The sequence below is a fragment of the Anthonomus grandis genome, chromosome 22, assembly GCF_022605725.1.
Source record: "Anthonomus grandis grandis chromosome 22, icAntGran1.3, whole genome shotgun sequence".
In the NCBI taxonomy this organism is placed as follows: domain Eukaryota; kingdom Metazoa; phylum Arthropoda; class Insecta; order Coleoptera; family Curculionidae; genus Anthonomus; species Anthonomus grandis.
This window is the reverse complement of record NC_065567.1, coordinates 40,122,928-40,195,016: the sequence shown is the minus strand read 5'-3', so window position 1 is coordinate 40,195,016 and position 72,089 is coordinate 40,122,928. Positions and strand designations below refer to the sequence as shown.

Genomic DNA, 72,089 nt, shown 5'->3' with positions numbered 1-72,089 from the left:
GTTGGATAGGACGTGGTGGTCCACAAGCTTGGCCAGCAAGATCACCAGATCTTAATCCATTAGATTTCTACTTCTGGGGCCACTTGAAAACTTTGGTTTACTCAGTGCCGATTAATACTGAAGAGCAACTACGTCAACGCATTATCGACTGTTCCAATCAAATTCGTACAACCCCAGGGATATTCCACAGGGTACGCAGATCATGGAGAAGAAGAGAAGATGTCTGCATTGAAATGAATGGTGGTCACTTTGAACATTTACTATGAATGAATTAAAAAATGCATTATTTTAATAAGGAATTTTGGTAATTGGTTTATTTCGTTTTTTAAAGCAATAAGATGTTTTAAAAATCATAAAATTTAGATTTTTCAATTAATTATTTAATAACTACGTGTTTACTTTTGAAACCCCATAACTTTCATAGGTTTATGTTGTTTAACCAGTTAGCAACCCATCAGAGCAAACTTTTTGCCTTCAATTTTCTCGAAAACCATCGTTCTGGGCGATGTGCAACAAGAGTACCTTTTTTGTAGGAAAAAGTATGTAGTTTTTAAAAAATGAACCCACGTTGCGAAAAAAATAACCTAAAAAAAGTTATTCACGAATTAACCCCCTACCCTTGCAAAAACTACCCTTTCCGATTTTCCAAATTATTTTTCAGTATCACCATTTGATTTTGGGTCAAAATTTATGGCAGAGGATTTTTTTTCGAAATTTTATCTCGTTTTTTAAGCCTACAATTTCAAAAAACCGTTTTTTAAATTTACCCTTTCAGTGCCCCTAACTCCCTTAATATGCATTTTCTGCCCTATAGTTATAGGAACTTTTTTTAAAATTTTTAAGAGTACTATCACCCCCCGAATTTTTTTACACCATTTCAATGACACCCTGTATAATAAGACCTTTTCTCTCTGTATTTACTATAGATGTTTATTTTTTCGAAGTACTAAAAAAAGAAAAAGTTGGGTAGAGCACCATGCCGAGGCTAAGGTTTGAACTCAGAGCCCTATGAGGACACGGCAGGTCTCTTCCCCACTGCGTGTTTATTTGTGTCTTGGATTATCGTGGAGATTTTTTTTTGTAATACTAACAAAAATTAAGAAAATTTCTACTGGTCCCCATGGATTAAAGTAGACTCTACTTGCTTAATACGGTCACAGATGTAAATAGCTCGTGCGGAGCTATTTACTTCTGTGATACGGTATTCAGATTTCCAAGTCTCTTTATGCCTTACATGATAAAACAATTCTATAGACTTTTTTTTTTTTTTTTTTTTTTTTTTAATGGTAAACACAAGCACAAGAGGAAAGTCCTATGTCACTCTTGAAGTGGTGCTTGCGCGAAGATATTTGTGGGCATTTATCTTGAATCGCTGCAGGTTGTATGCGTCGGGAAATATGTGAGGTGGAAGCCCGTTCCACAGGGAAGATGTTCTCCAGATGAATGAGTCCCGATACAGCGACGTCCTTGGGGTAGGCAGGTGGACTCGATGTTGATGAGCCCCAACTGCTAGACGCGTCCTTCTTGCCGGAACAGCCCTGGGTGGGATCAGGCCTGCCAGCTCAGAGGAGCACTTACCGTGATAATTATGGTAGAATAAACAGAGATCAGCCACCTTTCTCCTGTGCTCCAGACTATCCAGACTATTTGTCAGTTCTGGTTTGTCGATAAGACGAATAGCTCTCTTCTGTATAGAATCTAGCAGCTTTAAACTATGCTTGGGTGCAGAGCTCCAGACATGCGAGCAATACTCGAGGGAAGGGCGTATTTGAGCCTTATAAAGAGTTAGCAGCTGTTCTGGTGTATACAGTTTTTTCGTTTTAAAAAGCACTCCGAGTTTTTTGGAAGCTGCCCTGGCGATCTCAGCAACGTGGTCTTGCCAGGACACACTGTTGGTGACTTCGACTCCTAGAAGGTGTAAAGATGATTTCATTGGCAATGTTTTCCCTGCCATAACCAGCTCCGGGCCACCAAGGTTAGTCTTCATCGTAAATACTGCAGCCTGCGTTTTTTTAGCGTTAAAATTGACCAGATTGTTATCGCCCCACTCCAAGCTATATTGCTCTAATATCGTTGTTGGTTGAAGCTACTTGTTGCTGCCTAAGATTCTGAGAAGTTGCGGCTGTCGTTGGTTTGGCGGACTTAAATGTGGAAATGAGTGTGCTATCATCCGCAAAGCTGTAGATTGGATTGACAGTGGTTCCTAGCAAATCGTTGATATATATCAAGAAAAGGGCGGGGGATAGAATGCATCCTTGAGGGACTCCAGCGTTAATGTTAAATTTGTCGGAGAGGTGTCCATCGACGGCTACTAGGATTGTTCGTTGTTCAAGAAAACTTTTGATCCAATTCAATAATGAGTTTTGTATGCCGATTGAGGAGAGCTTGGTTAGTAGTCCCTGAAGCCACACTCTGTCAAATGCCTTGGAAATGTCAAGAGCGACTGAGCGGGACTCGCCGTGCTTCTCCATGGCCTCCGTCCACAAGTGTGTGACGTAAGCCAGAAGATCGCCGGTGGATCTAAGCTTTCGGAAGCCGTATTGATGATCGCTGATTAGTCCAGATGATTTGATAGACTATGAGATATAGTGGAATAAAACTTACATCTTACAAACCTAAATTATGAACTTTTCAAAAAATGCAACGAATAAAAGAATTGCATTAAAAAATAGGCCAAATATGCGCAAAAAATGAAAAAGTGTAGCCAAAATAATATATGTATATGCGATGCCGACATTATCCACTGAATATTGTCGAGACTCTACATGTCGAAAAACTAAAATCGAAATGTTTGAGAATCGCTAACAAACGCGACTGTCACGCCAGTGTCGCTTTGAAATTTCGACATCGAAATGAAATAGAATCAACGCTCAGTACTGGGATTCTAAAATTACGATTCGACACGATTACTCGATATGACTGATTCTAAATAAAATTTTCAATCGTGAGTGTGTTGCCGATTGCCTAGTTTCTAACGATTTGTCGACGATACGCTTGGGTATATCGTATTCACCAGACGATATATCTTTTTCCTTATTCAATACGTGCATAATGTGTCAGCATCCTTTTTTAAACGTATTTGTTTCATCGAGTGTTTATTAGATCATTTGTTTATCAAGAAGCTTTCTTCAACCCAACAACTAATAAATCTAATTCGACCCTATTTTCCACAACATCCTGTCAACAATAGAGGCAGAGAACGTAGAGTTACCATTGAATTAGCAGCTTTAGTATGTCAAGATGTTATGCCGCAGGTTGTTACGTAAGAAGCATTGGACAAGATTTTAGTTTTAGAATTAGCGAAACTACTACAAGTCGTTGGATCCATAAAACTAAATAAACTATAAACTCCAAAATTATGCACACCTTTCTGACCGATTCATTAATGTTTCAAATACAAGAGATGAGGGACAACTTAGTAAATTAAGATTTATGGAGAGATCTAATTTTCCTGGTGTTATAAGTGCTATTGACATATGTCATAGTGGGTATGTCATATATTATGTGACAACGTGGGTGCACCACGTTGTCATATTAAAACCAAAAATGGATGAACACAACAAGTTTTTGTTATTTTCCATGAATTCAATTATTATTTTCCAATGGATAGTGGTGGTTTGAAACGACATTTTTTTATTTTAAAGAAATAATATAGGCATATATTTAAATAAAAAAACACGAAGGCGAAAAAAATTAACAAAATAAATGTAAATTCTTAGTATTTATCAATAGAAAAGACAATTAACATTTCCATCTGTCAAATATTAGGGAAAATAACAAATATATACCAACAAACCTAAATCGAATAAAACGAGTTTAGCCGACAATTAAAATTTAGAATCACCCTTCTCGTCACGAAAATTTTCAGGCGTGAGTGTCTTGCGGATTGCCTAGTTTTTAACGATTTGTCGACAACACGCTTGGGTATATCGTATACACTAGACGATATAGCTTCTTCCTTTTTTAATAAGTGCATAATGTGGCAGCATCCAGGGCCGAGCCTAGGGTATTTGCCGCCCGGGTGCAAGAGCTAATTTTGCCGCCCCTTCTACAGTGATTTTTTATAAAAAGTGTTTTAAAAAATGCTCTTACCAAAGTACAATGTTTAAAAAAAAGGGTGTAATAAAAAAATCATATTGAATTAAATTCCAAACACACATATATTAATCAATATATCAATATTATCTATACAAAAAATATACATAAAAGCATATATTATTTACTTATATAAGTATTTCTATATTAATATGTAATTACATCGATATAAACACCTAAAGAAAATATATTTTACTTACATACTAATTTAAAGAAATTTAAAAAAAGTAATTAGAACCCTGGTTTAAATGCTAACATTTACTTTTCTTGCCTTTTTATATGCAAATTCCCTAATTAGGTCGGTAACATCTAAATTAGAAACAATGTCTTCCTCAATACTTATTATTGATAAATTTCATAGTCTTGATTGGCTCATTGTGGATCTTAAGTAGTTTTTTATTAATTTTAGTTTGGAAAATGAGCGTTCCCCATGAGCTACAGTGACTGGCATTGTTAAAAATATTCTTAAAGCTACGAATAAATTTGGAAATATGCCTTTCAAATCGTTAGCAACCAGATATATTAATATTTCTTTGGCCGAGAAAATATTTCTATCATTAATGTAAATTAATAATATGTCGATTTCATTATAGAGGTCCAATCCATTTATGTCCATATTTTTTGTTTCAGGGTCAGTTAATTTAGCTTCTAAATTCTTACAATAGGTCATTATTTCGGGTTTGGAAAATGCTTTCAAATTGTTTAAAAAACCAAATAATTCAATATGTTTTTGTAAATCGTGAAATCTCTCATCCAATTTTGAGGTTGAAATATCGAGAATATTAAATAAAAAATTACTTTAAAATTTATTTCTGGAGATTGGATTAGCTCATCCTTGTGTTCATAATCAAAAAACGTTTTTTTTCCTTGGTCTTATTGAGTGAATGGCTGGAAAGGAAATTTCGGCGTCTACTTCTTCCGCAATTTTCTTAGATTCATTTATCATATCTAAAAACCCTATCGATATAAGTGGACTGTATGATTTTAATTGTTCGTACAAAAACGCATATCGTTAGATAGAAACTGTTTATTCTGCATAAAACATTAAAATATTTCAACTTATACGCGGTTAACACGGTCGTTTCGGCGGTCGGTGGCAGAGAGAGAGCATCACGGCGGCTGACCATGCACTGGCTGCTGCTTTCCGATGTTGCCGCTGTTGACTTTCCAACATGCCCCCGGCCTTGAAAGGGATGACTTTCAATCGTCAAAGAGGACATATTTTCGGAAAAGCTCGACGAATGACGCCGTCTGCTGTCTGGATGGAAGCCACACGACAAATTCCATCTTTCCCAGGATGTAAGCTTAGTATACGCTCAAGTTTCCATTTCATAGGACTAACTGTGTCCTGCTTCAGCAGTACCATGGATCCTGACTGCAGCTCGCTTTGCGTCTTCTTCCACTTGGTCCTTTGCTGGAGTTCTGAAACATATTCTTTCGACCATCGTCGCCAAAAGTTCTGTCGCATCTGTTCCAGGAGTTGAAAGCGAGAAAGTCTACCAGTAGGTATTGCAGTGATGTCAGGCTCCGGGATAGACGTTAGTGGTTGGCCGATAAGAAAGTGGGCGGGAGTTAAAGGATTATCGTCATTGGGATCGGTTGATAGCGGTGAGAGTGGACGGGAGTTTAAAATCGCCTCAATTTGCGCAAGTATTGTCGTCAACTCTTCAAAAGTTAAAATATTATTGCCCACCACTCGCTTCAGATGGTGTTTACTTGACATTATACCTGCCTCCCAGAGGCCACCAAAATGAGGCGAATGAGCCGGAATAAAGCGCCAGCTTATGCCTTCAGATGAGCATGAGTCAGATATTTTATCTTGGTTTTCGAATAAAAAACTTCCCAAATTTTGCAGTTCGTTATTGGCACCAGTAAAATTGGTGCCATTATCGGAGTAAATTTGTTGGGGTTTCCCGCGTCTACTTATAAAGCGTTTTAACGCCAGCAAAAAGGTATCAGTTGAAAGATCGAAATGAACTGCCTTTACAGCGAAGCATACAAACAACGCCATATAACATTTTGAAGTCTTACAACCTCTACCCTTACGGTCTTTAACAATGAAAGGTCCGCCGTAATCTACCCCACAAACTTTAAAAGGATGGCAAGAATTTATTTGATTTTTCGGCAAATTACCCATTATTGGATTTATCGTTTTCGCATTAAATCTAAAACAAGTTACGCATTGTCGTACTGTTAATTTTGCGAGATTTCTGCCGGATACAGGCTAAATCGACTGTCGCAACGAATAAAGTAAAAGCTGAGGACCTGCATGCAGTAATTTCAAGTGCTCTGATTTAAAAATTAACTTGCATAGAGGATGTTTTGTAGACACTATAATAGGATGCTTCTTATCGTAAGAATAATCCGAGTTCTTCAGGCGACCTTCAACTCTTAGTAAACCGTCTTGATCGAGAAATGGATTAAGGTTGAGGATCCTGCTTTTAGAATTTATTTCTTGGTTGTTTAATAAGTCGTTTATTTCTGCTGCATATGACTCGTGTTGAGACATCTGTAAGATATATTTGTATGCCTTTTGTAGCTCACAAACCTTAATAGGGCCCTTTTCTCGTTCAGAACGTTTAATAAGGGCAACGAATCTTAAAATAAAAGCTACTGTCCGAATAAGTTTGCTTAACGAAGAGAAACGACTTATTTCTATAATTGGTTCTAAGCAATGAATCGTAAAGGTTTTTAAAACCGACTTAAGCTCAGGTAAATTAAATGAACCGGATACTTTTTCAGGCCAGTCACATTCGGATTTTCCTAGCCAGCGAGGACCCGACCACCACAGATCAGATTCTTGTAAGTCACATGGACTAACGCCTCTCGACAAGAGATCTGCGGGATTGTCCTTGGTAGGAACGTGTCGCCATTTACAAATATTAGTCAAAGTTTGTACCTCAGAGACTCTATTAGCAGTAAATGTTTTTAGTTTATGCGGTTCGGTTTTCAACCATCCGAGAACGATGGTCGAGTCCGTCCATAGAGTAACAGAGGAAAATTGAATCTTTAATGACTCTTTCACGATTTTAAATAATTTTGCTAAAACAACAGTCGCACATAATTCGAGTTTAGGAATCGTTATTGTTTTTAACGGCGCTACCTTAGATTTTGCGCATAAAAGCTTAACTGAAACGTCGTTATTTTGTTCTATGGAACGTAAGTAAATGCACGCTCCATAGGCATCTTCGGAGGCATCCGAGAAACCGTGCAATTGAATTAATTGTGTGTTATGCACAATTACATGTCTTGGAATAGTCAGCGAATTAAGCTGAGGAATTTTAGTTATAAAATTAACCCAATCGGTATGTATATTTTGGGGAACGGCTTCATCCCAGTTTAGTCGCTCGAGCCATAGCTTCTGAAGTATAATTTTTGCCTTAATAATGCACAGAGATAATAAACCTAGGGGATCGAATATTTGTCCAACCGCAGAGAGAATGATCCGCTTTGTTATGCGACCATTAATGCTTTAAGACTCGATCTTAAAAGTCAAATTGTCGGTGTCGCATGACCAACCGAGGCCCAAAGTTTTAACGTTTTTATCTTCCCCGAATCGAACTGTGTTTTGCGAAGGTACTTCGCCATGTATAATTTTAAGTACTTTATGGCTGTTTGAGTGCCACTTGCGTAATTTAAAGCAACCTTCAGACAAAATTCTGGAAACTTCCGTACCAATACGCGCTGTTTCGTGAATAGAATCGGAGCCGGAAATTAGATCATCGACGTATAGGTTGTTCTCGATTATTTGAGATATATCCGGGTAATCTTTTTTACAGTTTAAAGCGAGCTCAACTATACAACGAATAGCTAGAAACGGCGCAGATGCAGTTCCGTAAGTAACCGTATTAAGTTCATATGTGTCTAGTTCCGCGTTCGGATCACTACGCCAACATATTCGTTGGAAGGCACGTTGATTGTGTTTGATCAGTACTTGCCGATACATTTTCTCGATATCGGCCGTAACAACAAATGTATGAATTCTAAATCTTAGAAGTATGGATAAAAGATTGTTTTGGATTGTGGGATCTACCATTTGAAGGTCGTTGAGAGATACACCCGAACTTGTGGAAGCCGAAGCGTCGAATACAACTCGAAGTTTAGTTGTAACCGACTCCTCGCGTAGCACTCCGTGATGTGGTAAGTAGTATTGAATCGCTTTACTGTCTAATTTATTTACTTTGGTCATGTGACCTAACGCCTTATATTCTGTCATGAAGTCAACGTATTTTTCTCGTAAGTCAGGATTATGTTTAAATTTTCTTTCTAAAGAGAAGAATCGTTTTAGAGCCTGCGAGTCACCTAGCTGACTCACACTTACCTTAAAAGGAACGGAAACAGTAAATCTACCCGTTTCCACGTCGCGTTTCGTATTTTCAACAAAATGTTGCTCGCATAACCTTTGTTCTTTGGATAAGGCTGATTTTATGACACATTCTTCCAGCTCCCAGAATTTTGCTAGCTGGGTTTGGATGTCACAATTTAAAGACAAGTTACAATGAGTTTGCGCATTTGAATTGCCAGGAATGTTACCGGAAATTATCCAGCCAAAGGATGTTTTTTCCAACACCGGCTGATCAGGCGCAAGATGTATTTGACCGACTAACATTAATTTCCAAAATAGATTTGCACCGATAAGCAAATCTATTGGACCAGGCTTATGAAAATCTGGATCTGCAAGAATTATGTTTTTTGGAATATTTAGCTTAGTAATATCCGCGAACGTAGTTGGTTGAACACTAGTAATTTCGTTTATAATAAGACACAGTAACTTTACCGAATATGCACTGTGATGCGACTCAACACAAATTTCGCATTTTTTCTTAATCTGTGATTTATTGTTATTTAGACCTACGACGGCCATGTTAATCGTTTCCGTTTCCAAATTAAGTAGATCGCATAATTAAGACGAAATAAAACTAGATTGGGAACCCGAATCTAGTAATGCGCGTACCGTATGGGTTTTATTAAATTTATCGACAACCTGCACTAAAGCAGTTGCGAGTAAAACGTTTTCTTGCGCAGCGATATTAGAAGAGGTAAGAGAGACACTTGCGTTCTCTGTCGTATTATTTTCGCGTTTATCGTGTACGTTTTCGTTGTTGTATTGAATATGCAACAAAGTATTGTGCCTACCGTTACATTTTCTGCAGTTTGTGAATCTGCAAACCGTATTTAAATGACCTGGACGCAAACAGTTTATGCACAACCTCAGTCTTTTTGCATGCGTATTTCTTTCGGTCGCAGATAATTTAAGAAAGTCTGCGCAGTTTCGAATATAATGACTTCGTTTGCAAAAAACACAAACTGTATTGTGGGTCGCATAATCATTTGTATTAAAATTCGCATTATTAGGTTTTAAAGCATTAGCTTCCGTATTAACAAATGATTTAGATATTTTCGTTTGTCTGTTGGGAGTATTGCTTGAAGAAGTATCGCGTTTCGATTCTATGGTTTCTAGCAGGTCGGCTTTCGACTTTCAAAATGCTTTCAAGTCGTCTAAAGTCGGAAGCGCCATGCTTGACCTAAAACTTTTCCACTCTCGCGCTGTTGCATTATCCAACTTAGAAGTTACGATGTAAATTATCAATGTATCCTGATATTCGGTGGGCTGATTTAATTGTTTCAAGGCTTTTAAATGTTTTGAAATTGAATCAATTAAAAATCTTAAGGCTTTCGAAGACTCGAAGCCCTTAGCTTCTAAGTTAAATAGTGCTTTTCCGTGTTTATGAACAAGAAGCCTTTCATTATTATACCGTTCGCACAGCAAATTCCACGCTACCGCGTAATTTGCCTCGGAAAATTCAATTGACGCTATAACCTGCGACGCGCAGCCTGAAAGAGATGATTTAAGGTAATGAAACTTCTGAAAATCACGTAGCGCACTGTTTGCATGCACTAAAGAACTAAAAGTCTCCCGAAATTCCAACCAATCCTCATGACCGCCAAATTTTGGTACCTCAACTGGCGGTAATCGAAACCCACTAAACTCGTTTACGTTAATAACAGCTTCATTTTCCGCGCAAGAACGGCCACTTAGAAGCTTATCATCCCTCAATAATTTGGAACGTAGTCGCTTACCTCGCGCTAACTCAGCATAAAAATTATTCGAAAATTCTTCGCATTCGGCATACAAAGCATCTAACTCACCCTCATCGACTAAATTCTCTAAATCTGACTGTACCTGCTCATAAGCCTCTTGTATTTTGTAAATTTCATCTATCCGCAAGCTTAAATTTAAGACATCATCATCTACAATAGCTAAATCAGAAATCGCATATTTTGATTCTAAATCATCTAAAAATTTCTTAAAATGTGTAAGTCTGGCTTTTACAGAACTTCGTTTACGTTTAAAACTCTTTATTTGTTCTTCGACATCAGCCATTTTTTTTTTTTTTTTTTTAATAAATTAAACAGCCAAAATCGTATACGACAATACGCACACAAACAGAAACAATCTTACAGACAGGAAATTATTAGGAAAAGAAAAAGGACTTACCCACTTGCAAATTCTGCCAACCGACTAAATCCGGCAATCGCGCTCGATCACCACTATTCCTCGTTCGCGCTTCGTCTCGCTCCCGGTACGCTTGCACCATAGAGTAATTAAAAGTATGAGAGGGTTCAATCCTATAGTGACAAGTAGGCACCATCTTTACCCTAAACTAGTGATGCGAAGAGTCCGGATGAATCGTCCGTTCAATCCGAATATCAAATTTTTCCTAATCAATCCGGATATCTAAATCGTCCGGATACACGCCGCCCGTTCGACCGACAATGAAATAAAAGCTTGTACAAGGCTCACGAAGTGACACGAAGTTCCACGTTCCACCGGCTAAGAGAATCCGAATTAAATCGTCCGGACAAATAACCCGGCAATCGGCACTATCGTCGCGGGGCCTTGTGTAAATATTGCTTTATCTATCCTTATTGTACTCATTTAGAAACATAAGAGACAATACGAGAACGCCCAAACTTTTTTGAGAAGTTTTTTTGTAAACAAAGCATTTTTGTATTGATATTTTGCATCGTTTAAAATACACTTGATTTATTACATACATAATTAGCTATTTTAGGACTTTAGGATTTAAGCTATATATGACGGTCGAGAATCGAGCCCGAAGGCCGAAACATGGCATAATTTGGCGAACGGGCGAGACATCGAGCGGATGAATTAATCCGGATGAAAAAACCGAATTTTCAATTCATCCGAATCAATATTGTCCGGATATTGAATTAATCCGGATTTTTACAACACTACCCTAAACTCGATTGCAGCGTACGGTTGCGGTCTAACCGAACTAAAATAATTGACATTTGTCACAGTCGGTAAAATAGTCTACTGTAATACCGATCCGTCATAGAAATGAAAGGCGTGCTATTCAAAAGTTTAGAATGGCGCGAAATTTAAAATTATTGACCCATTAAATCAATTTTTAACAGCGTAAAGGCTGTGAATCTCGATCACAAACTCTAAAAAAATTATGAAATAGTGCAAGTGTATTAATTTAATTTTTGAAGAGGCTAAGAGTGATAATGTATGTAATTTAAGTTTATTTTTTACATTTTTTAATTGAATTCCTTAGTTTTTTGACATTAAGTTCATCAAATTTGCTTTTAAGCTGTTAAGTTAATGCATTAACGCCCTTAAAAAAAATAAATTGTTAATAATGCACTTTTTCGTTGATTTTTAGAGAATGTAAAAGAGATTGTACAGCCCAATACGCTATCAAAAAAAGATTTAATGGGTCAATTATGTAAGACAATATTTTAGAGATTTAAGTATAATATATAAAGTCCTATTTTGAGAATTAAATGCTTGATACTAATAATGTTAATTTCACTGTTATCAACAAATTAACAAGGGTGGGGGTAGAATTAAAGTCAATTGTAAAGTAAGTTTATAATTTATTGTCTTAAAAGGGATCCTGATACAATTTGTTTTTGTGCTGCTTTAGCACAACACTGTCCATCGTATGTATTTTGCTTTTTCTACATTTTGAGGATATGATACAAAAATTACAATTTATAAATTAACTATTTATAGACATAAGAACTATATTTCTCAAAAATATGCCCCAAAAATTTTACGTTTACTACCTACTTTTTTGTACAGAGGGTACCCAAAAATGTTGGGGGAGTGGTAATATATAAAAACTAACCCTGTAATTAAAATATTCTTTATGGAGAGTACGATATTAAAAATTAGTTAACACTGATATATACTCTAAATTCTAGATGTCATCAGTCCTTTTTCTTATATATTCAAGGAGAATCCCTGGATCTTACTCCCACCTTATAGAGGTGAGGTACCTCTTTGAGTAGTGACCTGGTAGAATGAAAGTTGTTTCACTTATTGTGCTTTTGGTACTTCCTAGCAGCAAAGCACTGATGATACCTTTCGTCAGACCTAGTAAAAAGTGGTCTAGCATAATTATGTTCATTCTGAACATTATATTGAGATTGCTGGATTATGATAGCAGGTAATTATGTCAATGTATCTTTCCAAGGTACTTGTGCCTCAACCAGTACTGGGGCATTTTGAATAATACTTGGGCCAGCAATTGGGAAAGCACACTTTCTTAAATGAGTATGTATAGTACTAGTAAATGAAATATCATCAAAATGGTCTTGACATAAATAACACCTTGTTGAGGTTGGGCTTAAACCAAGTATTTTAAACCATTCGGACCTCCTAATAATGTCACTTTCAGGAAATTTAAAGAAAATGTTATTTTTGTATGAATCCTCAATAGGCCAATAGTATGTATTAGAACAAGTAGGTGCCTTGCATTTAAGAGTGAATTTTCCTGGTGATAACATTATTAGGGCAGTTTTAAAATGGTAAACAACAATTTTAGGTGACCTACAACATGGTGAAAACTATTTGATAAAAAAAATTGCACTTACCCCATCCTAGGGATCTGAAACCACACAATAAAACAACAAAAAAGCTTCTATGATGAAATTGCATTTTAATCACTTTAAGCTACATTTTGAACTATTTTTTGTTGAGAAAAAAAAACAAAAGGACACACCCAATGGACGCCAAAATAAAGAGGAATAAGCAATGGCGACGTCTGCCGCGACGATCGATGATGCGAAGGTGGGTGGTGACAAGGAACGAAAGAAAATCGATAATCTAATGACAATTATGACAGAAGTTGGCCCTCGATGCGGTCTAACCGAACTAAATTTGTTAGGTTAAGTTTTAGAACTTGATGATCAGGTTAGGCTACCTTTCGAACACTCTTTTAATATTCATTTCTCTATGAAACAAACTCAAGGCTGGGATTCTAAAATCACGACTCGATCTCGATACGATCACGACTTCGAATTCGATCGCGACTCAGTCGTGACGACAAGGGTGATTCTAAATTTCAATCGTCGGCTAAACTCGTTTTATTCGATTTGATTTAGGTTTCTTGGTAAATATTTGTTATTTTCCCTAATATTTGACAGATGGAAACGTCAATTGTCTTTTCTATTGATAAACACTAAGAATTTTCATTTATTTTGTTAATTTTTTTCACCTTCGTGTTTTTTTATTTAAATATATGCCTATATTATTTCTTTAAAATAAAAAAAAAATGTTGTTTCAAACCACCACTATCCATTGGAAAATAATAATTCAGTTCATGGAAAATCACAAAAACTTGTGTTCATCCACCTTAGGTTTTAATATGGCAACATAGGTGCAATCAATAGGACCTATAACATCAGGGAAATTGGATCTCTCTATAAATGTTAATTTATTAATTTCTCTCATCAGGTGATTGTCAATAATTTCGCTAATTGCAAATTTAAAATCTTGTCTAATGCTTCTTTGGTAATAATCTGTGGCATAAAATCTTGACATACTAAAACTGTCCAATCAATGATAACTCTTCTGCCTCTGCCTCTATTATTAACAAAAGGTTGTGGAAAATAAGGTCGAATTAAATCTATTAGTTGTTGTGTTTAAGAAAGCTTCTTGATATACTAAATAATTACTAATGAAAACCTGGTATGACTATTGGTAAACAATAAATGAAACAAATACGTTTAAAAAAGGATGCTGTCACATTATGCACGTATTAAAAAAGGAAGAAGCTATATCGTCTGGTGTATACGATATATCCAAGCGTGTCGCCGACAAATCGTTAAAAACTAGGCAATCCGCAAGACACTCGCTGAAAATTTTATTTAGAATCAGTCATATCGAGTAATCGTGTCGAATCGTGATTTTAGAATCCCAGCCCAAATGATATGACAATGACAAATGATGTTCTATCAGTCAATGTCAACAAATGTCTGTCAGCTCCCTGTCAATTTTGCCAAGCAAGATGGCCGATATACGATTCCGATTCTTTTCTTACCTCTGGTACTGGTTCATCCTCCAGGGACTGATCTGGATGTCTCTCTGCCATCTTAATTTATTGAATTTGGTATTGATAAAAATAGTAAATTTGATATTCGTAAGGCCACACCCAGATTGTATTCCAACCAGCACAAATACAAACAAAATTAACAAAAACACTTTGAAAAGCTCTAATCTCATTTAGACAAACTAAAAGAATAGACGCCAATTCTGACATTAACAGTAAATAAGACAAAAATAGTGACAGATGACAAATAATTTCGTACTGACGTCGATCGGATATCGGATGCATGAAAATCAAATAAATTTAAAAATAATATCATTTTCTGACCAATAAGAAGCTAGTATTTCCACTAATAGAAACGATTTTGTACCGTCGTATGATCGTATGACGGATGCATGAATAATCACTCTAAATCGCCTTTATACGGTGACGTCATGACTTGATCGCTCAAATAACATGTCTTAAAGACGCTTAGGGTATGTTTACACGGGGCGATTTTCGCCGTGCGGCTAGTCGCTTAACAAATCGCCTCACCCTGCCGCATCGCTAGTCCGTTTACTCAGGTGACTAAAATCGCATGCAACTTGGTCATTTCCTTCGAAAATGTTGAGCAGAGTAGGTGTTCGTGGGGGAATTCAAATAGTTAGTAATTAAATTATTCATGAAATGCTTAAAGAACAAAGAGAGGCGAAGACGCAAAGGGAAAGGAGAAAACGTACATTTTGAGTACGTGGAGTTCTTGGCCACTGGTGATAACTACTCAAGTCTTGCAAACTCATTTAGAGTTCCAGAATGCACGATTTTCCTATTTTTGACAGAAGTTTTAGATGCTATTTATAATATTTTGCAGGATTACATTATGGTAAGTGATACTCGGTAATTAATTTTTAAAAAGAATATTTATAAATTTTGCAAAGTATTTTCATCTAAGCATGATCTTACAGCTTGAGATAGAATATCGTCGTTTATTTCGAATTGTTGCACAGTATTTTCGTGTGTTAGGAAACAGCTGGCAAAATAGTCTTCTTCATATTCGAGGTAATTTCCATATGTGGAAGCTTCGATAATCGAGGTATCGCGCTGGCTTTGAAAAGTGGAAGCTTGATTTCGAAAAGTGGTAGCTTCGGGTTCAGGAATCGAATTATATCGTGTATATTTTGAGAATGATTCGTAGGTCTAGAAATTAGAAAATATGCATTTAAGATTTTCACTCGTTCTTGTAACAGATAATAATAATTGATAAAATTTTGACAAATAATAGCACTTGCTAATGGCAAACTACGTAATTGGCTTGCCCCATGTAGTCCAAATGTATCAAATTTATCTTGACGGATATTTTTAGCCAATGTTTCTAATTTACTGACTGCGTGTAAAACAGATGGGTCCATTCTTCTGACCCGTTCCGACTTCTTTTTGGAGAAAATTTTTTTTTCTGTACGTGCTCAGAGTTAGATTCTTCTATCAATTCATCAAAATATGAAGACGTGGCGCTGTTTCTGTACAGCGCTAAATCTTCGCTTTCTTTTGCTTGTAACCAAAAACTAATATAAGTTTTTTTTAAGTGCCATCCACAAGATATTGATGGATGAGAATAGAGAAAGATTTCTTAGATCGTTGGCAATTTCCTTTTTGCTGTGGGGCTATTGACGGGAAACACGCCTTATTACAAAATCCACCACACGGAGCTTCAGAGTATTATAATTATAAAGGCACTTATAGTGTGGTGTTGTTTGCCATAGTGGATGCACATTACCGTTTCATATTAACATATAGATGTGGCAACTAATGGACGCATTAATGATTCGCATATTTGGAAAAAAGCAACCTTCTTCAGTGCTTCTGAAAGTTATAAATTAGAACTACCTAATAAAGCACTTTTCTTGTGCCATCACGTTGGTGATGACACTTTTCCTTTGCCAACCAATCTAATGAAACACTATTCAAGACATGAAAGGTTGGAACACAAACAAAAAACCTTTCATTACAGACCAATTCTATTATTAAAGCGACCTGTGTGCTGCATAACTGGCTTTGGACTAACCACATATACATGAATACTCCTGAATTAATTGACGAACAGGACTTCAAACAATGAGGGAGGGAAGTTGGAGAAGCATTCCTGCAGAAGGAGTAGTCGAAATCACGGCATCGTTGTCTTCTAACAACTATTCACGAAATGCGAAAGATCTGCGCAATAGATGTGCTGACTATTTTGTCGGACCTGGAAAAGATCCATGGCAAGATAGAATAATTGTGTAAATGCTGTACATATTTAATCATAAAAATTACCCTGTTTATATGATGTTATAAAACATTAACAAACAATACTTGTTTAATAAATAATAATATTTACCATGTTATCTTTACTGTTTCTTCCTTTTATCACTGGCTTCAAAAAGCAGTCAGCTACAAAAAACCAAATTAAGTGAGGTCTGTATAGATCATCCGAGTTTGCACCACTCTTCTTTGACTTCGCTACCTCTCTCTCTCTTCTAGCCTCCTAGCCTCACTATTATAGAGAGCCTTCTCTATTATATGTGGTTTGTATATTTTGTATCTTTACTTTAAGCTCTTCAACTGTTAAGGTCAAATAGATTTCTTGAATAATAGTTTAGGTCATTTGCCACCTAGCCAAATTGTCATTTAGAAGGTCGATATTTGCCATGCGGCTTTAGTCACCCATGTAAACCCCCGATTATTACAGGGTTTTACTCGCTAAAGTATGTCTTAGGCACATCCGCCTTTACTCAAGCTGCGAAATAACAGTTGGCAACGTCGCACCACATGGGAGATTCGGATCCGTTTTGGTGGAACCGTTTACGCTTTGAAAGCGCGGCTTTGTCAAGATGGACGTTCAATTTTGATTTTACTTTATTTACAAATGAGAATATTTTATTTATGTGATTGATTTATTGTTTCAAAAATATATAGGCCCCGTTATTAATTATATAAATGCATTATTAGACTTCTTCCCCTATAGTCTAGTCTTTTGGTTATATAAATTTTATCAATTAATAAATTAACAACTTTCTCAGTAGCTAAAGAAGTGGATACAATGTTTAAATAATTAGTGGTGTCGTTTGTTTTTTTTAAGTGCATCTTTTTCATCCTATAAGTTGTGTAAATCAGAACTCTTCAATAAATTTAACGCCTGTCTTAAGAAATCTGAACTTTGGTTAATGAAGTCATAAAACTTCTCTAGAGATGAAGAGTATGGTTTATTATATTTTAGGTCATTTTGGGACAACTCATTGTTTTTTAAAAAGACTTTAACATGTAGGTCGCTATTTATTGATATTTAATTAATAATATTTATATAAGCATCATTTAACTTACAACTTATTAATTTTAAGTTGTCCATCTTTGGGAAAGCCAAAAACAGAAATACTTGCCTTCCCTGCTCTTAAACTACTTTTGTAATTAGATTTACATGCAGGAACACAGCAGGCATGTTTCAAAAGCCAAAAAATTCTTTAATGAATTCCTATATATAAATAAAGCTAATAGATGTACCTAGACCTATTAATACTATGGGTATTCCTTACCAGATTTCCTCCAAATATGTTTATCAATAAAACAAAACCTACATTTTTTGATGTGAATAAAGCATTCACCTTGGCTCTTAGGCATAAGTTTCTAGTTTTAATGGAACACAAGATATTCACAAAAAATCCCAATTTAATTAATTTCCAATTAAAAAATCCCTTAAAAGTGATATGTATAAACTTAAAAATCGATAAATAGCACAATGACCCACTTAAGAAGCGGCGGGCTCCACCTGTTTCTGTTCGAACGATCCTCATTAAATCCCGTGAGAACTGAAATGAAAACGGATCTGAAAGCCATGTTGCATGTTATCATTTCCCGGCTTGAGTAAAGTCGGCTGTGGCTTAGGTAAACAGCGGACAGATACTACCAGAAATATTCCTGTTAATCTTTTAAACATTGTGGCATCCACCATCGAAAGCCGTACTACATAGTTCTCTAATTTAGTTGTTGGAAAAGAAGAACGAAGAGCCAAAATACAATTTTCAATTATGTTAATACCTCTTGATGCATTTTCAATGGTCAATGGTGTTGGAAATACTGATCAAGTGGAGTTGCATCAAATCGGTTTACACAAAAAGCGCGATAGAAGCCCCGTAAATATGTGTATATTGTGGCGCCGCTGATACGAATCCTTTTTTTCTTTATGTAATAATTAAAACTGACTGGTATATTATGTTTATACAGTAATTTCAAATGTTTGGAAAAAATGATTTTTAAATAACAGTTTTTTAAATAATTGTAACAAGTAAAGTAGCCCTCACACGATCAGTATTACTGACAGTATTTCGAAATACTGACAATAATACTGATCGTGTGAGGGCAAATACTGATGGACTTTCAGTATACTGATAATACTTTCGGGGTCCTGAAAGTATTTAGGCGGAGCCAAAATACTGATGAAAATATTGCTCGTCCGAGCGCAGTAAAGTATTTCAATTCAGTATTTCAAGTGAAGTCATCGAGGCATCATGGAATCGATGCAGTCTCCAGTAGGGTCACCTTCATCCAGCATATCAAGAAGAAACAAGAAAATCAATATTAAAGAGGTTTATCGCAGCTTATAAGTCAATGCCAGAGTTGTGGAATATCACATTGAGGGAGTATTCCGATCGAGACAAAAAAAGACACGGATACGAAGCTTTGCTTCAAATTTATGTACGTTTAAAGGCACAAGCCACTATTGAAGATGTGAAAAAGAAAATTAATACATTATGTAGTAATTACAGGAAGGAATTGAAGAAAATAAAAGACTCTAAGCGCACTGGTAGTAGTGCTGAAAGTGTGTATGAACCCAGTTCGTAGATATTTTATGAACTTCAGTTTTTAGCAGATGTTGAAATTCCGGAGAAAGGAAGAAGCTCAATAAAACAAAATGAGGTAAGTAAATAGTGTTTTATTGGAACAGGAAAGTTACATTTTACATTTTTTAAACAAACCAAAATACCTATTTCGATTAAGTTAAATTCAATAGTTTTCTTTGCCAATCCACTTGCCCCTCTTTATTTAAGTAGTTCCTAAAGCGTTCCCTAACTTGCTTAGCGTTTTTTGATGCATTTCGATATGATCCTAAACGAAGTTCAATCAATTCAATTCATTCAATGTATGTTCGGATCTGTCTGTACCAATAACGACGTCCCCTGTTTCCTTGTTTTCTACATTTAATATGTTATTATAATAATTATTTGTATTTGCTGTTTTCATTACAAAATTGTGTAGATAACAGCAGGCTAAAACAACAACGGTGGCCTTTTCAGGTAATAAATTTATAGCTTTTTGAAATACACCGAATCGAGTAACAAGTATGCCAAATGCGTTTTCAACTACTCGGCGAGCCCGTGACAATCGGTAATTAAAAATCCGGTTTGTCACTGATAAATCCTCTTGGCTAAATGGCTTCAATAAATGTTTGCTCAGCGCAAAGGCATCATCCCCTATAAAAACGTAAGGAAATTTTTCGTCGGTATTTGGCAGTTTTGAGGCATCAGGAATATTCAACCGATTGTTTTGGAACATTTCCAAAAAATCGGTATTGTAAAGAACTCCTCCATCTGATACCCGTCCGTTAGTGTAACATCAACCATTATAAAATTATAATTAGCATCTACAATCGCCATCAAAACGATGCTGTGGGTACCGTTGTAATTATAGTACCTTGATCCGGAATTTGCTGGTTTAATAATGTGAACGTGTTTTCCGTCTATTGCCCCAAGGCAGTTCCAAAATTGCCACTTTGCCCCAAAGTCCTTTGCTATTTTCTCCCATTCGTCTCCGATTAATGGTATCTAAAAAAACAAAGCATTTAATTCATTGATCTGTTTCCTATTGTTTCAGCGTTCTGAAGACATGCAACAAAAAGAAGGCACGGATAGAACTGAGAAAGCAACAAAAAGAAAAGCTACTGGAAACCAGGATAACCAAGATCGTCAGCAGCTATTATCCATGGCGCGTGAATATCTCACTAAAGACAATATCAAGTACTGTCAGTATTACTGATCGTGTGAGGACCGCTTAAGCGAGTCATCAAGCGAAGAATTATAAAAGTTTACCTTTTATGATCCAGTGATCTTTCACAAGTTGTCAAGTGTCAACGTTTGTAAATTCATAATAAATAAACTAAAATTTATGTTATGTTATGAAATCTTCAACAACAATACAGATGATTGACGATGGTGAAATAGTTGGTGATGGTAGTAAGTATATTTCTTTAAGGATTTCTTGCATAACAATTTGCTGAATACCTTTACCTATGTAATACGGTCATTTCTAAACTAGGCCTGAGTGTTTTACAATTTTGAAATAAAAAGGACATGACATAGGATTGAAGGCAAGTACTGATGTGTTTTGTTTGAATATTTATTTACTTATACCTTCCAAGCAGTTTTAATTTCGAAATGTAATAAGTTTATCTATTTTTAAGGTAATACAAATTTTTATTTTTAATAAAGATTCTTGATTTTCCTAATACTGCATATTGGTCTCTCATTAAAAGCTTTAGTGTCTTTACATTTATTTATGATGTTATCAATATGGAGAGATGATGGTATCAGTCAACTGAGAATTGATTAAAAAGTGAAGAAGATTGTTGGATAGGAGTCAAATGTAGTGTTCTAAGGATGACTTTATAAATTTAGAAACATCATGATATAAATTAAAGCAGCTTTAGTTTTATTGGACCTCTATTCAACTTCCTCCCCTTTAATTTGGGTTTCTGCAATAATTACAGTACAGCTTTCATGTTTATCAAAGTATTAGATTATACAATACAAGTTACTGGTTGTGTTAAATCATCTAACTTAATATTTTTGCCTTAGAGTAAAGCCAGGTAAACTTTATTTTACTATGGTTTACTGTGGTTATGGTTTGGTGATAAGGAGATTCACATAGAGATAAATTGTCGTGATACTTTTAACATAACTCTAGATAAGAAATTGTAATATCCACATGCACCACACTGCTCTGAGGTACATCTGGTTATCACATAGCTGTCCATGATACAGACCTGTACTTTGGCCCTTTCTGATAGCTTTTACATAAACATTGCATGATATAACCTCAAAAATTTTCATGTATTACAAAGGGTTTATCAAAGAAGGTTTTTTAAAAATAACCTTTATTAAAAACCTAATTTTTTATGAATGATCCCTATCATGAAAAACAAGAACAAAATTTTATTTATTAAGCAAACATATACAAAGCTAAGTAAATAACATAACTAAAGATATATACAATGTGGGTAATAACAAAAAATATAGAATGTATATGAAGTATAGGTATAGGAAACCTATGGATTCAGAGGAGTGGCTCTCAACTGGTTTCATTCTTACCTGTCTGGAAGAACACAAAGGGTATTCTTTGACAATCATATTTCATCCATATCATATTATATATAATGCTTTGTTACAAAACATATTATGTTATGTAACAATAGAGCTATTTTTGATTTTGACTTTGACTACATTTTATCAGATATGTCCCTGAGAATGTGTAATCATGTACCTTAAAATACCTAAGTAATTACCACACATAAATAACTATTTACAGTAAAAATACATATGTAATTGAAAGAACTCGTCCCTTATCCCAAAGAGATCTATGTAAGTAGAGAAAAAAATAAAAACCCATTTTACAAACATCAAACATCACATTTTATAGAAAAAATGTAAGATAACTTTTTGAAGAGCCCAATCTGGCAAACCCTTGTGCAAAGTTTTAAAAAATGTTAATAAGTGAATCTTGAATTATTCAATTAAATGTAATCGCAAAATTAACAAATTTCCGGTTCAGGTAAAACCAAACGGGCACCAGTAAAATGAATATTGTCACTGATGTGAGGAAAAGGGCCAATAAATCAGTGACAGTCAATATTTGAAAACAAGCATAAATTATTCATTCTACCCTCTCACATAATTACATGTTAAGAGTGCTTACTAAGCCAGTAAAGGCGAGAAAAAGAAAGACTACAACTAAAATATACTAACTAAATTCACAAATATATAATTCACAATATAAAAAAAATATAAAAAACATACAAATACATATAGCAGATTCTAAAACAAATATGTGTACTACTTATACTTTGAACTACCTAAAATCACAGATCTAATTTGTCCTACAGAACTATTAAAGAAATCTATATCACATTTTTGTATATATTCATTACTTTGGTACATCATTCGATTTATAGGTGAACTACTTGGAGTTAAACATTGGAACAGCTTTTTATTTCTTATTCTTAAGTTTACTTTAGGAACCACAAAAGTTATGTTGTTAATTAAGGAACATTTCTTATACTTTAAATTGTTTACAATATTATATATTATAAATAGTACATCATTTAAACTTCATCTAATACTTAATCTAACCATACTAAATTCAGTCAGCATACTTTCATAAGAAATCATATAGGGACAGGTATTATGAGTTCTTAAGTATAGATACCTTAAAAACCTCTTTTGCACTTTTTCAATCATATCAATATGCACCAATGACCAGTGGCGAAGCGTGAACTTTTCTTTCGGGTAGACAAATAATAAAAATTGTTAATTAGAAAAAAATGTGTATTCAATATTATTCACTTTAATGAAATAGAGAATGAAAGCGCATGGAATATTAACTCAAAGAGAAAAATATGTAGTGATATAAAAAAAAAAAAATAATTACTAGTAGCATAAAAAGATAGATAGATAAAAATAAATACTACTTACAAAAAAAAACACAACATAGGTATAACCATAACTTATAAATTCATAATATCCATTATTTTAAAATTAATTAAAGACAAATAAAAACACAACTAAAATACAATTGCGTGTCCATAAACAATAACCCTCAAGAGCATAATAAAATAGCTGGTCGACTTCGATAGACAAAAGCTTAAATGTCTTTCCCGCGAGTAAATTTTGCATACATAATAGGCTGAATACTGATGCGGCTGGACCTCTGTCACCTACTTGATGCGTATATGGTTCGATTAGATGCTCCAAATTTCGGAAGACAAATATCAATGTGTCTTCCTGGGGCTCGTATACATTAATTGGGTGTCAGCCCTGCATTTTTATTTTAATTGGTGCATCAGGCGGGGCGCGCCTTAGATATTATAGATAGATAGATTTTATAGCCGTTTAGATACTATATAATAATAGTAAGGAGAGCGACTACATTCTGTGTTATTTTTTTAAAAATTTGAATTCAACAATTACATGAAATAATTACGTAATAAATTAATGAGAAATAACTGGATAATTTTGGGTAGACAGTGTCTACCTTGTCTACTCGTCCGCTTCGCCACTGCCAATGACTGTGGTGACCAAATAACAGAGGCATATTCTAAATGGGGTCTAACCAAAGTATTGTGTAACATTATGATTGATTTTATTTGTTTAAAGTTTTTAGTGTTTCTAATTACAAATCCAAGAACTTTATATGCTTTATTGACAATAGGTTCATAGTGCTGGTTAAATTTAAAGTTTGACTGCATGTACACACCAAGGTGTACATGCAGATTGCAGAATGCAGACCCTACATTCACTTTTCCTGCTTAATGACAAATTATCAATCGTGTAATTAAACTTGGTACATTCCACTTTTCATGTAAAAGCTATAAATTTACATGCGGACAGAGAAAAACTGAATTTACCCAGTTTAGTGATCAGCAGACTGTGATCAACCTTATCAAAAGCTTTTTCACAGTCCGTCATGATCACATCTAACTGCTCCTTATTGTCCCTTAGCTGTTGCCTCTGTCAGAAGGTCAAGATTGGTGACAGTCGACACTCCCGGCAAGAAACCGTGCTGCTGTAGAGCAAATTTATTTATAAAGGTTTTCAAGATATCTTGGTATAGAATGTTTTAAAAAATTTTTGCAAGAGAATTAAGAACACTAATTGGTCGATAATTGTTAACCAAACATGCATCTCCCGATTTAAATATTGGAGTTACTGTTGCATACTTCAGCATTTCAGGCAATGTATTCGTCATTAGACACAGATTAAAAATTGTTTTTAGTGGAGCACACAAAATATCAGAACATCCCTTATAAATATAGGAAGGTATGTGATCGTTACCAGTGGCCTTTTTTGGCTTTAATTTTTTGATACTTGCTTTAATGTCGTCGTCAGATATAAGGAAAACACAAAACTGCCGGAACATTCTTCAAATTTATGCTCCTCAGACTGCCGAAAAACTGACTCAAAATATGCAGCAAATGTGTTAGCAATGCCTAGAGCACCACTAACAAAATGACCCTGAAATGAAACCTCTGTCGGAATATTAGGTTTTAAATGTTTAGATTTTATAAGGTCCCAGAAGGTATTTGGGTCAATAAAAACATTGTTTTCAACTGTCTCATGATACAATTGCATTTCTTGTGTAGTTTGATATTTGATTGTAGCCCTCAGGGTTTTAAACTGCTTTTTAACCTCCAAACTAGCATCCCCTTTCTTTATTTGTCCATGGAGTTTACTTTTTAACTTTATGTTTCTTTTTAATTCTGTAGAAAAATAAATTGGATAGCTACTACTTTTGCAAATGTCGCTCTTTACTGTTTTTTTCGGTATTGCTTGATCCAAGCATTCATATACCTTTTTGTAAAATAGATCAATACATATGTTTACATCTTTAGTTACTTCAAGATCTCACCAGTCAACATCCTTCAATAAATTACACAACTTATAGAAATCACCCCTTGAATAATCATAGATATGCTCACTGTGAGGAAGACTTATTCTCTTTTGTTGTGATATAGGCAGAGTCATACTAAGGAGGCATGGTATGAATCCTCTAAAATTGGACTATCGCAATGTTTTAAGTCTAAAATGTTCATATTTGACAGTACAAGGTCTAGTTGCCTTTGCATTTTGTTATAAACAGAGTTGTGTTGATTAAGATTGTAAAAGTTTAAAAATTATTTACAAACTTACTTTTCTCACAGCCTTCCGTCGAATAACGTGGAAAATTGAAATCACCTAAAATTATTACATCTACAGTCTTATCTAAAATACACTCAAATTGATTAAAAAATTGGACATATATATCTACATTTACATTAGGTGGGATATAAACAGCACATAAATAAAATAATTTCATTTTACTTTTAATATTTACCAGTAAGCACTCGAGATTAGAGCTATTAATCCATGCTTACATTTTGCATGCTCAAATTCTTCTTCGCAGCCACAAGAACTCTACCTCCTCTTCTGCCATCATTTCGGTCATTTCTGAGTACATGGTACCTGTTATCAAAGAGCTCTGCATTATGAATACCATCTGTCAGCCAGGTCTCAGTCAGGATGTTCAGATCATAATCCTCTGCCAAAATACTGGTATAAATTTCAATACCCTTTGTTCTGAGTCCTCAACATTCTGATAATAGACCCGCAATGAAATTGTTATTTTCGTTGGCGTTGATGTTTCATTTAAGGATCTTCCTTGGTTGGTCGCATCCTTCTCTTCATAAAAAACTTGGATACTATAGCCCCACTCGGCCAAACCTCTCTCCTCCATGCATTCTTGAAGTCGTCTTGTGTGATTGTCACCTTCATCGATGTATAAATTTTTGGGTGTTTTGATATGTGCTCTTCACATTTGACTCCTGCAAAATTTGGTTGTAGAAAGGACTGCAGTTCTTCTGGCTTTGTACTTGGAGCCAATCTGGTTATATGAAGAAACACAAACTTTGGCACTGCAAGAATCTGACTATTAGCATCATCATTCTGTCCCACAACAAATCGGCGTGATCGCCTAGGTTGAATTGACGAAACAGTGGGCTGCCAAGGCAGTTGTGCATATAGGTCTTCTGATGGACCCGTCATGCCCCACCGGGGGTTACCAGAGCCCAACGAGCTTAGAGAAACCGATAAGGCTCTCTGGTCTGAAGGACTTAAAGTCGCTCGGTACACTGAAAGTGTTACCCAAGTATTTGAACCTGGCGCGCGTGAGTGCTGGGCAGTCCCCGACTACATGGTCAACGGTTTCATCCTCCTCACAGCACCATCGGCATTCCGGGTTGTCCGCAATACCGATAGTATGGAGATGGCTTCTTAAGTGCCAGTGACCGGTTAAAAGACCTGTCACTAGCCGAATTTCGCGTCTTTTTAGGCGTAGTGGATTTTTGGTGAGACAGGCAGAGGGCCCACCTATGTGCGCTTTGGTCTGTCTCATACCAGAGGACTCAGTCCATCTTCGGTGGGTCCACTTGCCCAGCAGACTCTTCATTGACGCGACCGCAACGCATTTGGCGATACCAACTATGGGTTCCGGCCCCATCGGCACATTCGCGGATCCCAGTCTGGCAAGAGAGTCCGCTTCCTCATTACCTGCATGGCCTGCGTGGCCAGGTATCCAGACGAGCTGGACCCTGCATCCAACCTGTACCAGTTTTTTCAGGACTTTTATGCACTCAAGCTTGGAGCTTACCTTTGCGGCCGTGATAGCCTTAATGGCAGCCGAGCATATTGATACGACTGTATTGCGGTGTCCGCAGCTTAGGATTTTCTATCCGCATTTTAATACAGCGAATACTTACGGCCTGGAAGACAGTGGCGTGCTCCCCCAGCGAGTATGCCCTACTGGTATGTGGGATCCCACCAATAAGCCCTGATCCAGCTCTGTTATTCATTCTGGAGCCATCTGTGTACCAGATGGTCCCCCTATTTAGCAATGCAGGTCTGTTGGAATGCTGCCACTTCTCTCTGCCTGCAATGTGCGTCACGAATCCCTCGCAGTCCACAGTCACTGGAGCCATGCAGTCACTGCCCATCAGAAGGAGAGGACATTGAGAGAGACGTTGGACTCTGTCCAGTTGAGCACGAATTTTCGCTTTCTCCGTACATGGCCACCAAACGATAGCCCCGTATGTGAGAAGAGGTCTCACAATGCGCGAGTAGATCCAGTGGAGGATCTTAGGAGACAGACCCCAGGTATTGCCGAAAGCCCGCCTGCAGGCCCATACGTAGCCGATCGATAGTTCTAGCCTGGACACTTATCCCCGCTTCCATCGATACCTCAGAACAGAAGCCGAAATCAATCGAGGCGACGACCGCATCGCGATGGCAAAAATTCCGCGCTGGGGCACATATTTTGCGTTGATTTGAAATAATATTTTACTGCAGGTATTATTGTAGTTTATAGTAAGATTACTCATTTAAAATTTTAAACTACCAAACTAATTTGATACTCGCTTTGAGTTTTAAAAAGAATAAGAATTCGGTATTTAAATTAGGTGGGTAAATTAACAATTTTATTTTTAACTTAGATTTTACAATCTTAATTTTATTTAGAATAATGCCTACCTCTTGCTGCATTCCTGTTTAAGCTCAGAAAAAATTAAAATGGATTAAAATTTTTTTTTGTTTTTTTTGATTATCTTCGGAATCATTCAAATTTTCGATTTTTTAAATAAGCAACAAAAAAATTGGCGTAGGTACCTACCTAATTTTGTTTTCGGCGTTAACATTTTTACAAAAGAGTAATACAGAAATGCAAAAACTTTCCCATAGCAACCAAGATAATAATTGAAAATTTGTTTTTTTTTTTCAATAATCTTCAAAACCACATAAAATATAATACATATTTTTTTATATGGCATATTCTTTTACAAGTAAATAATGTGCAACTTTGGGGTAAATTATCCATTTTCGTATTTTGAGGGTAGACAAATTTGAAACACCGTTTATGTATATTTTTCCAAGAAAATAAATAATAAAAAATATTTAAAACATTTATCATATACCTAAAAATACATAATAATAAAAAAAATATATTATCTTGTAAAATGTAAAATATTAGGTCCCGCGGTATCTCCACTTAGTCGTTCCACTGTACGGCGTGCGCCACCAAATCTCGGCTTCAATTTTGACGCCACGAAACCAGTGTCACGGCTAGAACTCTCGATCGGCTACGGCCCATAGCGCGCAGGTGGCCTTCTTCATTCTGGTGTCTGCATGATCGTGCCAGGAGAGTTTGGGATCCAACTTGATTCCCAGATATCGAACTGTCCTGGAGTAATGCAGCTGCACGCCACCTAGAGATATAACAGGGGGCGTGCCAAAGTTACGTCTCCTCGTGAATAGTAGGAGCTCTGCTTTTTTGGGGTTAATCCTGAGACCCCCCGAGAGGCACCATATGTCCACCATACGCAGGGCTCTCATCATAGGGCCCCGCATTGAGACGGCGTCTTTCCCTGGGCAAAGGATTACCAGATCATCAGCGTAGGCTTGTGTGTATAGGTCAGCATTGTTTAAAAGATTTATCAGGCTGTCGACCACAAGGCACCACAAGGTAGGGGACAATACTCCTCCCTGCGGGCACCCCTAGCCGCCAACGTTTCGACAATCTCTTTGTTGAGCTGGGCAGATACATGACGTTTCGAGAGCATGGCCTCTATCCAGCTAACCAAACAGGGTTCTGAGCCGCGGCTCTCGAGTGCCTGGCAGATTAATTCAAAAGGGGTGTTGTCGAACGCCCCTTCAATGTCTAGAAACGCACCCAGACAGGCCTTGCCACTACCCAGAGCACCATCCACCTTCCTAACGAGGTGGTGTAGGGCCAGGTCCGTGGATTTGCCCGCCTGATAGGCGTATTGGTGCACATGCAGTGGTTTGTTGACCAGGATGCTTTCCTTAATTTTTTATCTGGGATTTGAAATCTGTAAAATCGCTTTTTCTGGGTTTCGGAATGAAGACGACTTTCACTTGACGTTATAACTTTGGGACGTAGCCCTGAGCAAGGGACGACCTGAATAGTCTGACTATGTGTGGGGTTAGTACTTCTAACCCGTTTTGCAAAAGGCATGGATATAATCCATCCATGCCCGGAGATTTGAAGGGGGGGATTGTCTTGATTGCCCATTTCACCCTCTCGTAGGGATTATTCTTCTAGCAGTATCGAACTCTAAGCGAATCGGAGCCCGAGAACAGCTAGGAGGATCGCGAGATGAGTTGGAGTCTGGGAAGTGAGTGTGCAGCATGACCTCCAGTGACTCCCGCTCATTGGTAGTAAAGCCGCCATCTGATAGTGACAGCGACCCCAATTTAGTTCCAGGTTCCTTGGACAGTACTTTGCACAGTCGTGCTGCGGATGCTCTCGGGACACTCTCCATGAGCTGAAAAGGTTCACAGTACTAAGTGAACAGATAGTAAGGTCAATAATTGATCGATTTGACCCGTATTGCAGTAGAAAGTTGGGACACTGCCTCGGTTGAGTAGTTCTAGGCCATTTGAGCACAGGAAGTCAACCAGGGAGCGGCCCCTTGGGTTCTCATCTCCGCATCCCCAAAGGCCGTGATGTGAATTCGAATCGCAGCCCATGAGAAGCGGGAGACCCAAGTCTTCACAGTATTTGACCACCGCAGTGACGGCCAGGGGGGGGGGTGATTCAATTTCGATGGGAAAGTAGGCAGAGCAGGCTACCAGATCCTTTCTTGTGTCCATTGACAGTTTGACGTCTACTAGGTCCCTTGTACAGAGACCTGAGAGGAGAAAGCACCGCACATTCCTAGTAAGGATGATTGCGCGGGGATTCTCACAAGGCACATGTTTATGTATTGTGCCGCCAGTTAAACCCAGGCCTTTAACAGAGCCCTGGTAAGTCCAGGGCTCCTGTAATAAATCGCCTAGGTTTGTATTGTATGTATTGTTTGTATTGTATTGTACTAATGTATAATATATACATTAGTACAATACAATACAATACAATACAATAGTACAATATACATACTAATTGTACTATTGTATTGTCAATAAGTTCGAGTCCAAAGGTACCGTAATAAATAATTGTAAATGTTCAAGTCAGGATATCGAAAATAGAGCCGAAGAAAGAGAAAACAGAGATCTTAATATTCTACTGAGTGTGGAGGAAAACAAGATGGTTTGTACGAGGGTTCTTGGGCAAGAGGTAAATAAACATCATACAACGGTATTGCGCACTTTAAAAAAAGACAAATATTATTCGTATAAATTCGAAAAACATCAAGAGCTGCAGGAAGGAGATGAAGAGTGAAGAATGGCATTTTGTTTTGAAATGATTGAAAGAGCAAATAATGATAGGAATTTTTTAAGAAATATTTGTTTTACCTATGAATGTACATTTACCCTCAACAATGAACCAAATGTTCAGAATTGCCGGTATTGGAGCCAAGAAAATGAACATCGCTTTGTTCATACTTGGACACAATATTCCCAAAAAACAAATGTATTCGTGGGAATTATCGGACACCATATCATTGGACCTTTTTTTATGGACTGTAACCTAACAGCTAAAACATATTTGGACTTATTTCAAAATCAAATTGGACCCGCATTGAAAGAAGTTGTTTAGGAAGATCAAATGATCTGATACCAAATGGATGGTTGCCCGGTCCATAATGCCCGTATGGTTAGAGAGTGTTTGGAAAATGCTTTTAACGGCAATATTATTGGTCCACGGTACCGGATACTTTGGGCCAGCCAGGTCACCTGATCTTTCACCGAATGACTTCTTTTTGTGGGGTCATTTAAAAAGTGTCATTTATAAAAGTGTAAAATTTGAGAATCTAAACCAGTTACAAAACGCTATTTCGTTAGAATGTTATAAAATTTCCCAATATCAACCTAGTAACGTTAGAAATGAATTTTATGACCGGTTAGGATATTGTTTAGCTGTTAATGGGGGGTTGTTTGAACACTTGATTAATTGATGTTTTTATGTAATTCTCTATTATTTTTAAAAAAAGTTATTGTATTTTATTTTATTTTATTTTTTCACACTTAGTAAAATATTAAGAGTTCTGTTCTCTCTTTTTTTGGATCTATTTTCGATCTTCTGAGTTAAACATTTACAATTATTTATTGCAATATCTTTGGACTCGAATTTACTTACAATAGGTTTAATGGTTGAAATGGATTGAATTGGTTTAATTAAATTCTAAGTATGATAAAATTATTTTTTTAATAATCGATAATAATAATTGTTATTGGTTTAACTTCATCGTTATATTAAATAAAAGTTTAGATAAAAAAGCAATGTTAACATGTCTTACTCTGAATGTATGGTTGTGAGATTGATAAAACGAAAAAAAAAACATTTCTTGTATTCGGCTGTACGTCAGACTTGACAAAGCCCTATAATAAATTGTTTGCTGGTGGCTGGTGTCTGGTTTTACCTGAACCGAAAATTTGGTAATTTTGCAATTACATTTAATTGAATAATTCAAGATTCGCTTATTAAAATTTTTTGAAACTTTGCACGAGGGTTTGCCAGATTGGTCTCTTCAAAAAGTTATCTTACATTTTTTCTGTAAAATGTACAGGGAAGCCAATTATTGACCCCCTTAAAATTTACATGGGAGTTCCTATGTTCCGCTTGGCGAGGTAATAAAGCTTAGTACTAAGCAGGTCATCTAGATTAGAAGGTCTGATGATGCTTTATTAGCGAAACGTGTATTCTTCGGGACATATAAAAAGGATGTTGTGAGACAGAGATTTGGGGTTTTTATTTTTTGTTTACATATATAATCCAATTTAGGAATGTTGTTTATATTATTTATTTAAAAAAAATTGAGGACTTTTATTTAAAAGTTAAATGGTTACTGTTTTTTACAAAAATTGCTCAAAATTCTCCCTATTTTTTTGATTTACATACAATTTTGCTTGGTTTACAAGCTGAGAAAATAAAGTACTGGTGTCCATGAATTAAATCACAAGATTTTTCAATGCACTCTTGAAGTTCTTCTGGAGTACTTACTGCTCCATCATAATACATAAACTCTTTCAAATTGCATCGCGGAGAAAATCACAAGGTGTTAAATCTGGGAAGCCAGGATGGGTTCAATGGGTCTATTGCTCTCTATTAATCTATTCAGAAACCCGTTATTTAGATGTTCATGAAGTTCTTATCTAAAATGTGGTGGAACTCCATCATGAAACATCTTCTAATAATTATGTGGCATGACTTTGAAAACACCCTGTATAAACTGCCTTATCAACTTTAAAAAACCCTCATCTTAAGTGTCTTACATTTATGATAATTTGCATCATATCTTGAGCTTCTTGCATTTGCTTTCTTTACCTAATAAAATAAAGAATACATAAAAAAATTTTTTTTACAGGATACAGAATTCTGAATGGGTGTTATTATAAACCATTGTTGCTTTTGCATAAAACTTACCATTCGATGCAAGAAACTTTGAACACAAAAAAGGCAAAATTATATTAATTTACCTCCAGGAGATCCTAGGAAGGCAATATAAGGTTATATAATGGCTTTATATAACCTTTAAATAAAATAGTATTATGTTCTTTTTTCGAAATATAAATTTAATTTCCCTATTTCATCCACTTTTACTACATTCCAACTTTCCAGGATAACCATTTTACATTACTATTTATAGAATTGCTTTTTAATCAAGTACTTAGTAACTTTCAGCTTCAATTTACAAACGTGGACATTTAATTTATTCCTAGTATTGTAGTCATGTTTAATATCACATTCTTTAAACAGATCTATTTTTAAGAATAGAATAGAACATAGATTATAGAATATACATTATATTCTATAATATTATGTGCAAATATATTTGTACAGTTTTCTCTTGAACTTGAGTCACCACCTTCTTAAGCACCTTTTCTGAAGCAATAAAATTCTTTTTACGTCACTCGAACTTCCCCAAAAAATAAGGCCATATCTTATTCATGATGTAATGTAAGCAAGATCGGCAATTAGTGGTGCATCTACATCTACATTTTCAGACACAACTTTCAGAGCAAAACTAAATCCTGCAATACTCAGAGCCACACTATCCACATATGCTCTCCAATCAACTATCAACATTTACCCCTAAGAACAAAACTTTCCCTAAAGATCCCACTTCTTGATTTTGAAACATTAAGTTAAAATTGTTTTCATGTTGATTTGAAAATTGAACCATTTGAGTCTCGGCAATATTCAGGGCAAGATAATTCTCTATAAAGAATTTCTGCAGTTGATTAGGTCTGTTCGCTGCTTTTGCAAGTAGAAGCTGTTGATTTTGTTCAGATAAGATTAATGTGGTATCATGTATGCATAGTACCAAATATTCAGAAGACACTTCTGGGAGCTCACTCTAGTTTAGGCTACATACAGAGAGGGTTCCAAAACTGACCCCTGAGGTGCCCCATCCTTGTTACCACCTTGTTTGATTTTAAAATATTACCACATTCATCTCCCTATATTACTATAGTACATATATTGACTTTTAATGAATTTGTTACATTTTAACAGGAGCAATATTTGTGGTAAAGTTGCTCTTTCGCATAGAGTATATTAATGAATGATTAAAACAATTTATTTATGGTTTAAAATTATGCCTGGTTTAAATTTACAAGCTCAGTCAAAGCTCAGCTCAGTATATCAAAAAAAGTAAAAGCATAAATTTGCCACAACAATGGACTTGATCAGCTATGATGATCTTATTAAAGATGAAAAATCGAAAATAGTTTAATTTGCTTGTGATCATGGTTGGAAATTGTTCAATAATTAGCAATTATTAAGCAATATATTTAATTTATAATTATTATGAAATAAAATCAAGATCATATATGGATTTAAATTATTAATATTTAGTTGTTTTTAATGCGCCTTTTAAAAAATTGCTTATTACATAATATAATTTGATGGAAATATGAAAAATATTTTAAAAAAATTTAACTTTAATTAAAACTTTAAAAAATTATGATATCCGATATTAACTTGAAAAGTTTGTTTAAATTTAGACTTTAAAGTCCTTGGTTTTTAAGAACTAAATTCTAGCCCTAATTAATAATATACAGGGTGACAATTTAAACACTTAAAATGGCCATATATTAGGAACGAAAAACTGTTTAAAAAACCCTGAAAAGAGTTTATATAAAACGAAGGGTGAACAAAAACAGGCATATTATTTCACCCTTATCCGCAAGCCCTTGGACAGAGTGAGATACACCCATAAAATCTTAAATAGAAAGGGGAGTCCAGTGATACATTATCCTGAAAAATGTTTTCAAATTATATAAAACCACATTTAAAAAAATTCTCCTCTTTTTCACAAGAAAAACAATAAATAAAACACTATTTTGAAATTTTTATTATTATTTAATTAAATTTAATATTTTCAAAGACAATAATAAAACCTACTTTCAAATTCTTCACGTAAATTTACTAAAGTTTCTCAGGATAGAGCAGGGCATTCCTGAATTATTCTACGTTGGAGTTACTCTAGTGACTCAGGTTGCATTTTAAAATCCACAGATTTTTAGGTAACCCAATAAAAAAAAATCAAAAGATGTTAGGTCCGGGAATCTAGGTAGCCATTCAATAGGACCTCTTCTTCCACTGGTTAAGATAATGATCATCCAACCCTTGCCTAACGGGAATTATATAATGAGGAGGTTCTCCATCCTGTTGGAATAGTAGTAGGCGTTCTTCTAAAGATAAATTTCCGTGTATGTCCCTCTGATTTACGAATTCCCGCACTTTTAGATATTAAATAAAGATATTAATGCCTATTGTGAATATTGTTATATTGTTATTGAACAAATGAAAGTTTTAACTGATATAAATAATAATTATAGAATAAGGAAAGAAATACATTTTTTTAGACAGATTCGTGAAACCCACAAGGCGAAGTCTAGCCATATGATGATATAGAATCTTTTTATAAAGAATTTTCACATTATTTTCACATTTTTCGCTTACATGAATAAATATAAATTCTCCTACCACATCTTACACTCCCAATTCTTTAAATCTTAACAAATTCAGATCTTTAACATTTTTTGGTTCAATATCTCTCCAACTTTTTAAAAATAATCTTAATCTTTCAATAACTTTTAAAACTGCAAATACTTTGAAAAAAGACTTGATAAACACAAAGGATAAAATGGAACAAACTTTAAAATCTGGGGTGTATTCTTTGAATTGTGGTGAATGTTCCGCTGTGTATGTTGGTCAGTCTGGTAGAAGAATTTCCACTAGGGTGAAGGAACATATAAGCCTTTTCAACAATTATAAGGACACCAATATTAAAGAAACAAAGTCAGCCTTTGCAAATCATCTTTTATCGACTGGTCATAACTTTTCGATGTCGGATGATGTAATCATATTACATGAGTGTGGAAAAGGTAAAAAACTAGAGCTCCTTGAAAAGCTGGAGATTACAAAGCTAAGAGAAGCCCAGTATTAAATTGTGTCAATGATATCTTTATTTTCGAACCTAATCTCATTTTCAATAATCTCCAATAAGATTTTAATCTTGTCTCATATAATATAATTATTCGCATACTACCATTACCCCGATTTGGCGACAAGGTATATGCTTCGGACTTCGGATCCAGTGGTCTTTGGTTCGATCCCTATTAAATTAAATCAGTTTTTTGAAAAAGCTTTTTTATATTTTTTTAAATATTTTCTTGTCCTTTCATAATTGTATTTGTTTTCATTCCTCTTAAGATAATATGTATAAGATGTACTGGATGTGATATTTCGCGTTTTAAAGTCCATATTTTAGTAAATAACGATACACGATGGTGTAAACTCATTTTATTTTATATTTTTTATTGATGTTAGTGTGTGGCTTTTGTATTTAGATAGGTATGTCTTTTCTGTTAATTGGCGTTCTGTCCTGTATCATTTAATTTTAATAATTTTATTTAGGTCTGATGATGCCCTAATACGGCGAAACGCGTAACCTAAAATAGACGCTTGATTTATGAGACTTAGACTTTGAGTTTACTTTCTCCCTCCTTTGTTCAGAGCTGTGTAAATTTAAAAAAAAAAAATTAAGATCTCCCAAGTATATTAATAAATATGATATTAAGAAGGCACTTAAAATATTATCAATATCCGGAATAAAAGTGTTTATGTTGGTATTAGGGGGGCGATAAAATGCACCAACGGTTATAAACTTACAAGGGGATGTTTTCATTTTTAAGAATATATTTTCCAGCGTTTCCGAGATGGGAAAGCTAAAGCTTAACACTTCTGAGCTTAAATGTGTTTTAACATAAGCGGGGGTAGACGCCTCCCCTTCCTCTCCATATTAACATTTTATATTTAGATGAGTCATACTGTAATCTGTTTATTGTTTGTTGTTACTATTAATGGTTTGATAGACTGTAGCATTTCAGCAATATATATGTCGCCATTTAAATTTCCTAATATAAATATTGGGCCGATAATACAATCTCCCAATATAGCAGCCCAAATATTAATTTTCTGGAGGATACTGGGTATACCCTTCTCTAAATATTTGTGGGTTTTCGCCATTTCAGTAACGACAGTTTTCTTATTAACAGGCCCATTTAAATAGAAGGTACACTAATCACTGAAGCAATATATTATATAATATATATATAATATTTAATATAAGTACCTTTCTTCTGTTTCACGAGATAATCCAGTTGCTACAGCTGCTTAACGAGTTGATAAAGTTGAATTCAATGCAGCTGACCCAGAAATTCAATTTTCGCTGGTTCGTGAACTAATCTTGGTTGACTCCTCTTTTTATTCATGACAGAACTAGTTTCTTCCAATATGGCTACTAACGTACTCTTAACAGTTGCCGAACATACTCTGAGCTTACATTTTGACCTGGGTGCGTACGCGTGCAGCTATACTGTACACTATTGTTAAAGATAAGAAGTGCTGTTTTCGTTTAAACTGAACCTAAAGTTAACTGTATAAATAACACTTTCTTTTCGCTAAAGAAACCATAGCTAATAAACCAATACAAAATACCTACGGTCTTGAAATGGTTAGAATTCTGACGAGGCGATATGCCAGTATATCTGTGGCCATCAGTTTGAACATTTAAATTAATAATAAAAAAATGTCAAAAATGTTTTTCATTTATTGTTTTCCTTGATACAGAAAAGAATTTTCTAAAATGTGGCTTTCTATGCCATTGGAACCATTGAAACGCATTTTTCAAAAACTTCAAGATCATATATCACTCGATCCCTCTTTCTATTTAAGATTTTAGTGGTGCATCCCAACCTGTCCAAGGGATTGCAGATAAGTGTGAGATAATATGCTTGTTTTTGTTCCCCCTTTGTTTATATTCTCTGGCTCCTATTAGCTAAGCTAAAATATTATGGGTTCGACGCGGACTCTTCAATTAATTAATTAATTCATTTCTAAGCAAACAGTCGCAAAATTTGGTCTATAACAATATTACGTCGAATGCATTGGATATTCTGTCGGGTGTGCCACAAGGAGCTATTTTGTCACCCCTTCTATTTATTATTTATACCATTGATATAATTCTCGCACCTAAATACTGTAAAACACAAGAAATGGCCGATAAAATAAACGCTGATCTTCAGGTTATTAAAGAATTATCTGCTGAACATAACCTAAACTTAAATTCTGATAAAACTAAGCTATTATGTATTGGCAGCAAAATCAAAAGAAACTCTTATTAAAAACAACTTAAAATTTAACGATCAAACGAACTTACCTAAGTGAAGTTCGATCGTAATTATATGAAGCGTCCAGTCCGAATATACATATTATTTCTATTATTTTACCATGTAGTCCGCTCTCAGCGGCAACCCTGGCTGCACCGTTCTATTTATAGGTTCTAAATTCCAAAAAACGAACAATCTTCACGCGTCGCGTCTCCCTGCCACCTTCGTCCCGAACACGTACTCATTACTCATTCTTTAAAGCTTCTAGGATTTCTAATCAGCAATTACAGGGGCAAATGGGAGGGTGGGAAGATAATATATTCGGACTGGACGCTTCATATAATTACGATCGAACTTCACTTAGGTAAGTTCGTTTGATCGTTAAATTATATTCGCGTCCAGTCCGAATATATTATTTTTATTATTTTACCATGTAGTTGTTTAAAGACTTAAAAATTGCTGATTAGAGAGCCTAATATCGAAATGTCAATTTATTTTATTTAATTATATTAATAATAAAATTACTAAATAGTATAGTCAGAAAAATTTATTTCAGGAATTTGCAATGAAAACTGAATTATGTTTATATGTATAGTACATAAATGGGTATAACAAGTCAACTTATTTTCCATTCTTAAGATTTAAGAGACCAGTATTATAAAAAATGTTTAATTCCTAGTCGAATTCTTTCTAGCGACTAAAAGTTTTATCCTAATTCGGAACAAAAAAGGTAGGTATATATACCAAAAGAAACATAATATTAACTAAAAATCAGGAAACTTAATTACCTTGAACGTGACAAGTTTAAAACAGCCTTAGCGAAAACAGTTTTATCTGATATAGGGCGATTGTAAAATTTCGCGAAAGTTGAAGATCGTTCTGACCATCCAGCTGTTTTGCAAATTGTGAGGTACTCTTTCCCTTAAAGCCGCCGATGTAGACGCATGTCGGGTTGAATGCGGCTTAAATATTGTGGTGTCAATACCAGCTGAAGATACCATCCGTTTAACCCATTTACTTATGGATTGTTTACTAGCTGAATTATGAGGCTTTTTTACCGTTAAGAATATAAAATCCTGGTTAATTTTTCTCAACGGCTTTGTAGCATCAACATATTGTTTAAGTGTCGTGGCCACAAAGAGTTTAATATTATCCTTAAAGAAAGGAATATACAATGTCGGTTGACACTTATTTAATCCCGTTGTCTTAATTGGATCTGTGATATTTATTTGGATTTTTTCTTCGTCCTCGACGATGTTCGACAATCTGATCAGTGAAATTATCTGCAAACGGCCGCCTGTGATTAAGGCCAATAGGGTGACCAGTTTTCCTGAAAGCTGCTGCAAGCTCAGCGTTTCAGGTAGAGACTCTATGTGGGAAAGCAAAATTTGTGGATCCCAAATGTTGTTATATCTAAGTTGAGAGGGCTTTAATCGAGATATGCCTTTCAGAAACCGTTTAATTATGGGATCTTGTCCAATGTCCTTGGTAAGAATAAGGTTCAATGCCGATCTGTGGGAATTCATTGTTCCATGCTTATATTTATGCTCGTCATAAATTTTTTGTAGAAAAATTAAAATATCCCCGATGTTGGCCTCGTAGATGGAGATTTTGTGTATGTACATTAAACGCTTTACTGGATAATTCCCACTCTGTATTTGAAGCTGTCTGACGTGATTCGGCGTCAGCCTCAAAATTTTCTGAGGAACTAATATAGGACGCAAAAAGCCAAATGTTTCTTTGCTCACACCACTGCCATATCTGTCGAGTAATTCTGTTCAGTTCTATAAATCTTATACTACCCATTCTGTTAATATATGATACAGCAGTGGTGTTATCACACCGTATAAGAATGTTACAATGAGACAGTTGTTTCGCGAAACACTTAATCCCGTATAATATAGCCTTTAGTTCCAAAATATTAATATGTAAGTCTTTTTCATCATCATGCCAAAAACCGTGTGTTTTTTCTTGAGCGCAACACGCGCCCCAACCTGATAAAGAAGCGTCTGTGAAAATCTCAATTTTAAAACTATCATTAATGTCATTGAAGTTTGCTGAAATATTTTTTTTCCCACCAGGAGATATCTTCGAGGGCAGAAGTCGGAATAAGCATTGATGCTTCAAAATTGTAATTATTCTGAGAAAGTGCTAAAAATTTAGCTCGTTCTAGTGATTTGGTATATAACCAGCCGTATTTTACGGCAGGACAAACTGAAACGATAGTGCCACTAAATTTAGCAAATTCTCTTATTTTACATGATGGTTTTTTTCTAAACTGAACTGCCAGATTTTTAATATTTTGCATTTTTTCTAGAGGTAATTTAATTTTTATTTGCGTGGAATCGAATATAAATCCTAAAAATTTTTGGATTCTATTAGGCTCTAGAGAGCTTTTTTCAAAGTTTATAGTAAAACCTAGTGATTGTAACAAGTTAATTAAAATATGCGTATTTTTAAGACAATCTTCTGGAGATTCCCCAAATAAGAGATAGTCGTCCAAAGAATTTACGCATAAGATACCTTGTTGTCGCAACTTTGAAACTATTGGTTTCATAAGTTTCGTAAAACAAAATGGCGCTGATGAAAGACCAAACGGCACGCATGTAAATTCATAACAGCTGTCTTTAAAATAAAATCATAGATATTTCCGGTGGGATAAGTGAATAGGTATCGAAAAATTAGCGTCCTTTAAGTCCACAGTGGTCATAAATACGCCTGGTCTTAACAGTCTTAACACGGTTCGATAGTCTTCCATTTTAAAATGGACTGCATTAACAGATTTGTTTAAATTTCTGAGGTTTAGAATGAATCTTTTCTTGCCATTTAGTTTACTGGCTAAAAATATAGGAGAAATGAATTGGTCCTCTGTAGGTTTAACCGGCGAAAACGCTCACACTTACACTTATCGCCTCTTGCTCGGTACAGGTGCTTTTTTCGGAAAGGAGGGGCGCCCTTGTTGTGTTCTCATCTCCCTCCTCTGGTTCTGGTGGAACGGGCGCCTCCAGTTTAACTTGCTCGATCCTGAAGTGGTGGAATATGGTTTGTCTCTCCCTCCTGCTTTTCTTTTGAAGGATGAAAATGGCGGTAACGTTTTAACGCGGAACGACCTTGGTTCGTTTATCGGTCTAATATCTCTCCCAATTTTTTCCATTGATTTGACAGTTTGTATCTTTTTGGCTAGATTTGGCCCAAATAAAAATTCCCCGGTGGGGTTTTTTCTATAGCATTTTTTATTTGCTTATTCATTAAAGGCATAATGAGCTGCCGTCGTTTCTGTGACGTGTCATGAAAAATGTTGCAAACCATGCGGCCTGAATCAGCAACACACGTCAAAATTTTATCCTGCACAGGCTTGGGAATGTCAGAACTGCCTTCTAACAAACTGTTAATTGAACCGCCCAAAGCTGAAAGTACTCTACTTAGTCCTAATTGGTATACTACTTAGTCCTAAGTAGTATTAGTATGGGTCTGGTCTCGCATCATATATAAATTGTTCATACTAGGCTGTAGTTCTGGGTTAATTTTGGGGGGAGAAAATAAACCGTTTTGAGGTAAATCATACTTGCTATTAATTTTATCCAAGTCTTCCTTAGGTAAGCCGGAGGTTAGAATATCGGTCCATACAGGTTCTACCGCTTTGTGCAAAATAAATTGCGGTTTTTTATCTTTTTCTGGGTTATTCCCAAAATATCTTGGGTTTCATCAGATACGCTCGCGCCGTTCGGCGGTTGTGTTGTGCTGTTGGAGATAGGATTGTCTGTCTCTGTAATATGCGTGTCGAGGCTCATTCGACTATATAAAGATATGCCCACACTAGGAGATCTGTTCGGTGTTAATGCCTTAGATTTTTGCGAAAACGAACTACGCTTATAGAAGGTGAAGTCATACCTCTGCGTGAATCCGTCTCACTAGGAGAACGACTTTGACGGTGACGAGGTCGAGCACAGTAAGAACTTTTACGTAAGGAAGTTCTACTCTGAGAACAACCCTTACGAAGCGAGGAACGAGATCGATGTGAGTCTCTACGTGACCCAGCCCTACTAGATGAGCGGCTGCGATAGACACGTTTCGACTTAGCCCTACTAGGTGAGCGGCTACGATAGACACGTTTACGATTATTATATTTCTCTTTACCTTCTTGTGAGACAGTTCTACTCCGAGAACGACCCTCACGGCTAGAACTACGGCGTCTGCGCTCATGTTTATTATGTTTCGAGACATTCCTATCTTTATCCCGACCTGACTTCTCTCTCCTTCCCATAACTAAAAAGCACAAAACAATAACCCAAATCCAAAATATATACGAATATCGTCCAACGAAACACGAAAAGGAGACCTATAACATAACAAAAAATCCGTATTATATAGTCAAAGGAAAATAACACCAAACGCTGTTTATTTTCCTAATTCCATGGGTTAGGTGGCACGCGATGAACGGCGAATAGTCGATTTTTGCTATAATCGACCGCAGTCTAGGGTGCACCGAAAACAAATGAGTACGTGTTCGGGACGAAGGTGGCAGGAAGACGCGACGCGTGAAGATTATTCGTTTCTTGGAATTTAGAACCTATAAATAGAACGGTGCAGCCAGGGTTGCCGCTGAGAGCGGACTACATGGTAAAATAATAGAAATAATATATTCGGACTGGACGCGAATATTATTAAAAATAAATGATACTACATTAAAATTTGTTTCCAGCGCAAAAAATCTTGGCTTAATTATCGACAAAGATCTCAGATTTAGTGCACACGTTCAGAATATAACAAGAAAAAGCTTTTGTGCGCTGAAATTATTATATAATAATAGGCACATTCTTAACTTCTCGTTGAAAAAAAGTTTATGCGACACATTAGTACTCTCACATTTTAACTATGGTGACTTTATATACGGTCCATGTCTTAGAGCTCTCGATAAACAGAAAATACAAAGGGTACAGAACGCATGCTATCGATTGATATATAGAATCAGGAAGCATGACCATATTACTCATAAAATTGTAGAATCTAACTGGCTAAATATGGAAAGCCGTAGAAAACTACATCTTTCAAATTTTGTACATAAGCTTCTGAACCACTAACACCTCGAATACTCTTAAAAATAAATTTCTGCCAAGGACAAAATATTATAACTAAAACAAATTCTCCATCCCGTTACATAAAACATCTATGTATAAAAGAGCCTTTTCATATAATGCAATCACCTTATATAATTCCATACCTGATAATTTTACATTATTTACTATTAATAAATTTAAATACAAAATGCGTTTGTTTTTATTTAATCAACAAACTCACCATGAATAAGAAAGGATTTCTTTTTCTTATTAAAGACAACTTAAAATGAGCATGTTGAGGTAATACTTAATGAAGAAAATGGGAAAATAACCAAGAAAAACATATCTAACTTGTGTAATAAACCAACCTTATAATATATTTGAAGAATTTATAAACAGTTATTGGCATTGTATGTTGAACTGGATAAGGTTTTAAAATTTTTTCACAATATAACTCTCTACTTTTTAAAGAAAATCTCTACCTGCTACTGGATAAAGCTATTATATTGCGGTCTTTTGTATCGCACAGTTTGTCGTCGTGTATAATAACTCTTTCAGTAACTTTCTTTTCAGCGTTTTTTTTATTCAGTTTTTCGTTCCTAATATATGGTCATTTTAAGTTTTTAAATTGTCACCCTGTATGTGGGTTGCAAAGCCTTCTATCCAACTCTTTTTTTATTATTATATTTTTATTATTTTAAGTAGTATTTTTATAATTATACATCTATCATTTTAGGAATGGATACCTTTTTTAGCTTGTTTGATCCTAACGCTAATGATAATAATCCCCTCAGAAACGATTTTAGTTTAAATGATAAAAGTGCACTGCCTCCGGAACCACAAGTGGGAAATGTTGAATATAAATTAAAAATTGTCAACCCTACAAAGCAAAGATTTGAACATCTAGTGACACAGGTAAGATTGAATATAGGGTTAAATATAAAATTACTGTTATAAGATTTCTTGTTATGAACAATGTTATAATTATAAAAATAATCTCTTGTTTGCTAGTTAAAATGGAGACTCAGAGAAGGCAATGGGGAAGCCATATACGAAATTGGTGTAGAAGATAGTGGAATCTTAACAGGTCTTTCAAAACGAGATATGACGGCTAGTTTACAAGCATTAAAACAAATGGCATTGAAACTAGGCGCGACAACTTCTCTCTTAAGAGAAAAAATTCTTGACAATAATCGTAGTGTTGCTGAGGTGCTTGTTCGGAAGATTCCCGATGATCAAAATAATATTGAAATAAGGGTAGCAGTATTGGGCAATGCTGGTAAGTGTTTCTACTTAAAGTCCGTTCGTACTGTAATTTTAGTTGAATTAAAATTATCAAAATTATCTCTTTTTGACATCTAACCTGGAAAATATTGTTATAAAAATGTAAATGTTGTTGCCATATTCATTATTTTTGTAAGTTACTTTGTGGCTCTATTAGATGTATGGTCTAGTTTTAGCTTTATGACCTTGTTAGGGAAATTGCCTCCTTTGAGAAGTTTGAGCAGAACTACTAGACTCTACATGGAGAGATTTAAAGATTTAGTGGACTGTATAGATTATTTATTTGTAACACTTGTAATATACCCAAATGGTCCAGGCTGATGAGACACTGCGAGACTATTATGCCCTAAATATGCGAAATTTAAATTGAAATGTCGGTAAGCGCGTCAGAGATCAATGCGACGTCGTGGCTTATCTCGGCGAAATTTATGCAGCGACTGCGCCGGTAAAAACAAAGAAATAAAACTGCACGCAATTCGGCTGGTTAGCGGAAAATTCCATCTAGCATGGTTGCCACATTTATTGCCTGTCGGCTAGGTAGCGAGTTATACAGATCGTGTTTTCGTTCGTTACTTATAGGAAACCGCATAGAGGCGAAATTTACAACGTCGCGCGTGTACGAGTGCCTGCGACAGAGCACCGCCCCGGCCGGCCCGAGGACGGGATTAGTAAACATCTGACTTTCGTGGGAGCTGCGTGGTTTGGCGACAAAATGTCCCAAAATATTACGCGAAAATCCAGGCATTTTTAAAATATTTATTCTAATGCGGGTTTTACAAACATGACAATGTGTAAAACCCGCATAGAATTGTAATCTTAAAATGTTTAATATGCTGTGTTTTGCATAATGAAAATTAAAGCGTTATTCTAATTAAAAATAAAATATCAACTCTGATAAAAATATAATAAAAAATCTGAAATAAAACTATAATAAACAAACTTAACAACATATAATTTAATTATTATTAATTGAATAAAAGGCTCAAATAAACCGCCTTCTTTCGCTAAACAAAAACTTAACCTATCGTAAAAGCTATTTCGCACCTCCAAAAGAGTTTTAGGTAAAATGGAATTGGCACCTTCGCCAATTTTATTTCGCAACTCCTCTAAATTTGTTGGCCTACAAAATTCATGCTTGTAAATGGACTGCTTAAGGTAACCCCACAGATAAAAGCCATTTGGAGACAAATCTGGAGATCTAGAAGGCCATTTAAAATCGCCAGTCCCACTAATAAGGCTGTTAGAAAAAGTATTTGTTAAAAATTCTTTTACCCTAGCCGCGTTATGAGCAGGACAGTCATCTTGCTGAAAATAAACCGATCCCAGGTCTACATCAGGTAGGATTTGAATGGCAGGAAGAACTTGGTTTTGCAGCAACTCTGTACTTTTGGGCGTTTAAAAAAAACGTTTAAAAACAAGTGCCATCAGTAAAAAATGGCCCTATAACATTGTCGCTCAAAATACCTTCCCAAACATTCAATTTCTGAGGATACTGGGTACGAAACTGAAAACTTCTGTGCTCGTTTTCCTGAGACCAATAACGAACAATGGAAGGATTGTGTTTGCCATGTAATGGAAAAGAAGATTCATCAGAAAACAACATGTTTTTTAAAAAATATTGGTTTTTATTTGCCTTTTCCATCATGGTTTCACAAAATTCCATTCTTCGCCACTGGACTTATTAATGCAATTTTTATTAATGCAATGTCAAAACAACGACAAAAATTATTAATGCAACGTGCAGTAACACAGCAAAGTGAGGTCTGTTGACTCCCGGTTCAAAAAATAAAAACGAAAAATTCCGCCGCCTGCAAGCCGCAACCAAGCGGTGTTGCTATTATTTTGGGTAATGCGTAGCGCACGATAACACGATCTGTATATAGGATGAGACAAACCCAAAATTAAAATATATTATTTCATAAGTGGAACCTAAACACTACATATTACTTGACCTACCTATTATATATATGGGTGCCATGAAATGCAAAGTTTTAACTGTTACAAAATTGTATTTTGTTTGAAAAATCTTCATAAAATATATGAAAAAACTTGAGTTTTTTGTGTTGTTGTTATTGTTTGGTTTATGCGGAACTAAATCTACTTAACAATCATTTTTGTCAGGGCTTTTCAGAACTCTTTAAAAGCATAATCAAGTATTTTTGAAGTATTTCCTCGTTCTGACTTTGGCGTCTTACGAGATTTAATAATTTATTTTCGGGTATTTTATTTAATGTTAACATCTTAAGATCAAAAGGAAGCAAATTAAAATACAACTATATTAGGAAAACTTTAAATTATATCTAAGTATGATTTTATTTTAAAATAATAATACATTTCAGATGCCGGTAAAAGTACTCTCCTTGGAGTTCTCACTCAAGGTAGTTTGGATAATGGCCGAGGGCGAGCTAGATTGAATATGTTCAGACATTTACACGAAATTCAGAGTGGAAGAACTTCCTCAATTTCTCATGAAATTTTGGGATTTAACTCTCAAGGGCAACCTATTAACTACAGCTCAAGTGAACTTATAACAGCTGAAGAAATTTGTGATAGTTCAACAAAACTTGTAACCTTTATGGATTTGGCTGGACATAAGAAATATCTCAGAACTACTATACAAGGACTTTCTGGTTATTCACCACACCATGCTATGTTAGTGGTAAGGCAATTTTTTTTAAATCATTTTGTTTTTTTTTATACAGAGTGTCCCATAACTTAGTGGACATAGCATAACAGCATATTCTTTGGTTGAAAATATTACGATTTGATCAAATTTGTCTAGTGCCAAAATTCATAATAACCGAGATGCAGGATGTTAGTTTTTATTTTATTTTTATTATTTATTAATAATTCATAGAAAAAGAGGCATTTTGGTGTCGAGAAATTTGAATTCAATGTTGTGTAAATCCTAGAGAGCGCTCTAGGCGACACTCCGACTGGATAAAAATACGTACAACTTTTTTGCGCCTTAGTGTATGTGCATTTTTTATAAAAAATTTAAAATTTTCATCAATATTACTTAAGAAATGTATACTTTTGTCTCGTCGCTCAGAGCGACCGTTTTTGAGATAATTGGGTTTTGAATTTTGAATGTTCAGTTTTTTATTTTGTTCAATGTCTTAACAGAAATATATTTTTGTAAAGCCATGATATCTTAATTTTATTGTTAAATCTGTGTTGAACACAATAATTTATTACAAAATAAATAGTAGCGGGCTTCGTTAACTTCAATACACTTAGTTACACGTTTATTGAAAGACTGTCTGATATTAAGCAATATGTTGTCTTGAAATAATTCTGCTACATTCTCGACTTCTCAGTATTGATTGTGTCTTAATAAACAACTTTTTCATTTCATTCAAACATTTCTTGTTGATTTACTAACCGTGAAATGGTGAGCCATGCGTCTCGTACTGATTTCCGGATTTTCAGACGCACTAACTAGAATTTCTTTCTCTAAATTTCGTGAAAGGCGAAAAGCAACGTTTTTCTAAGTCTGTCCTACAGATTTTTGAAAGTTTTGAAATTAGCCTTCTATTTGAAAACATATCCACATATCGCCGGCGCGCTCTTCGTGCGTTAAAATTTTCTTGTGCATATACGCATTTCATCTCGTATCGCGGCATTATTGACTTTTTTCAAAAGAAATTTTTGCTTAGAAAACTTTTTAAGGCCTCTAATGGTGCTAATTAAGCACCAAAAGTTTTAACAGAAATAATATTTCATATCAAAATAACGCGGTCCCTACATTAATTAGTTTCTTTTAAAACCTACTATAAAAATATTTTTCGATAATGCAGAACGTGGCGCTTCTTTTTTTTATTTGGGTTAGTTTCGATTAGCACTGCTCAGCCCTATATGTCTTTTTGAATAATTTACCCCTCCATAAATGAAAAATAGAATTTCCCTAAAAAAAACGCAAATCGTTAATAACATACATTTTTTATTTAGGCCATATTAAAAAGATTCAATTATATCGTTAAAAGTATACCATTTTAGAGTAATATTAATTGAAAAGCTGGGATTTTTATGAAAAACTAATATACACTGAGGCACAAAAAAGTTGTAGATATCACTTCGGAGTGTCGCTGACAGAGCCTTCTGGAATGTACACAAATATTGTAATTGAATTCGAATTTCTCACCCCCAAAAAGCCTCTACGACTAAATATTGTGCTAATATGCTACTTTTTGAAAAACTTATTAACAAATTATGAAAAATAATTAATCAAACTTTAACACCCTGTATCTTGGTTATTATCGGTTTTCGGACTGGAAGAATTTGGTCAAATCGTATTATTTTTTAGCGAATATGCTATTGTTCTGTGTGCATAAAGTTATGAGACTTTGTATATAACATTCATATAATTATAACGTTCAACAGAAGAATGTGCCAAGAACTATAAAAATATATTGGCTCAATATCAGTTTATCATATCCTTTATCAATAAAATTACACGACCACGTTCCGGCACTTGCCTCGACCCTATATTTTTTTAAGAGGAAAAATGCGTTCAAAATTGCCTATTTTTAAGACTACATGATTATCCGATAGCATTGTTCACATCTCCTTTTTAGTCCTTAACCCGGAAATATTGAAAACAAACTAAAATTAAATATTTTATAAATTACATCAACCTAAAGGGATATTAAAAAATGGAAAACTGAAATCAAATATATACATCGCATGATGTAAATGAAAGCGTAAAATTGTTTATAAATATATTTTCCAAAACAATGAATAAATTAAAATCTTAAAAAGAAACCATACAAGAAAGAAAAAACTTTACAGGAGCTACTTAAGGAACCAAATTACATAATTTTGAAAAATAAATATATTCAATGCAAAAATCAGTTAAGAATGCAAATCAAAAACAACAAATATTTTTAAGCAAAAAGCAGTATTATTGTCTCACTGAAAAGAATGGACATTTCAATTTAATAATTTTTATAGCAACAATTGTTTTAAATAGCTAGGACCTGAAACTGAATTAGGTCCTTTTCAATATGATTTTACAGGATTACTATGGAGTATTTTTTGTACAGAAAAAAGTCATTGTTGCGCCCTGGTTTTTAAATTGGAATTAAATAGAACAGTAAATTAAAAATTAGTAAAATAAACAATAATTAATTGTTTTTTGGTAGCACTGAATCATTCAATTTAATATATCTTTTTTTAGATTTCTAGCACGGCAGGCGCCGTAGGAATGGCTCATGAACACCTGGCCATTGCAATAGCTTTAAATGTCCCATTCTTCATAGTCATCACAAAAATTGATCTAGTTGATCCCAAACATACTGCGCAAAATCTTGAATCTTTCTTAAAGCAAGTTGGAAGCCGGAGGGTACCGCTAGTTATTAGTTCAGTTGATGATGTCATAACTGCAGGTGCCAACCAACTCTGTGAAAATGTGGTGCCAATATTTTGCGTTTCAAGTGTTACTGGAGAAGGCTTAGAGCTACTTACAAAGTTTTTATATGTTTTGCCTCCAGGCTGCAGTACAAAAGAAAAAGAAAGATTAGAACAAGTAAGTAAACAAGAAGTGTGTGTGGAAGAGCAAATTTTGTATTTATACAGGGTGACATATTTATACACCCTGTATAAATATGGTATAAAGGGATAGATTTTCACTACGTGTTCTTTAGGTAAATTCTAATGGAAATTGTCCTATGAGCATGGGTCTGCAAATATGCCTATTGTCGCATCCATTATACGGGCCGTCCTGTATATTTGTTAAACTATTTACATATCAAATTGAAACACAAATCGTATTCAAGCGGAGTACAAAAAATGCAGTATCGAAATATCACCCGTTCTCTACTCATCTAATACGAAATCTTTTCTTTATTATCATATATTTTCTTTACAATCATTTCTATATTAATTACAATCATTAATTAGTCCTTTACTTAATAATTTTTGCTCTAAAGAGTGTCATATATAGGAGTTTTTAAGCAATACGATAATTTCCAAATGCTTCTATTATACGTCCCTAGCAGCTGCCCAAAATGTAACACTATTCGCAAAATATCATTACTGTGTGGAGAACAATGCATAACTTTGATTTGTACCAATTTCATCTGCAACCAGTCACTGCAGCTCACTGACCTGAGCTTTCGTATGCAGTTGTGAAACGAGCCGCACGTCGTAATTTGGTTCATAACATTTTGTTCACCGATAAAATTACATCCCATTCTTGGCAGCTTGAAAATCCATATGCATCAATCGAACGAAATTTCAAACACCGTTTTTCGGTTAATGTTTGGTTAGTAAATAATAATGGTTTTTTAGGAGATAAGTGAGTCGGCTCTTATGTATTTAAAGGCCATTTGACAATTTGATCTGCAATTTACCTTCACTTTCACGAGAAGTGAGCCTGTGTTTGTTAGAGAACGTTCCAATTTAATCAAGACAAGTGTGGTTACAACATGACGATGCTCCGCCCTACAGTAGTAGAAATGTGACTGAATATTTAAATCACCCTTTTCCTGGACGTTGGATTGGACGCAGGGGCGAAGTTTCCTGAACACCTAAAACAAAAATTTTGGAAAATAGTTTTTCTATTTGAATGCTGGCGAACAGTTGAAGCGTCGGATGTTAAATGTACGTTAGGTTTAAAGTGAGGTTGATTAGATAGCCCTTTACTGCGACTCAATGGTCTATGAGGCGCAAACATATTTAGATTTTCTCCAGAAGATCGGTCCTCGTCAGAACTTCAATGAGTTGATGAGCCTTAGAATATATTATAACTTTTGATTTTTTATTTGGTAACAACAAAAACAGCTACTAAGACATGTGGGTACCACACTAGGATGTATTGGTTCATTTAGTACCAGATCATCAGCATGTGACTTGGCAACCTTAACTAGAAGTAGTAATATTACTTTCTAAAAAAAATTAAAAATTTGTAGACAAAGCCAGTGAAAACAATATTGTAGGATTTTTACCGTTTGTTAGGTGTGAATTGAAACATTCGATGCACAAAAATAGTTCTATTTTTGTGCTTTAAAACTAATTTATTTTATACGGACACACTAAACACGATCACTTAAGACTACTAAAAATATTTATGTAATCCTATTTATCTCCGATTTAAATATCGCGCCAATCTTCCGAACTGAACTGTCAATGGGCTTCCAGCGGCGATGTCGCGCCTTATATACTTGGCGGACCATGGTTCCGGAAGATTTGTTGACCTTCCACGAGTCTCCAGAGTTGTCGTACCGCTTGTGACATTTCGAAATGACGGAGAACAGCTGGTATTCGGGGCGTTACGAATGTCGTTACAATAAAAAACATAAAAACACAATAAAGAAAAAAATACAAACAAAAAAAGGCAAAATTTTACAATTTAACAATTTGCTCAAAGAAGAATCGAAAGTAGTTGTATAAAATATCAAAAAAGCTTAAGTATAGAATTTTAATAATATTGCAAAGGAACTCGGACACAGACTTATGTCAGGAAACACACTCTTTTTATTCTCAATGGTCACAAAATCGATTGCTGTCGAGTATTGTTTATTCAAGCTGGAGTATGCATTATTTAGAAGGGAAAAAATAACAGAACATTTGTACATTTGCCACTTAAAAATTCAAATTAGTTTTATTTCAACCAATATTTTAATGATCTTCAATAATGTGGGAGAGCAGGGCAATTAGGTTTTTTTGTTCTTTTACATATATTTCATTTAATTATAAGACTTCGCTTTTTTGAATAACTCAACTATAGAAACCCACTTAGCTGTATTGAACATCAGTTTCAAAATATATTTTTGTGTGACAAATACTGGTTGAAGAATACATTTGCATCTGTATCCCAATAAACAATAGTTTAAGATGGATTAAAACCATTCTATCATAGCACAGTACATTGTAATAGTTATTAATAATATATTACTGTAATATTTTTGTGCATAAATTGCCTTTGATAGGGATATAAGTTTCGTTATTCTTGTCAGACATAATCAATATGAACTCCATTAAAAGTTCTAAATTAAAAATACTACTAAGTATTTAACAAGCACTAGGTATCACAGCAGCAGACTTGTACCGGCTGGTACAGGTAAAAGGCCGGCCTACGCAAAGCCTGACTTGCGTAAGTTTAGTGTCAGTAAATGTATATTGAATAATGTTTTTATTATCCATAATTATGATGGCAATATCATTTGCAAAACAAACCAGTTAAAATGCAGGAATGCAGTAACTCATGTAGACTGAAAATAGGATTGGCCTCATAAATGTACGCTGCGGCACATCAACATACCCGTCATCGGTGGTAATGAAACAGCGATTCCAAAAAAAACAACAAAATCCTTAGTTCTCCATCCTTTTTTTTCTGATATAACTTATTTTTCCTTTTTAGTATTAGCCTGTTTTATGATTTTCCATACTTGTTTAGTATAATCTTTCTTCATTTCAATTTTTCTAAAGTTGCAGGTAATTGTTTTTTTGTTACTTAAATTATTCATGATAAGTTACTTCTGTATTCTCTTAACCTCTTCCGTCCTTAATATGACTGCCATATTTTAAACGGTATTGCTCTGATAGAAGCAACGATTAACTACTCCATGGTTTTAATCTTCTAGACAGCAGCCGTTAATGCGTTAACAAAGTTTTCCGTACACCTTTCGGAGTCCATTCTTAGATGGTTTCCTACTATAGACCTACAAGTATTAGTTCAAATTTGTTGTCATCTGTTTCTATTATAAATTTAATGTGAAATAGGATAATGATCTGATAGATTCTAGCAACAGTTCTTAGCTGTGGAACAAAAATAAGATGCTTGCAAGCTATGCACTATGACTTCATAACTTTGTATACTGGAATTATCCAAAGAAATTAGTTTTTTTATAGTGCAACTATATCAAATGCAATATTGCCAGAGAATAGAGAGACTATGAGGAAACAAGGTTGTCGAAATATTAAACTATATTATAATCAAATTACTCGGTAAGAACTTAAGGTCCACTAGATTATCACAATCATATAACTGATATTCATCAAGAAATGATCCTGGCTCCATAGGGACGAGTGTTTATAAACGTGAACTCAACAGGAGTTTCAATCCTATTTTGTACCTACCTCGTATTTTAATAGCTTCCTCTACTCTACGCGCATTTAACTTAAAACTAGAAACTAGATAATAACTTAAAAGTAGATATATGGTTATTTAACTCCCTATTAATGACAGTTTTTCGTCTATCGTTGCCTAGTTTACAATCTCTAAATTTTGTAATGACTGAACCCATAATGCTTTCATAGTGGTTTTATTAGTGGGTTTGAGTATTCTGATATTGCCAAGATCATCTGCAGAAAAGCCATTGTACATTTATTAAGTGTCTCTTCCCACGCTTTTAAGTCTCTAATTGGTTTATTTTCATAACTTGAAGACATCGCACTTTGACATAGCGTTATCCTTTTTAATTTCATCAATCGAATCACCCCTAATTTGATTTTTTACCTTTGTTTCTCATACGGATAAACTCCAATATGTGGTCATCCCAGGTGTTGAATTATAGATATTTTAGAGAACTTATTTCTGATTTTTGCTCCAGAATCAATAACGTTAGAGATTAAATGTCATGTTGATCACCCGACATAGGACAACTTCTTCTCGAGGAGATGGGAAAATTATTTCGAGGTCTTTTTGTTGCTCATGATGGATACGTATTTCCATAGTGTAAATCGCAATGTTCGCAAAACAAGTATAAATACCCCACTATTATATGAATATCCAACCCCATAATTCGGAATTTCAACCAAAAAATCTTTAAACTTCGATAATAGAATTATAAGGATTACTTACAGTCTATTTTCTCTCGACACTTGGGAGAGACTAATGAACTTAATGAAAAAATATGTTACGTTTAGATTTACAGTGAAAACCTGATTATAAGGCCATGGAATTTGCTTTAAAATAATATTATTAAACACGGTAAACTTCGGTATTAGGGAAGAGCAAATTCATTTTATCCTTTTCTTCGCCTTTTTCTTTTCATTAAAAGTACCAGGGAGAAGCATATATGTTTAGTTATTATTCGATATTTTTTCTGAATGACGTGTTCAGGAGTGGCTGGCGGCCTAGTGTAATATTATAAGCTTTCAGCTCATTGTTCGAATATACCCTAAAGCATTCAACCAGCATTTCAGATACCACTTTCAAGGATTAGGAAAGGACAGAACGGCCACGTGTTAACTGGGCGAAGAATAACGTGGAACTGTGGATTAAGTTGTAACTATTTTATTTTAAGGTGGCATAGTCAGTCGCTATATTTGACTTCCGGCTTAAAATATCTCCGAACAGATGGCGCCACTAGGGTATTATAGAATCAAAATTTCTGGCTTAGTTTCTAAGAGTTTTTTTTTCGTTTTAACATTAGAAAGACCGTCAGCAGTCTTCTCCGAAAATAACCATAAATTTCAATTCTAAAATACCACGCTAGTTGCGCCATTAAATATGGTAGCCGATTACGCTGCATTAATTAGAACCGAATAGTTGGACTTCAACAGCTAGTGAAAATTCCGCTATGGATAATCACTTAAGCGCTTTTCCACTTGTTTTATTTTGAAAAAAAAATTGTTTCTTAATCATTGTATAATGTCTTTGCCCGCCAGGTCGTAGATTTTGGTAGGCGAAGAAAACATTTCGATAACTATTATTTAATAAACACTGCTGGTTCAAAGCAGCTCTAACTTGGGTTGAATATTAAATTAAACGTGTTTAGTGGTTGCGATATACGGTTACAGAGTGTGTGTGTCGTGAAAGAGAGTCACACACTGACTTTTTCCATTGCGACCTCTGATGGCGGTTATCAAAATGAATTTCATAGGCCGACGTTGCCGTAGTTAACAAAAAGAGTAATTTAAATAGAAATTGACGTGAAAGTTACAAATCATTTTAAGTTAAGAAAGTTTTATTTGAATTTATAACGATTGGCGACGTTGCCGCTTTGTTGGAAATATATGTTATAAAAAAAGTAAAAATATCATGGTAAATGAAAAGTATCAATACATTTACTACTTTCACTGGTCATTCTACATATTTTCCAAAGGGTATTGGCTTGGAACGAATGGTTAATGTAGCAAATTTATATTAATACAAACGAATTTACTATATTCGCCAAACTCTGGCTGTTAGGAATATTTACTGGTTACTATATTAATATTATGTATATAATTACATTAACATATATAATTTGGATACTAAAACTCTTTATTTTGCTTGCACATTCTCTTGCGCAGTCTATTATTGAAAGTTAAGTTGTAAATGTGTAAATAAAGAAAAGTTAAAAACACTTTATGTATATGATCTTTTTTTTATATGTTTATTTTTATGTATATGACGTTTTTTTTTTCAGGAATCGCCAGAATTTCATATCGATGAACATTTTCGGGCTGGAGTAGTAGAACAGGTTTTGGGAGGTTTACTTGTAAGAGGAGCACTAACAGAAGGCACGTTAATGAAAATTGGACCGATGAAGGATGGGTCTTTTAATGACGTTACGGTAAAATCAATTCATAGAAATAGGGTTCCATGTAGGGTAGTCAGAGCCGGACAAAGCGCTGCAATATGCCTAAATGAATATATTCCACAATTACGAAATGGGCTTGTTTTAATGGGACGAGAGGAAAATCCTAGAGGATGCATGTATTTTCAGGCAAATTTATCAGTACTGTTTCATTCTACTGCTATAAATCCAGGATTCCAAACAACAGTTCATATAGGAAATATACGACAGACTGCCGTGGTGATTGCAATCTTTGCTAATAAATGTATACATACTAATGAGAGGGATTCAGTATTATTTAAATTTATGAATCACCCTGAATATGTTACTGTAGGGCAGCGGCTGTTGTTAAGGGATGGAACAGGAAAAGGTATCGGAGAAATTACGCAAGTTTTTCCACTTTAAAATATTTTCACACTAATACCTATATACATTATCTTCTACACGTTCACGGATATTCCCATATCACACAGCCCAGATCCAGAGGTTCACGGTTCAGAACACAGCGTGGCACCACCTTAACTTGTATATTTTGAATTTACTAAGAATTTGTTAAAATATTTTACAATTTAAAGAATAATATGAAGGAAAAGAGTTTGTAGAGTGGATTATAACAAAACAGTTGTCCGAGTGCTTTTCACTACCAGTGTGGAAGGCAATGGCCAAAACTTCTATTTCTGTTCATATTTTATAATATGTTTAAAGTACACGTCTGTCGTATTCGTGGTGTGTTAGAAAGTTATTTATTTCTGAGTTTTAGTTCTATTTATAATAATTTTACAATTACACACCCTAAAAAAAGTGAAGCACACATATATTCTTAATTTTTCCACAAAGAAAATAAATTCAAAACGACAGATGTCAGAGCGCACATTATCAATAACATATATATTTCGATGTCTGTGAACGTGTTCAAAGCAGACTTTTTCAGTTTACATAAATAATTGTACAGGGTGGTCGAATTGAAAGAATACTAAACAATATCATTTCCGTTAAAAACTGGTTCCTCTCCTGTTGATTAAAAATAATTTTAAGGCAGTTTTACAGCACGTAAGTTATCTTTAATTACACGTGTTTTATAAAAAAATTAAGTGCTTAGTATAAAAAATATTGTGTTTACAAGCCTATAAGAGTTAGTAGATACTAAAACTATAGAATAGTGTATATTCTGTTTCTTCTGCTTAAATTTTTTTGTAATAAGCACTGCATTGACTTCATTTTTAAAATTGTTGCTAGGTAAAACAACATTTTTTACCTCTCCTATTACAGTAGACCCCACATTTCGTTTTCTGATTGAAATTAAAGATAACTGTAATATAAGTATTTAGTCAACGACGCACCATGTACTATTAATTATTAATGAACAATTATGTATATCAAATGTAGCTATGTATATAGACGGCTAAATTATTTTTAAAATATCTTTTTAAAATTTTTTTTTTAGGACTGTTAAAGAATAAAAAATATAAATTTTGTTTAAATCGCGAGCAAAATATTGACATGTTCATGATATTTTAGTTAATAAAGGTTTTATTGTTGTTTTTTTTATTTAATGTATTGTGGTTGTAGCATATTTGTAAAATATATTTTTTTTTACCTGTTTTGGGTTTTTGTTGAAAAAAATTAACTACTGATTCACTAGAATTTAATTAATCTGAATACCTACATTCAGCAAAGAATATTTGCAATGTTATACTAATGGCTTAACTGATACGACATATTGAATTTTTTAAACATACATCATCTTAAATTTAGTCTTCGTTTCATTCATTCATTTTGCATAATTATGTGTTTATTAGGCACTTTAATTTGATTTATTCAAATATGATACTGCAAGAAAAACACTTATCTGTTGAATAAAATCTACAATGTTTTGACAAGTTCATCCTTAGAACAGGACTATTCAACTGAAAAAAAAGGAAGCGCGTTTATAAATGCCATTAATTGCAGATTAAATGCATTTTATTGCCGTTAGATACGCCAATCGCTTTGATTCGTGATGGATGTAACTTTATAGGCTAAGCCCGTCATCCCCTGATCCGAACCCTTTCGTCTATAGAAAGATTACGTTTTGCAGCTTTATAATATACACGTGCGTTTAGTTGCACTGCTAATTCGATTCTCGTCCACAATCGTACTGTCCGCACAGAGAAGAAGTTCAGGCAGTAGGTTCAAGAGAGAATAAAGATTTAAGCAGCACTGATTCTTTTCCAAAATTAGTAAATTCTAACTCTTCAAGAGCGTCAACGAGCGGAACTGTTTCGTTAGAGCCACCAAGCACCCCGCCTCCAGTTGCATCTACAAGTGTCCAGCCAGCCTCTAACCTCTCTTTGGATGTGTTTTCACCTGAGCTGGCCTTATTACCGTTACCAAAGCTCTTCCTCGGAAAACTACAGGGAAACGCAAAAGTAGAAAATCCACCATTTATACGGACACACCAGAAAAAGATGCTATTCAACAAGAATATGAAGCAAAAAAAAGATTATTTCTAAATTGAATGTTATTTCAGTATTAAAATAAATATTTTGTTTATTCCTAATGGTGTTTCAACTGTCCCTGGTATGTGTTTAAACTGTCCTCGTATCCGGGACAATTGAAACAATATACAAGGCTATATGTTTCCTTTAATATCTTACAGGCATTATATAATAAGTAAAATAACCTGATTTAAAATACGCAAGGAATTAATAAATGTCCTTGTAAAACAATTTTTTGCTGTAAATATGATTTTCTCTAAGAGAAAAAAATAAATATTTGGAAATTGTTTCAGTTGTCCCCGGTCTCCCCTAGACTAGCGGGGTTGGCTTGTATTTTGGTCTAACTAAATATATTTTTTTATATAAGTAAGTATACTAATATAAAGTTTTACAATATGTAATAATCTTTCTTATGAAGCCAGAAGGATAAGTTCCTAAATAAAATTAGAGTAATGGCGGCAGATAAAGAGTAATTCTTGACTTAAAATATCTTTATATTTTCGGCGTCAGATACAGGTTGTTGATTAAATTGATAATTACAGATAAAAATGTATTTTGGTTTTAAAACAAAAGGTACCTGGTAAAGAATTTTTCCTATCTCTAGTGATACGATTACTTAAGTGTAAAGCTTATGTAATCGTAAAGTGGCTTTTTTTCCCATGTTTTATAAAACATATTTTTATAAACATATGTTTATAATACTTTGCATTTCAGCATCAGTAAAATATTTTCGAGGTTGCTTTCGGGGGGGTTACAACGTAGTATTGCAACGGATATCAGCCCTACTTTATTTAAAAATAACTTTTCCCAAATCACTCACAATTATAACTGCCAAATTATGAACTGAAATAACCCATTCCGCTCCACTAAATATATAAGTGGGCGTGAGAACTATCTGTTCAGCCTGAAGACTATAGCCACAGATGTAAATAGCTCCGCACCAGATAAATATTTGCATAGCCCATCGAGTTAGAATCCTAAGGAGCCGCCATAAGAACCAATTTTGCATAAAGAAAACTGGTCTACTAGGCGTAACCTAAGTGACAAAAGTGTAGTAATTTTTTGTAGCAATTTCGCTCAAGATCATATAAGAATTTTCATAATAAAAATGCTATGAATTTAAAAATTGCAAAAATTTTAACATTTTAATTAAAAAATTCTTCCCACGGACATAAACAATCATTACAGGAGGTTTTTAATGAATGTTAACAGATTTTTTCAATGCTAAATGGCAATTCTTGTTTTACAATAATTAATTTTCTTGTTTTTTTAAATCGTAGTATAATATTAATAATTATGTATAAAAAATTTTAATAATTTTTCGTTAACAAACTTTAAGGCTGTTTCTACTAAAGATGATATAGTTACTAGCAGTGGCGGCTCGTGCTTTACAAATCTGGGGGTTGCAACTGTAGGGGGCCGTCGGTGATCGCGAATGAAAGACTAAAAAGATTATCGCTAGCGCTTTGGCGGAGGCTTTTTTCGGTGTCATACCCACTTTTAAACGGCCAAAATAAGCAAAAAAACTGGAACTTTTGATATAGTGCAATAATTAAATTTAAAAAACACAAACGAAAGAAAAAAAACTTTAATGACATAATACCCTAAAAATAGATAAAAAGCGTATGTCGTAATTATAAATTATTTAAAAAGAAAATCTATCCGACGTTCTTTAGACTCGGCAAATTTATCAATTACTCTTTGGTTGAAATCAGGATTGCTTTCGATAAGATCCCTTTCTTTGGAAAGCATTGCCAAAGCAGAAAGTCTTTCTTGGCTCATGGTGTTTCGTAGAAATGTTTTTATCCTTTTGAGAGTAGAAAAACACCGTTCTGCTTCAGCTGAAGCCATTGGAATGGTAATTAAAATTTTTAAAAGCTTAATAGTTTCACTAAATGTTTCACTAAGCTCACCATTCTGAGAAATATAGTCAAACAGCACAAGTAGTCCCGAGATTGATCTAAATTCCTGTGTTTCATAAATAACTTTTAGTTCTGTTCGGAGCTTTTGTTCTATAAAAAATGGGTAACACTTTATTGTTTCTTTAAATTTTATTTCAGGAAAATTAATACTATATTGGTTATACTGCTCCGAAAAAAAAGACTAGCGGCGACTAAGTGTCCGGTAAAACTAAATCGCTCCTTTCCTTGACAAATAATAATGTCACATACTTCTTTTGCTTCTCGACAAAATTCTGTAGAGTCATCCAGCCTCCGTCGTTTAGACGTGGATGGCTCCGATAGAGATGGCTCAATAGCGTCCGTGATATTATTTCTAATTTCCATTAATTTATTTTCAAAAGATAATATGTAGGTATTTGCAAGAGCAGCGTCAATTTGCCTCGATTGAAATTTACTAAATAAAATATCCACATGAGGCATTATCTTATAAAATAGATTGAGCCAAAAAACAAAATTTCTACTTTGAAGAATTTTCACATACCCTGATGCCTGGTTTGTGGTGCTAATATTTCTACTTTCATTTAAAATTTGTTTCATTGTCTCTAAAATGCCATCTTTGTATTCAAATACAGTACAAACGACTCTAGAATTAAAATTCCACTTGGTCGGGGCTGAGCGTGGTAAGCGTTTTTTCACAATCTGGTCCAGTACTAACGATCTCTGAGGACTATTGGAAAAAAATGAACAAATTCCTTGTAAATTGGCAAAGAAAATTCGAACGTTTTTGTTTGCAGAAGCAGCATTTAACATTATTAAATTAAGTTGATGTGCATAGCAATGCACGTACGCAGCATGTTCATAAGATTTTTTAATTATTGCTTGCACCCCGTTAGACGACCCGCTCATAACTGATGCACCATCGTATGTTTGTGCAATGAGTTTGGTTTTGTTATCTTTAACATGTTTGTCAAGCTCTGCCAGAATAACCGAAGATAAAGTTTTGGCGTCATGATCACAAGGCACCAAAAAATCCCAAAAACGTTCAACTGGCTTACCGTTTACGATGTACCGAAAGACAATTGCCATTTGAAATATATTTGATACGTCACTAGTTTCATCGGCTATTATGGACAAAAAATCTGCTTGTTTTATTTCCTTACAAATCTCTTCTTGACATACATTAAACATTGTTTGCAAAATCTCATTTTGGATTGTCTTCGATGTACCTTTAAATACTGATGCTTTTTGTAAATGTTGTTTTAGAGCACCGTCTAATTCAGCACTAAAATCAATCAAGCCTCGGAAAACCCCAGGATTAGAAGATAACATAGACTCATCATGTCCTCTTAACGCGAGTTCGAAAGCTCCACAAAAACGTACACAATTAATAATAATGTTTAAAATATATCGATTTTGTTTTACCTGTTCGTTATGCAGGTCAATATTTCGACGATATGCACCACTTAATTGGGCTGCTACATTGACACTTCCAAAAAGTGAATATTGTACGACATTCTTCATATGTGTTGCCGATAATGAATGTTTTTTAATGCGGTCTCCTGAGTGATTAAGATCAGTAAAACCTACTTTTGTCCAAGAAACTTCGCCTCCAAACAATAAACAAGGAAAACAAAACAAATCATTTTTTATTGGACACCCACAAAGCCACGTATGTTTATTGTACAAGTCAGGATTAAACGTTCTCATAAAAGTCCTTTTTTTGCTAGACACAGATTGTTCTATTTTTAAAGGCGGAGTAGGCCTGCCAAGTCTTTTTATCTCAGCCTTATCATTTAATGATCGGCTACAGAACGGCTCTGCAATTAAACTTTGCACCGAATTCATTTTAACCACTAAAGCTTTAAATTAAAATTTATTTATATAAATTATGTTTACAAAACAGTAAATTAATTCAACACATAAAAACACAACAACGTACCGTGCCATAAACTGAATCAATGATCGGATTTTATTAAATTTGTCGGTAAAATAAACAAGGTTTGCACTATTCTTGCAACCACACGCACCTTATGAGAAACATTATAGCCGCCTCCTCCGACGTAGGCAACTTACAATACGCCGTAATACAATGTATGTATAATCGAGTGGTTTGCAGTTTGTGTGCACACCGCCGACCGTCCGTCAGCGATCTCGATGCGACGCGATGTAGTATAGGAAATGATTCTTTTTTTAAGGGTGTTTTGGTAAAGTTTTAAATTAATACTTGATTGCAATTTACAAAAGATGCTATAATATAAATAAAAATATGTTTCGTTTTTTTTAGTCTTTTTTTTTTGGGGGTTGCGCAAACCTGCAAACCTAATAAGCAGCCGCCACTGGTTACTAGGTACCAAAAGGTGTTGAAGTGGTAGTCAATTTTTTTAATTCTTTTAATAATAAAAGTAAGGTTCGAAGTTTTTTATTTCAACATCATCACCCATAAAGTCCACTAAAAGTATGGACTAATAAAAACTGTGTCTCTAAAAGTTGTACATTATACGTAGGAATATAGAAAATAACACAATTTTTGAATTTTCAAAAAATTTATTGTCCCTTGAATAAATCTTATTATACCTTGAAATAATCTTATTATAATAGCATAAGACATGCTTTCTGATTTATTTGTCTTTTCTTTGGCAAGATGGTATAATCTAATATTTGTGTACCTATTTGCCACAGCTTTTATTAACAAAATTCGGTGATTGTCAAATACTGACTGATCATCATAACTATGAACTACTAAATTTAAAAATATGTTTCTGTTCACTAACTTTTTAAGAGTTATATTTATTACAGATTCTGCTGAGACTTGCTTTTTTGGACTGTATAATAAAACGTTTTTTATAACTTTTTCAGTTTCCATACATATCTCCAAAACATCTGTTGAGGGATATTGAAGTCCGCCTTTATTTTTTTTATTTATAAAAGAAAATAAGAATAAATCCCTGCTAACGCTTGTCAAAACAGATACACAGTCCGAACATATATATAACATATCCTGCTATATAGGTAATAATATGCTTAGGAAATTCTGAAAGAGGATCTGGCAAATAATCATGATCTCGGTTAACTAATTCGGCTAACTCTCCGTCAGTATTTTCATCGAATTCAAGAGCTCTATAATCTCTAGAAGTAATATTAATTTGACTTACAGGCTCACATTTTAAAATTGGAAGTTGCTCTAAGGGCACCGCATTTCCACGAAAACTGTAGCGCAATTCCACATGAACCAGTAATTTTTTATAAGCGGATTGAAATTGTCGAGCAGTGGGGTTATTATTATAACCTCCTTGAGAGCGGATAGACCCAAAGATCAACTCCAAGTGATCTTGAGAAAATTTGTAAAGGGGTAAAAACTGTAAAATATTTGTTGTCACTAAATTTTTAAATAAAATGTTCAGACTGGCTATACATATTTTCAGCCCTAAAAATCCTGTATGTCTTGGAGAATCTAAAAGTAGTCCCACCAACATGTGTTTTTAAAAAGCTTAAATTTTCATCTGTAGAATTTAAGAACAAATGAATTTTTTCATAATTCTTGAGAGATAAAGGTTTTTTGAAATCAAATTGAACTAAATTCCTAGAGTTTTAAATATCGAATAAATTGTTAATTATTAACATGAATCTCGCAGTAGCCCCAGCTCCAATGAATTGTCTTAAATGGAGTTCATTTTCACAAAAAGCTAATGCAGTGCAACACTTTCACTAAACACTTTTCACCCAAAGTATTACAAGCAACTTCACCATATGACATGGATCTAAAAACAAAACAACATCATCGTTCGTTGAGCGATGTTTAAAAAAGGTTTTCAAATTTTTATGGTTCAATCTACAGCCCAAAAGATTTGCCATGGCCAAATTTACAGGTGGGCCATCACATGTCAAACTGACAACCTTTATACCTACTTCATGGCATTTTTCCAAACACTGTAGCACAAGTCCCTTTTTCTGTTCCGAGGTCATGCCGGCAATAAGAAAAAAGCCCACAGGAATTTTCCAGTAACCATTCACACAATTTCAAAGGAACACCAAGGCATCCTTAGCAAGAGAGGTTTTTTTCGATCCCGTTCCAAGATCAACATAACCATTTGTTTTTTTCAGAATCCCATTCTGCATGTTGCCGAATAGACATCTCATCGATAATCAGGCTGCATATTATTAGATTTTTCTCAGCAGAAGCTTTTAGCTGTTAAACCTTAAATGATTTACTGGTAAATCCAGGTTCTCCGTTAATGCTTTGGTACCACCGATTTAACGTTCTTGTGTGAGGTAAACACAAACTAAAGGTTTTTCTTACATAATTATATGCGGCTGGGGAATAGAAATGAAGAGTTAAAGCGAATACTTTTAATTCTTCAGAATACTTTCTTGCTAATGCTTTGTTTCTTCCTCTTTTATATTGCCTCATAAATAATTCTTGAGGTCCCCCGCCTAGTTTGTTAATCACATCTAAACATTCTTCTTGCATATTTTTTTTCTTCCGTATCTCTTGAATAATCTCCTGCATAGTGCCAATACGTTTTTCTCTTCGAACTAGTTTTCTTTGTAAGTTTGTAGTGACCTAATCCTCCTTTTCCTCTCCCTACTGACTAGTAATGTTTTATCTAGTTTATTAATTAACTTTCTTTTTCTGGGAGTAATATCACCAGTATCACCTGCCTGCATCATAGTAGATGGCCCTGGCTCTGCATTATTACTAGTTTTATCCCCTTCATTACCAATTGAACCAATATTAAGTGCTTGCTTCACCAGGGGTGAAGTATTTGATAAAATTTGAACACTAATATTTGGTGGTTCAACTTCAACTGCTTCAACTCCTGATTGTCCACTCGCTCCTAAAATTTTAAATTATGTATACATATAATATGGTAAAAAATGAAATACAAAAACTGGTACTTTTTAGAAGTCATGCTTTCGGAAATACTATTAATTATAACCAACATCTTAACATCAACAAAAAGAAAAAAATCAATTAAAAAAAATAAGTATTAGGCACCTAAAAGTTGCATGTTTGAATCCATACAGCATTCAAAATCAACTTATGCTTTCATGTAAAAAAAAAAAAAAATTGTACAAAAAGTGTGAAATTAAAAAAAGTATAAAAAAAAATGTTAAAAAAAGGAACATTAAAGAAGATTTCGACTTCAGTTCGTTCAAACTTCAATTTATTTAAAAAATTGTAATTTATTTATAACTTATAACTTTGCAACAAGAGAAAGGTAGGTTCTTACAAAGTAAAGATGCGGTCAACCCGTTAAACCATAAAAATTTTTGTGTAGAACCAATGATGTAGAACCGTAGCCGATCGATAGTTCTAGCCTGGACACTTATCCCCGCTTCCATCGATACCTCACAACAGAAGCCGAAATCATGCGAGGCGACGACCGCATCGCGATGGCAAAAATTCCGCGCTGGGGCACATATTTTGCGTTGATTCGAAATAATATTTTACTGCAGTTATTATTGTAGTTTATAGTAAGATTACGCATTTAAAATTTTAAACTACCAAACTATTTTGATACTCGCTTTGAGCTTTAAATAGAATAAAAATTCAGTATTTAAATTAGGTGGGTAAATTAACAATTTTATTTTTAACTTACATTTTACAATCTTAGTTTTATTTAGAATAATGCCTACCTCTTGCTGCATTCCTGTTTAAGCTCAGAAAAAATTAAAATGGATTTAAATTTTTTTTTTTGTTTTTTTTTTTATTATCTTCGGAATCATTCAAATTTTCGATTTTTTAAATAAGCAACAAAAATTTGGCGTAGGTACCTACCTAAGTTTGTTTTCGGCATCAACATTTTTACGAAAAAGTAATACAGCAATGCAAAAACTTTCCCATAGCAACCAAGATAACCCACAAAAGTGTCAAGAATAAGTTTTTGAAAAATTTTTTTTTTTCGATAATCTTCAAAACCACATAAAATATAATATATATATTTTTTTATATGGCATATTCTTTTACAAGTAAATAATGTGCAACTTTGGGGTAAATTATCCATTTTCGTATTTTGAGGGTAGACGAATTTAAAACACCGTTTATGTATATTTTTCCAATAAAATAAATAATAAAAAATATTTAAAACATTTATCATATACCTAAAAATACGTAATAATAAAAAAAAAATATTATCTTGTAAAATGTTAAATATTAGGTCCCGCGGTATCTCCACTTAGTCGTTCCACTGTACGGCGTGCGCCACCAAATCTCGGCTTCAATTTTGACGCCACGAAACCAGTGTCACGGCTAGAACTCTCGATCAGCTACGCTACGACTCGATGGCATAGCCGAATTCGGCCCTTCATCAATTTCTGCGACAGGTGGCGCACCAGTCGAAACACTTAATATTTTGCTTATTTTTGCTGTAAAGAAGTCGCTATGTTGCCAAACTTAAAACTAAATCTTTAATATATATAAAGCCCTTGTATTGATTGTATTTTCTAAAAAAATCCTTTGTGTAAGCGTTCTGATTAAAAATATAGAATATCGTAATTCATAAAAGTAGATACAGTATGAATCCTTTTAAATTCGAAATATAATAATTAATGTTCTAAGAAATCTACATTCTAAGGACATATAGTAAGTTTTTTTAAGTAGTTTCAAATGCTCAAAAAATGAACACAATTTCCTAATTAAAGGGAATAAGTTTAATGGACATTCAAGTTATATTATTCATATAAAAGAAACAGTAAAATATTTTTATAATATGCTAAACTTTTAACATGTGCACCTTTTAATTTCCAATAGAGTTTCTATTTCTAGGAAAAAAAGTAGTCCTATCGCGGCTTTTTCATAGAAAAAAGTGATTTAGTTAGGTACATCTACTTAATATAATTATCGGGCTTATCTAGATTTACTCATCATAGTATAATAAATATAAAAAAGTAAAAACTGTCTAGATTCTTAGAATTCTTCTTAGATTCTTATTTAAATAATACACAGGAGTATATAGATAAGTATAATATATATTTTAATTTTCTCGTCATTAAAACCAGACAAAGATACAATGATACAAATATGCTTTTATTGTAGGTACAGTGTATAATATTATGACCTTAAATAACTTAAAAGCAAAACAATATCTATATATAGATAATGTCTCAATATCTATAAAAAAATGCGAGTTTATAACTTTCACTAGAAATATTAACCAGTTCTAATTTAATTATAACTTAAATAGTACTATTTTGCCGAAAGTTTTTGAAATTAAAGACTTATTCGGTAGGGGAAATATGCCTATGATGGATCCCTGCCCATGATGGACCACTAGTTAAATATTTAAATTTACCGCGCAAAATATATTTTCGTCGCATTGGTTAGGTTGATTAAAGCTTTTCTTTAGTTGTTTATATGTACTCGTGCAAATATAAAGTGATTTTATGAAAATAAACAGAAAAGATAAAATTGGTAAGTACTGATATAACAAAGTAGGTTAACCTAATGTTAGATAACTTTTGTTTTATTATTTGCTAGAATCTGTTTTTCATACTGCTGTTTAGGAAAACTGTTTCGTTTTAACTACCGGGAAAAAATTGAGGTTATGGCAAAGAATTTTGTATTTTTTTTATTTTTATGTGATTTGTGCTAAACAGCCTATGATGGACCCCTTGAAATTGTCTTATGATGGACCAGGGGTCCGTCATTGGCTACAATATACAAATTTAATTATTCTATAGATATATTTTTTTCTATTTAGGTTTAAATATGGCATCCAAAAAAAGGAAACAGTGGGATGAGGATGACATGCGGCAGGCTATTGAGAATGTAAGAAATAGCAATATGGGCTTTAAGTTAGCAGCCAAAACCTTCAATGTACCGAGAACTTTAAGAAGACGTTTGGCTAAGCGGGACTGTTCTAAAGGATATTTGGGAGGACGAAAAGCAACGTTCTCTAAAGCCATCGAAGAGGAGATTGCCGAACATATTATTGAAATGGAAAAACGATTTTTTGGACTAACTTCTAAAGATTTGCGACGGATGGTATTTGAAGTAGCCGAGAGGAATAATATAAAACATGATTTTAATCGGGAAACAAAAATGGCAGGTTGGAAGTGGGTTAGGGGATTTTTAAGACGTAACCCACGAATATCTTTGCGATTCCGAGAAAGCACGTCATTGGCCAGAGCCCAGGCTTTTAACAAGCCAAATATTGAAATATTCAAGCCTATTTTCAAGCACTAGGGGAAGTGTGCCTGTGATGGACCCCTTAAGAAATTATTGTTACCATTTCTTTAGTTTTGTTGCTTCCATTTTTTTTATACAAAAATCAATCTATCACTGGATGTTAAATATAGGAAAGAGTGAATTTTGTATTAATATATATTTTTTTAAATAATAAACGCCTTTAAAAAAAAATACGAGGGGTCCATCAATGGCACATTATGTGCCCATGTTGGCCCCTGTTGTAAATAAATATTATTTTATCTTAACTTCTTTTTTAAGCTTTAATAAAAAAAATAATTTGTGGGGTACAAAAATATACATATAAACTCAAAAAATTAAGTACATAATTCACAAATAAATAATTTGCAACGGTAACTAACACTCGCACACTCAATGTGGCACCACGATTTACATACTTGACAGCGAATCCACTTTTCTTTGCTACGTGAGTGAGATAACTCGTTATATATATAATAACTCGTTGCAGTAAATGCAACTGGCATCATATGTGTCTTCTTTACCTTTTTTAAGGAATTCGTTCAAGATAGACTCATCTTCGTCAGAACTGTCATTTTCAATGACAAGTTGCCGTTTTACTGCCCTACCTTGTTGTTTTCTTAGTTTCGTTTCCTTTTCAATAACTTTTTCTTTGAGTTTTTGAATTTCTGGAGTGGAATTTAAATGACCAGTTTTTCCACGAGTTTTGCATTTTCTTTTTTCAACGCCCCCAGGTACCGCTTGAGGTGGAGGTAAAATTTCTTTCAGTGACACATTTAAAACTGAAGATGAAGAGGTGTTAAGACCAGAAGTACTTGGTTGATTTTGAATGTCTAACTCGATGGTACTGAGTTGAGCCTGCAATGGAATCTGCCTATCCGTTGCTAAAGCTGGTGCATACTCCTAATCTTTAAAAATATCGGGAAAAAAAGGATGAATTTCCGTCTTTTTAAATGAATTTATTGCGTTAGATGGAATAGCACTCTTCAGAAAGGCTCGATTAAGAAGGCTTGCTATTTTATATTGTGTGACTGCCTTTCCTGGGTTTTGACACAGCCATAATTGGATTTCCTGGTCAAAATAGGTGTGAAGAGGACAAAAGAATCCGACATCTAATGGTTGAACGTGATGGGAACAGTGCGCCGGAAAACAAAATACTACAACCCCGTTTTCTTTAGAAAACTGTCTAGAGACAAGGCTTTTATGGCTACTGTGGCCATCTAAAAGTAAAAGAACCTTGTTCTCATTAGATGCTTTTGAATACCTTGCAAAGTGCTTTAGCCATTTACAAAAAATTTCAGTGTTCATCCATCCTTTTTCTTGCACAAAAGCTATACTACCAGCGGGAGCACCATTCATAAGCTCATCATTCATTCTTTGACGAGGATAAATAAGAGCAGGTGGAATATAAGTACCTATGGCATTCAGTGCGCACACTACAGTGACGTGTTGCCCCCGCTCTGCACTGCTGAGTGCCCCAACTTGCTTGCGTCCTTTTGCAGCGTAAACTTTCGGACATAGATTCAAACATTCGGACATTCTTTTGGACTGTGATCAAACCTGACTCATCCATATTATATATGTTTTCCGGAAGAAAGTTAAACTGCTCTAGAGTATTAGATACCTATAATTTTTGATTCCAAATATTAGACATAACATAAACATGGCGAATCTTAACTAAAAAATAACAATCAAAACAATACAAAAACTATAAAAATAATTTACGTATTTATATTTTTATAACAATATACAGGGTGTCCGGAAAAAGGAGGCCAATCCGCTGACCACATATAGGGTGAACCAAAATAATGCGACTTTTGTTATGCCATTTTTTAATTGGGCACTCGGTATTCAATATACAGGCCGTCAAAATGAGAAATATAAAATCGTTTTTTTAAAGTAAGTCGAGTGTTTCATAAGATATTAAATTAGAATTTGGTGTGAGGGGGTTTTTTGGAACGAGAAATTGAAATCCGTTTGCGGATTCGCTATACCTTGCAGAGGGCGCCACCTGCGGTATATCGCATGTGTTAAAAATACCAAAACTTTTTTCCTCCCCTGTATAATAAAGTTCTAGTAAAAAATTCTAATTATCCAATCTTTTCTTGTAAAAAAAGTATTCTTAGGAAATGTCGTTTTGAGAATCCGTTTATTAGATATCTTAATTTTAAAATCTAGATACATTTTAAAAAGTTAACAAAATAAACGTAAATTATTTTTTCTAAATTACTTATAATAAAAATCATAGAATAATTACCCTAAGTTATTTGTTCTATGTGACCTCCATTCATTTGTATACACATACGAGCCCTATTTATTAAAGAAAATCTAAGGCTTTGAAAAATATTTGGTTTCAACCTGAAATGCTCTCCAGCTGCAATAATTCTTTCCCTCAAATGATCCTCGTTTAAAATCGGAACCATATATACAAAGTCTCTTATACATTTCCAGACTGAAAAACCCAAAGGTGTAAGGTCGGGCGAACGGGGTGGCCACGGAAAAGGAGCATTTCAATCCCGACCAATCCAGCGATTAGGAAATACTTGATGTAAATAGTTCCTAACATTTATAGCAAAATGAGCCGGAGCACCATCAAGTTGAAACCAAAGATTTTGTCTTAAATTTAGAGACAAATCATTAAGCAAATCGGGCAGTATTTCTTATAGAAACAACAGAAATGAATGACCAGTTAAATTACCTGGTAAAATCACGGGTCCTAAAAGAAAGTTATCCACAACACCTGCCCAAGTGCCCACACATTGGCTTTAAAATTTACTTGATGATGTGTCTCAACTATGACCCTAGGATTCTCTTCAGTGCGTTATGGATATTTATCATGCCGTTTCTCGTGAACGTGGCTTTGTCAGTAAACAAAATCGCCCTTATAAAATCCACATTTTTATTATTCATTTCACATAACCTTCTACAAAAAGCAAATCTTGTCTTGAGATCGTCAGATCGCCAAATATTTTTCAAAGCCTTAGATTTTCTTTAATAAATAGGGATCGTAGGTGTATACAAATGAATAGAGGTCATGTAGAACAAATAATTTAGGGTAATTATTCTATGTTTTATTATAATAAGTAATTTAGAAAAAATAATTTATGTTTATTTTGTTAACTTGTTAAAATGTATCTTGATTTTAAAATTAAGATATCTAATAAACGGATTCTGAAAACGTCATTTACTAAGAATACTTTTTGTACAAGAAAAGATAGGATAATTAGAATTTTTTAATAGAACTTTATTATACAGGGGTGGAAAAAACTTTTGGTATTTTTAACACATGGAATATACCGCGGGTGGCGCCCTCTGCAAGGTATAGCGAATCTGTGAACGGATTTCAATTCCTCGTTCCAAAAAACCCCCTCACACCAAATTCTAATTTAATATGTTATGAAACACTCGACTTACTTTAAAGAAACGATTTTATATTTCTCATTTTGACGCCCTGTATATTGAATACCGAGCGCCCAATTAAAAAATAGCATAACGAAAGTCGCATTATTTTAGTCCCCCTATATGTGGCCGGCGGATTGGCCTCCTTTTTCCGGACACCCTGTATATATTCATTATAATATATATAAAACTAAATAAATTAGAATATACAGGGTGTCCCAGTTCATGTGGGAAATCTCTCGGATTCAGGTAGAACATCGAAAAATAATACCGAACGTTCCTATAAAAAAAATTCCTACAGGCCTTCTTTACGAAGTTACAGCCTCCTAAAGGACGCTGTTGGAAATTGGTTTTTCATAAATTACTTTTAAACTACCCGGTAGAATTTAATACAAAT

At 34.3% G+C, this 72,089-nt stretch overlaps 2 protein-coding genes across 5 annotated transcripts; one reads left to right on the top strand and one right to left on the bottom strand.

Annotated features, from left to right (window-relative positions):
- Window positions 1-19,511: 19,511 nt before the first annotated feature.
- LOC126748345 (uncharacterized) lies at window positions 19,512-61,980 on the bottom strand. 2 transcript variants are annotated; one of them, XM_050457509.1, is made up of 3 exons: window positions 61,552-61,980; window positions 50,598-50,774; window positions 19,512-20,290 (listed from the first exon to the last, which is right to left on the bottom strand). In XM_050457509.1, the coding sequence occupies exons 1-3, from the start codon at window positions 61,972-61,974 to the stop codon at window positions 20,000-20,002; spliced, it is 891 nt and encodes a 296-aa protein (XP_050313466.1). In that variant the 5' UTR covers window positions 61,975-61,980; the 3' UTR covers window positions 19,512-19,999. The 2 variants fall into 2 exon arrangements, 1 of the variants encoding a protein (XP_050313466.1); XR_007664703.1 differs by lacking the exons at window positions 19,512-20,290; window positions 61,552-61,980 and adding exons at window positions 50,083-50,447; window positions 51,192-51,352 and having other exon boundaries at window positions 50,598-51,131.
- LOC126748343 (GTP-binding protein 2) lies at window positions 20,568-57,222 on the top strand. Of its 3 annotated transcripts, XM_050457507.1 has the most exons (7): window positions 20,586-20,698; window positions 20,781-20,832; window positions 43,697-43,875; window positions 43,972-44,239; window positions 46,584-46,903; window positions 49,424-49,771; window positions 55,602-57,221. In XM_050457507.1, the coding sequence occupies exons 3-7, from the start codon at window positions 43,699-43,701 to the stop codon at window positions 56,154-56,156; spliced, it is 1,668 nt and encodes a 555-aa protein (XP_050313464.1). In that variant the 5' UTR covers window positions 20,586-20,698; window positions 20,781-20,832; window positions 43,697-43,698; the 3' UTR covers window positions 56,157-57,221. The 3 variants fall into 3 exon arrangements, with proteins under 3 accessions (XP_050313462.1, XP_050313464.1, XP_050313463.1); XM_050457505.1 differs by lacking the exon at window positions 20,781-20,832 and having other exon boundaries at window positions 20,568-20,698; window positions 55,602-57,222; XM_050457506.1 differs by having other exon boundaries at window positions 20,618-20,832.
- Window positions 61,981-72,089: the final 10,109 nt, after the last annotated feature.

What these genes read in the sequence shown, in the direction of transcription:
- LOC126748343 (XM_050457505.1), top strand. Translation starts at nt 20,641, where the DNA reads ATGAAATCTTCAACAACAATACAGATGATTGACGATGGTGAAATAGTT. An exon ending in AGCAGTATTGGGCAATGCTG is followed by an intron (nt 44,240 to 46,583) that starts GTAAGTGTTTCT and finishes AATACATTTCAG; the next exon opens with ATGCCGGTAAAAGTACTCTC. An exon ending in CACACCATGCTATGTTAGTG is followed by an intron (nt 46,904 to 49,423) that starts GTAAGGCAATTT and finishes ATCTTTTTTTAG; the next exon opens with ATTTCTAGCACGGCAGGCGC.
- LOC126748345 (XM_050457509.1), bottom strand. Translation starts at nt 61,974, where the DNA reads ATGAATTCGGTGCAAAGTTTAATTGCAGAGCCGTTCTGTAGCCGATCA. An exon ending in TTGACCTGCATAACGAACAG is followed by an intron (nt 50,775 to 61,551) that starts GTAAAACAAAAT and finishes TTTTTGTTTTAG; the next exon opens with GTGTTCAGGAAACTTCGCCC. An exon ending in CACTTCTCGTGAAAGTGAAG is followed by an intron (nt 20,291 to 50,597) that starts GTAAATTGCAGA and finishes TTGTTTTTTTAG; the next exon opens with ATACCATTAATCGGAGACGA.